At 32.7% G+C, this 72089-nt stretch overlaps 2 protein-coding genes across 2 annotated transcripts; both read left to right on the plus strand.

The window, feature by feature from the left end:
- Positions 1 to 13366: 13366 nt before the first annotated feature.
- On the plus strand, positions 13367 to 44148 carry LOC133197033 (uncharacterized; the record flags this gene model as incomplete). Its single annotated transcript, XM_061332873.1, has 3 exons — positions 13367 to 13421; positions 41048 to 41335; positions 42070 to 44148. Coding segments are annotated over 3 exons (714 nt in total), but the record flags the coding sequence as incomplete, so codon positions are not given.
- A 12674-nt stretch (positions 44149 to 56822) lies between these two features.
- LOC133196726 (uncharacterized) lies at positions 56823 to 64524 on the plus strand. Its single transcript, XM_061332585.1, has 3 exons — positions 56823 to 56917; positions 62577 to 62639; positions 63324 to 64524. The coding sequence occupies exon 3, from the start codon at positions 63476 to 63478 to the stop codon at positions 64385 to 64387; it is 912 nt and encodes a 303-aa protein (XP_061188569.1). The 5' UTR covers positions 56823 to 56917; positions 62577 to 62639; positions 63324 to 63475; the 3' UTR covers positions 64388 to 64524.
- The last annotated feature ends 7565 nt before the right edge of the window (positions 64525 to 72089 follow it).

The raw sequence follows: 72089 nt of genomic DNA on the forward strand, positions 1-72089 counted from the left end.
AGAAAAGTTGAAACTCGTGTGAAACTTTCAATACATAATGTACAAATCATGATCCCCGGGTTAGGGTGGGGTCACAATGGGGAATCATAGGAGAAAAAAATCTACTGATGAAGAACAGCAAAACCATATTGACTCAGGTGAGCGTTGTGGACCATAGATCTCTTGTTAATATATATTTAATTCACATGCGTATGTACCTTACATTTCTGCATGAAATTATAAAATCGGCAACAACTACAATTTTCAATTCATTTTTTATAACTTATTTTGACTAGGGATTATTAGGTTTAATTAATCATTACAAATGGCTAACTGCAGATATAACAGGTCTACAGGGGATGCTTACTCCGCCTAAGTAACTGAACCCTCTTCTCTTTTTTCCAGAAATCTTTTTTTTTTTGCCCTGATCACGATTCGTATTGTTACGGGAAATTTTTTTATATTGCTCAATGTTCGTTATCTTTATCTTAACATTTTTAATATAGCACAAGAGTTAGTGTTAATCGCTTTTAAAAGTAATACGTTCAAATGCATCATTTTAAGAAAGGCTCGATTTTATTTTCTAGAAATCTAGCAATCATCCATATCAGTTTTCTGAAAATTTGCCTTTAGGATGGGGGTAATATACAGGGAAATGTAAATTAATAATTTACAGAAAAAATAAAAACAAGTATTTGCTTTTCATGTTCTAATATCTGGAATTGGACTTTACGATATACGAGCTAACATCCATTATCAAGATGTCCATCCAGACATTCAGATGCAAGGAGCTCAATTTTGCAATTATGAAGAAATAATTATATCAAAACTGTAAAACTTATCGTGTTTGCTAACCTTAGAAATAAAGTACAAGTGATAAGTCATTTTTCGGTCACTTTTGCTCACAAAATGTTATTCAAATCACACTTCCCATCCTACTAAGATTAAAGGATTTATTCACGTTTTTTTTTGATTTGCAAAAAGCATTTAGAATCAGTAAACATACTTATATCTATAACATAAACATATACTTTTTCTATAATTAGTTTATTTTAATCTGGATGTATACAGCAAAAAATCCAAATGATTATACTATAAGCCAGGACTCTTTCACTTATGAAGTATGGTCCTAAGAGCTTAAAAATACTCCCACCAGTTTGTAGATGTAGATATTTGCCTTGGTAATACTAACAAATTGTTTGAACTGTACTAAGAACTGTCTGGAAAAAAACATTGCCAGTATGTGTTTGTATGTTGGGGGGGAGGGGGGCAACCAAATAGAAGAATTTAAAGGCTAAGTTGAATTCTTCCAGACAGAGAAAAGAATAAACAATTGTACAGTGTATATAATCAGGGCTTGTTATTAACCTGATATAAAACAGAACGAGAGACAGGGTTTCAAAGTCAAATTGATTCATTCTGTTTTTGAATTGTTAAAAAACACTTAGTATGACTAGTAATAATTGCAATCAATAGTGATGAACAAAGGTTATTCAAATTTTGAATTTGATAACCTTGTAGATCTGTCTTATTGTCAGGAAATTCTAAAATATTCCAAACAAGTCTCACAATGAAATGTTAAAGCAATGCATATAATGATTGGATACCCAGTGAAATGAATCATCACATGATAATTAACACGTTTAAGTGAAAGGAATCCTTTTTCTTTACTTGTATGGAAGCCTTATATAGATTTTTCCAGGTATATCTTAAGCATTAGCTTTGGATTTTTCTTCTTTGATATCTGCAGGCGATTACATGCTGGCTAGATAAGAAACTGAGATATGGGATAAACTTGAGAAAGATATCTTGCTTGATAATTAAAAAAAAGATAGATTCATTGAATTTTAAATTTACCAGCTTATTGATGATGACGTCATTGATGAAACTTTCGGTGATTTTTTATGCGATACTTATCATGCGGTCATCAAACAAGACAAAGCTGTTTGTGGGTGGTAAGTACCCACTGTTGTACTACGTCATTGGCTGAGTAATTTAATGCATGAAAAATTAATTCCTTATTATGTGTTCAAGATATATATACGTCTATCAAAGAACAGAGGAAAAACAGAATGTGTACCTAGCGGTATAGTGTCGGTCATTTAGTTGCTGCATCAATTATGCAGAAGAATATCACTTTAATTTTATGAAATGTAAAACATAAAGAATATATATATATATATATATATATATATATATATATATATATATATATATATATATATATATATATATATATATATATATATATATATATATATATATATATATATATATATTACATTTTCAACGGTGAAAAAAATTTAATTTTTATATTGAATAAAAGTGGTAGCCTGACACAGTGTGAAAGGATGTCAAAATGGTATTCTCACAGTATGAGAATATGAGAAGTGCGGCAAAACTCTTGATTTTCCTTCCCATCATGAAGAGTGTTTAAAAAGAAACTCCTTGGCCTGTTATAAGATAGAGTAAATGAACCATCCTGACAGAGACAGAGACTAAAAATGACAAAGTTTCTCCAAATATGTTGTTAAAAATCCATGTTTACAACGTTTTTCAATTTCGCAATTGCTTAGCTATAACGTCTCAACCGCTCAATTATGACGTCACAACCTATGACACTGTCTTATGAAAAGATAAAAAAATGTAATAAACAGAAAATTCAATGTTTTGTAGATGAATATGGAATTTATTTCACTTGTGAAACAGGATTTTTTTTAAATATTTTCTCTCGTGCTTCGCACTCGTGAAAATATAAAAAAAAATCCGGTCCCACTCGTGAAATAAATTCCATATTCATCTACAAAACATCTCTCTCTCTCTCTCTCTCTCTCTCTCTCTCTCTCTCTATATATATATATATATATATATATTCTAGAATGCCCATTGTATTTCTTGGTGTAATAAATACTAGTTGATATCCAAAGATTTAAGCTTAAAATTAACATATTTTTTTGTAATATCTAAAAATTAACAACACAGACCCCCCACTTTTAATTTTCTTTTCTTTTACTTTTAACCATTCTTCATAAATTCAGTAAAATGTCATTACTTTCAAATGAATTTTTTGCTTGTTGAATTTTTAATGCCAGAAAAATGACATTTTTTGAGTGCAGAAAGATCTAATAATTTACCATGCGAAGTAGTATGAAACTTTTTTGTCGTCACAAATTTTAATGTGTCTATTCAAGATGAATAAGACTGTGTTTGTTCCAATAATTTATTTAAACAAAAATATTGGAGGAAAAACTCCAATTAATTTATGTGTTAGATGAAATTACAGTGCAAAAAGCTCATACTATATGCTACGTAGCGCAAAAGAAGCGCATTGACCCCCATTTTTTCTTTTGATTTTTAATTACGTTATGTGTGTAGATTCTAAAAATATACTTCATAAAAAATTCTCATTACTTTTGATAGCAGGATCCAGCCTCCTTTAATAAGAAAAATAGATCAAGTTTGTAAAAATGTAAACCATTATTTGGAGAGTTGAAAGGTTTTCAATTAATAATGATTCTTTTGTATAGAGAACATATACACCGGAGTTAAAGAAAAATACATATGCATGCATTATTTATGTCCGTTTTATTTACATATTCGATCTCTTTACCTTTGGTGATAATTTAGCAGATTTTTGGATAATTATTATCACACCTTATTAGTATGATCATACATCTTTCTATTTTATGAGAGTGTAATCTTGTTATTTCCATTTGACGAAAAACTAGACCTACTCTACGGGGTTAATACCAAGAACTTGTTTTCATGCATATATACGGTTACGAAATTAAATTTTGATCAGCTGACAATTCCTAGTTATAGAATGTAGTGAAATACCTAATTTTCTAAAATTTACTGCGCATCCCGAGTCAAATATGCAGCAAAGGGCTTATTTTCAATATTTAAAAAAAGCCTAGTCACGCTGTGTGAGTATTTCTCGTAAATGTGACACGTGTTCGCTATTTACTGTTGAAGGATATAGCTGTAGCTCAGTCTTCACCAGGAAATTCTTTAATGTAGCTAACACGAAATGAAATGTCAAAGAAATATAAATTAAGACGCATTTGAGCATTCGATTAATCACTCATTAGTTAACAGGTATATGTGACTAGAATTTTTACCAGGTATTTTTCTTCATCTGTGACGAAGCCATCCACTTCGTATTGAGATTTTCATGAAAATGGATTAAGATTGTAGCGATAGTTTTATTGTGTTGGACGTAGTGTTAACTGAATCTTATAGAAAGGTTACAACTTTTAAAACATTGGTACATGTTTATTGTGATTCTGATATATGACACATTGGATGGAGTGTAGTTGCCTCATTACAAAACATAGTTGACAGAAACGGTCTGAGGTGGTTCTGGGTAAAAGGATTGGGTAATGAAATTTAAATATCAGTGCCTCTGAAAGGTCATTGTGCAACTGTGAAATCCACATTTATGGATAAAAATTTTCTAAGTCTTAATTTATAATACTCCAGGGTAGATTCATTAATTTTCAGCAATATGAAGGAATGAAGGAATGAGAGTGTTGATTATGACGTCACTGAAACTTACGATGTTTCTCAATGTGATATTCATCATGTGGTCAGCAAGCAAAACAAAACTGTTTGTAGATGGTAAGTAATCACTTTATACTACGTCATTGTTCGTGATAAATGTGCGAAACAAGGAGTGGAGTTTCCGTCCATTACAAATCTTATGAGATCTTTTTATTAAGCTAGAGAAGGAAATAAAATGACAAATATCTACGTCTAAATCTGCGTTTGGATCCTTTCATTTTGTTTTGAATACTTTATACAGAATTAACGTGTTTATAGGCTTACAGTAAAGATTATGTAAATTGTTTTGCAAATAAGGCCCCACGCTCGTCTATGAAATTTTCAAAACATGTTATTGATACAGTTTATTAATTGATTTGTTGATGGCAGATATGGCTTCGATATCAGAATTTAGTAAAGGAAAGTTATTCTTTGGTTTGACTTTCAGTTTTCCTTAATTAAAAGTAAATTCTTCAGTTGTTGATTTCCTTTTTCCACTATCGTAGAATTTACTAGTTTTTCTTGATATTCGCTAAGTTTTCAAGCGGTTGTCAGAAGGAATTACTTGTAGCACGTTAATTAGAAAACGTGGTTTTTTGAAACCTGATTTTCCAGTGGACATCTCTGTGTTTAAAAATGTTAGGTAGTACAATAGACTCAGTCAAGAGATGACACGATATTGTGTTTAAGAGTTCCATCTTCCAGGAAAAAACACCTGTTGCGTTGTTTGCTTTCTTTTATCCCAATGAATAACAATTACGATTCCTACAATCATAAGACAATGCAGTAGGAAACAAACCGATTCTAAGCACGGTTTGTTTATACTACAAAGAACACCTTAAAACACTTAAAATGATATGTTTAAATATATTTCATTTCTTGAATTCCTAACATTATGATTTTAAAAAAAAGAAGAAGACAAAATGTTAACAACTAAATATTTTTAACTCAATTGTATCACATCTCTACATAGTGACAAGTTGATAACTTCCTTTATTTTAACTTAAATAACTAAGGTGATCTTTAAAACCAGCGAACTGTCCTCAAATTCTGTAAGCAATCAAGTACTGTATATTCCTTATTTTATGCAAGTACTTAAAAATATCGCAAAATGACTCGTTTATGTCAGATTGCGATGATGTAATCTCGCGAGAAGACTGTTTATTTAATTGTTTTATATGTTTTTTTAGTAATATAAAAATTAAAGCCAGTAATTAAATAATACAATGTCTGGTGAATATTTAGGAATCTAAAGTATTAGCTGAAGTATTAGCTGGTATGTGTGAAGTGTGTAGGGTGATGGTAATTATGCGTAAGTACTGTCTTTCATGTTTCTAAACACCAGAAATGTTTAAACTTCTCACAGATACAAAAACATAATTTTATTGCTTCATGTAGATATGCCAGTAGTTGAGGGGTCATTAGGTCGTTCCCGTATCCATTCTCAAAAAAAAAAAAAAAAAAAAAAAAATTTATTATTATTACATTTCAAATCATATTTGAAATTAAGAAAAAAAAATCCTTTAAATGTACTTAATTGAAAATAATCTGGAAAGTATTTTATAATTAACCCGCCATATTTTGAAATGTGTTCCGACGCTAGCTTGATTCAATTCTGAATTAATATTTGTTTTTTACAGTTAAGACTTGAAATAAAATTACTTCAAAAATTTTAAATAAGTGTATTGGCGATTACAAACTAAAGTTTAATTATTTAAAATAATATTACAAATTAGTCTAAATTGAAAACAGTACCATAAATATCTTAATTATTTAGTTTTTTCAGACATTGTTACATATCTGACTGCCTCTAATTCCGAAACTTTAAAAAACTTGTCATTCCGACACTTTCATCATGAAAGGTTTCATCCAAACTCTGTTTTTCTTTTCGATTTTGTTTCCGCTCCCCTTCTAGATAAGTCTTTAAATAAACACTTCAAAGAGTTATAGTTTAAAACAAGATGATCAATAATTAGGATTGCTTTCATTTGATAAAATTTAAAGAGAAAACTTTTTGAGTACACATGTATTTTATTTCATATCTTAATTACTTTATTGAAATTTGACAATTCATGAAGGCCTTCAAGAAGCAAAAATAAACTCTACATAAGTTGATCGCAATAAAGATTTACACGAACTTAAATTATACATAGGAAACCGGCTAATTCTACATGTATCTACTCAGTCTAACTCTTAGATGCATTCGGAAGGGAAAAAGCTTATCAATTTTGAATTATTTATACTATTAATGAGGACATTAAGCAATGTCTGATTATTTCAATCGAATACCTTTCTACATGTGTTAATTGGGTCAAATCATGCTACAGACTACTTTTTCAAGAAACAAACACGCATGCCTTCTTTTATTCTGGATGTTACAGGGTTAACCGTCAATTAGAATTAATAGGATTACAAGTCACATGATATCGGTTATACACGATACTAGCGCGCTGTTCCTGTACTGCTAGGAGACAGATTCCGTAGGTCGAGAGTTCAACCCCGGGCTTGGGCGGAAGTGGGTATCCTTATAAATGTGCTTTCTATATTGATATTTCTTCACATAGGGCAGTTGTTGTAAAATGTGCTTTATAAGTAAAATAAAATTTCATTACAATGTGTATATGAGTGTATCGGTAACGATCCTCTAGTAAAACTAAAGTCCGAATAACTGTATCTCACTTCCATTCTCAATGACCGTGTAGTGTAGGGCGGCGCCGCGAGAATTCCATCGGCATCGAAAGCAAGGTTTTTGACTTGCCTAGATGGCCGAGCGGTCTAGCATGCTGTTCCTGTACTGCTAGGAAACAGACTCGGTAGGTCGAGAGTTCAACCCCGGGTTGAGGCGGAAGTGGGTATCCTTATAAAAGTGAATTTCTTTGTGCTTTCTATATATATATATATATATATATATATATATATATATATATATATATATATCTTCCCTCTAGATTGAGAAATTTGCGACTACACAAACTAGTTTATATTAATTTACCATATATATATCTTCCCTTTAGATTGAAAAATTTGCGACTAAACAAACTAGTTTATATAAATTTATCTTGGCTTTTATAATTTTTGAAACAAAGTAACCATGTTTTTAAATCTAAATACTAATTCCTTTCAGAATATATATTCATAGAAAAGAATATACAGAACAAGAAAAAATTTTTAAAAAAATCTTTTATTTCAAAAACACCTGGACAAGAAAACAAAATACAAACTGTTAAAAGGGCAAAAAACCAGGGACCCTGTCAACCACTTAAAAACGCGTGAGCCATATAAATTGATTAAGGTAGACAGATCACTACACAATTATAGCATATTACATGTATATCAAATAATATTTTATTCCATGAAGATTGCCGCATACCTCCCAGTTTAGACGTAAGTTAAAATACTCTGCTTTATTGTCTTTTTTTAATTTTAATTTTTATTACTTTTTTTTCCATTCAGAGAAACCAGTTAGATATACATTGTTGTATATGACGACCATTTTTCCTTCAAATAAAATGCACTTTTACAGTGTATTCAAACATTGCTACTAATAGTACTATACCTAGATAATGTAACATATTACCATCCTATAGAAAAATCATGCATTGCCAGTCCAACATATACATAACACGGAAAAAAAGGTTAATAAAGATTTTCATTATATTCGAGGCACAGAGAAAACAGGTTCGGGAACTGGCTGCGAGCTCTTGTTCTCTGTTGACTATATTTCGCAACGAATATTCCCTATTTCCTATAACGTCATGGTTTTCTGTCTGCTCTAGATCTTTAAAACGTCATATAGTTATATTTTTGTATCTGGTGACATAATATGATTGATTGATTCTATGTTGTTTAACGTCCCATTCGAGAATTTTTCACTCATACAGAGACGTAATAATATGAAAGAGTGGTAGAATCTAAAATGTAAAGTACTATACAGTCTCTCTATGAAGGAAAAATCAGAACAATTTTTTTTCTTTGTGTATCTGGACTATTGGAGGGTCTCTTTTTATTTCTTCCGAAGTAGATAGCGCATTAATTAAACATAAAGTCTGAATATTTTACTTCTCATTGCCTTTTTTGCAATCGTATCCAAGGATTTCGTTGATTTATTTATGCAGCTGATATCTTATCACTGTTCACATTCAGAGCGCTTGTCGCTGTCCCAAAGAGCAGTCCGAAGCCTTTAAAATGTTTCCGGAAGTTTCTGGAATCGATGCTCTTTATTGGACAAACCTTCGTTAAAGAGGAATAAAAATACCTTGAGTAAACAAACACCATCCGTTATGCTTTAAGTATTGTCATTGAGACCATATTATTGCTGAGTTGATGCTTTTAATGATTTATCTAATTTTTAATTTTCTTTCTTTCTTTCCTTTTTTTTTTGCTTTTCACCCAAATGGTAATGCTACGTTGATAAAAATCAGTCGATTTACTGTATAAAACTGCATAAGGTTTTTGTAAGTGATATCTTCACCTCTCTGGCCATTATAAATAATACAGGCGTGTTACATCTGTTTGATTTTCAACCGTTATTTAAAATTATATCCTCTGAAATTGCTATGACGTGTTGAAAAATAAAGACTTGGGTAACATATTATGAAATGAGAAAATCCAGAAGGATCAGGTGCTATGGAGGAGCCAGCATCCCCTTTCGGCCGGGTCACACTCGCCGGTGTGAAGATAACAAACAGACATCGATCTCAAAAAATACATACAATGCAAATCTTGAAGAGGGTATTAAACACGGGCTCCAAGAAATTCCAGAGGTGAGATCAGGTGCCTAGGAGGAGAAAGCATCCCCAGTCGACCGGTCACACCCACCGTGATCCCTATGTATTGATCACGTAGACAGAATGTTCCGTATCCATATTAAGTTAAAAGAAAGGACTAACAATTGGTATGAAATACGTCATTCAAAATACCACCCAATGATAGTTTATACTTGCTAACAAGGTTATTCTAACAATCATAGAATTCACGAGATGCTGACATTAAACGAGGTTGCTGAAATCCATATTTAAAGTTATCTCTCAGTAATCTGCCTCGTTTTAAAAGTTGATCGTACTCCATACATGCTCTTAAGTATGGAATAAGTTGGGAGACAAATACCATTGCATTCCATACTACATGAATAAGAAAAGTAGCCGATTACAAAACTGAAGTCATCTCATTTGTAATACAATTAAGTTGTTAGTTGGTCCTTATTATTTATAGTCAGTAAAACATCCAAATATAAAATAGATGTCGCAAACTCTTAGATGTCTCTAATTTAGATTTCACTGAGAGGATTATATGGAGTCGACATATGAATGGAAGTAACTATTGTTAATGGTTAAAATATCGTCGATATATATGGATGGAGTTGAAGGCCATATCAAAAGAAGAAAACACTTGCTGTGGCCATCAACTCGACATTTAGATATATCAACGACGTATTGTCAATTAACAATTGTTATTTCCATTCCTATGTCGACACGATATATCCCGGTGAGCTTGAGATAAAAGATACCACAGAGTCTGATACATCTGTTTCATATTTGGATATTTTATTAGAAAAAGACGTTAATGGTAATCTAACAACAAACCTTTATGATAAAAGTGATGACTTTAACTTTTCAATGGTCAACTTCTCTTACTTATGCAGCAATATATCGTTATCACCTGCATCACCGGTTTATATCAATCAGTTGATTTGATACGCCAGAGCATGCTCTACGTATGAACAATTTCTAAAACGAGGTAAGGTATTGACAAACAAGTTGATGAAACAAGAATATCTGCATTCTCGTTTAAAGTCATCATTTCGTATGTTCTATGGTCGATACAATGACCTTGTCAGCAAATACAATCTTTCATTAAGTTTTCATTATTCATTTTCATGTAGTATAAAAGTACATTATAGTGAATAAAAATTATTATAATGAAGCAATTTTAATTCATAATAGATTCATGCTAAAAATAGAAAATATATCATAGGATCAAACTATTAAACAAATACAGAAAATAGTTTTAAATTAATAATAGACTAAAGCAAATAGAAAAACAGAGGTCAATTGTCTGCATTCCTTTGTTATCTTGCCTTATCATTAACTGTCAAAGTCAATTCAGTTAGGCTTTCATTGTCACCCGCAGTTGGATAAATGTATGCATGGTATATGAATGAAGATTTTAAAGATAACAATTTTGCTGGTGCATGTACTTCCGAATACCTCGGGAGGACCATAAAATTCATACATGTAACACCTGCTAACCGTATATGCTAAAGCAGCTTACACTTTGATAAACAGCACAAAGAGTGACAAAACGGATAGAAATGTGACACCTGAGTGAACCAGTTTACTTTAAAAATCTTCCATTTTGGAATTTCCGGAAACAACTTTGTCCATCTGTTTGTTTTGGAAAAGAATAGCTTTTTTAGGATATCTGCATGCGACACGTTTCTTTTTTTTCCGAAACACAATGTGAGATGTTCGGCAGAGTTCTGATCAACACAAATATCATTATATCAGACATTGAAGGACAAACTTAATACGCTTATTTGAACTTGTGATAATGATAATGATGTTACAGTCCCATCAAGAACAATGTAAACATGTTTAGATGTAAACCAGTTCAATAGCTTTATCAATAATTGATTCGGACACATACCTGATACATTATGAACCACTTGTAGTTTTGAGGAGAATCTCTGGGGAGTCTTTATGGACAATAAACGAACAGCAATGACGGAAATGTCGGCGTCTATGTATATAATTGGCGTGGAAATTAGCTGCCGAAGGAGAATTTTCATAGAAAATTTCAGACTTGCTTTAGTAGTAGTGAAACTTGCACTTGACGTTTAGGCATATTGATGATTTGTTTTTAGATAGAAGTATAGAGAAAATGTGTAACACTCATATATACATATTTTAAGTTTTACATCAATAAAGCAATTCTTCAAACTTCCCCATTGTTTTAAAATTGTGAGGTAAACGTTTTGTCAATTTACCAGACATCACTTTACCGACAAACCTGATTGAAGAAGAGAGGAGAGTACCAAAGTATAAACACTTTTGCTTTCTCTTCTCTCTCTCGATTCGCTACTTCCTCTCCCTACATCAAATGTTATTATTTTAAACAATACATTAAGTGCAGGGTGTTTTTTCTGCGGAGGTAAAGATATACAAGATATGGTTGTGAAACAGTGGTTCCCCCTAATGACAGCTCATGGACCATTGTAAATTTTCTTAAATGAATGTCAAACTCTAAGGTCAGGGTAAAAAGTTGATATCCAAAAGAAAGGACTTGGCACAAAGGTTATGCATGTGAAATATGAAAGCCCTAGCTTGCTTAAACCTGCAGAAATTACGGTAAAGGTTGAAGTTTTTCGAAAGTAGGCCATTCTCCATAGACAAGGTCATAAAATCATAAAGGTTTTGTGACAAGGAATACACCTGTGAAATATTTTAAGCCCTAGCACCAACTGTTCAAAAGTTAAGGCAAGGTTTTAATTCTTTTCAAAGAAGGACGGACTCCTAGGACTAGGTCAAAGTATTTGTTATTGATTGACTGATAATTGTATTTTTACATCGAGTCGGCAATATTTCGGCAGTATTTGTTATTAAGGAAAGGTCCAGTCATGAGAAATATATTTGTAAAATATGAAAGCCCTAAAACTAACTTTTCAAACGTAATCGCCAGGATTAAAGTTTGTTTTTCTTTTTAAAGAAAGTCCAACTTCAATACCATAAGGTCAAAAATGTTGATACAGAAGAGGAGGTCTTGTCACTAAAATATACACAAGTGAAATATGAAATATGAATTTTAGCCCTAGCAACAACCGTTGAAAAGTAATGGCCAAAGTAAACGTTTATCAAAAGAAGGTCAAACTCCAAGGTCAAAGTAAGGTAAAGAGGTAAAACTAAATGTTGGTACACAAGAGAAGGTCTTGTCCCATAAGATATAAATGTGAAACATGAAAGCCCTATCACTAACAGTTCAAACGTTAGGGCCAAGGTTTTTATAAGAAGTTTAAGTTCTAAGGTTAAGGACTAGAGGTCTAATATTTGTACTTCAGGAAGGGTCTTGTCACCAGAAATACACCAATGAAAAATGAAAGCCCTAGCATCAACTGTTCAAAAGTTATGGTCATGGTTGAAATTTGGTAAAACTTTACGAAAGTTGGTCAAACTACTAGGTCAAGGTAAAGACGTCAAATATGTTTGTACCCAGAGAAAAGTATTGTCTCAATAATCATCTATGTGAAATAAGAAAGCCCTAGCTTCAACCTATCACAATTTATTGACAAGGTGAATGTTTTGCGGATCGACAGACAAGCAGATAGACAGACGAACACACCAAAAATTTTATAACCCCGTATTTTCCATTACGGGACATAAAAACTAACACATAAGATATAGTGCATATAAAAATGAAGTAATTCAAATAAACAGAAACAAATTACTAGAGATTCTGTAACGAAGTGTAGGTTGACAGCTTTCCTCAATCAACTGAGAAGCTGAACGCACACAAGGGAAATCTCTCGTCCACAAAATCTCATACAATTTATATTATCATCCTTATATTTCCAATAAATGAGCTCACGGGGCCTCTCATCAGTAAAGAGAGTAGAAACATATAAAAAGACTAATACACAGGTATATCTTGTGTCGATAATGTCCATCGATTGTTAGATATCAGGTTCTATATGAAACACAGGTGGATCTTTATTAGCGCCTCACACATTCATAAAAGATATAATTAGAGCTAATGAAGCCGCATCTCCATCGTCGTTGAAAAATCAATAAAGATTTTCATTGCCTCGTAGGCCAGATTTTATTTTGCTCCGGTATAAATATAATATATCGACTTTGGAGGACGTGGTCACTTGTTGCACAGATCTATTGTGAGGTCATATAGCTACAGTAAGTAAATTTGACTTTTTCTATAATTAACTTATAGAGAGAAGTGAATACATCAATTATTGAAATATACAATGTCATGCATAGCATGCTTAAAGTCTTTGATTTGAGATTAAATGCAGAATATCTCTTGAAATGTATCTGCTATGTATTAAAAATTTTCAGTGTACCAATCACAAAACGAGGGTGTTCCAAGGAACGCATTTGTCGCTTGCTATAGCATCATTAAGGATATAAATAATCTCAGTATGGTCAGCTTTTGTTCATGCATTTATCTGTAAAGAAAAAAGAAATATCCACATATATTATGACTACGATAGAATAGCTTTTATCCTTAAGTGTGACAATCAACTAGAAAAATGATACCTCAACCCTCAAAACAAAAATGAATTAGAAAATTGAAACAAGCAGAAATAATTATTTATGTATTTTATTCGTAACTAGAAAGAGATTTCAGTCTGTCTTTACTGTAATTGCCAGGCCGAAAAATTGATCCGTTTCGGTATACTGATTCCGATGTATTTTTCATAGTTTTAAAGTTCTATTTGTGTGCATGGTAAATGTACAAGAAGAACATTTTTTTTAAAAAAAAAAAAGACTTTTATATTTATACTTCAACTCTGTATACCGTCTTCCAAGGAAGATGGTAATTAGTACAGTGTCCTGAGGTCATAAACATGTATTATACATGCCTTTTATCGAAGGAGACCATAAAAAAAATACCGTTTATTTTTTAAAAGGAGGTCAAAGGTAAAGTGGACTGTAACACTTGTAGTTTTCATTTCTTATGACAAACGATGTACACGCTAAATAGCACAGACTCGCCTCTCAAATGTGTATCGGCTTATATCCTATTTTCAAAAGTAGGACAAAGGTCAAGTTAAAAGGTAACAAGGCCGATACCAATGGTATTCTACTAAAGTAATAGTCGCAAGCAATAAAAAAGAGGTTATATAGATACATATTAACACTACTCATAGTTTTGAAATGTTATGTGAATAATAGTCGAACCCTTTTCTGATTTTAAGTTTTAACAGAATCATAATTTCTCGGTTTAAAAACGAATTATACAAAATGCATTAGAATGAAATTTCATCGTCAGAATTGAAACGCGTGCTGTTTTGAGAGTTCAAAGAGTTCAAAACGTGCTTTCTTAAAGTTGAAAGGAACGTTCCTTAGAATGATTATTGTCTCTTTAACTTTACATTACATTACATTTTAAAAGGACACCCACCTCTGGCTCAACCCGGAGTTAAACTCTGGACCTACGGAATCTGTCTTCTAGCAGTACAGGAACAGCGCGCTAGACAGCTCGGCCATCTAGGCAAGTCAAAAATGTGGGGCCGCTCTACATTACACGGTCATTGAGAATGGAAGTGAGATACAGTTATTTGTACATTAGATCGTTACCGATTCACAGTGTAACGAAATTAATTTTATTTATAAAGCACATTTTACAACAACTCTTAAACTGACAAAACTGCCCTAAGTGAAGAAATATTAATATAGAGAGCACAAAGAAATTCACTTTCATAAGGAAACAACGAAATTTAATGCCAACGAAACCTTTTTAGATTACAAATCAGCGAAATTTTATCCCCACGAAAATTTGTGCTTCTACAGTACTTTTGATGCCGATGGAATTCTCGCGGCGCCGCCTTACAATACACGGTCCTTGAGGATGGAAGTGAGATACAGTTATTTGTACATTAGTTTTGTTAGAGGATCATTACCGATTCACAGTAAGATGAAATTAATTTTATTTTCAAATCATATTTTACAACAACTCTTAAACTAACATAACTGCTCTAAGTGAAGAAATCTAAATATATATATATATATATATATATATATATATATATATATATATATATATATATATATATATATATATATATATATATATATATATATATATATATATATATATATATAAAATAGGGATGGCAATCGAATACAGAATTGCTAATCGGTTAACCGAAAGACGTTCCGACCGATTAATCGGTTAATCGTATCAAAATACACATTTTCCTTATATTTTATTTTTCGAGTAAATTCTAGTTACAGTATATACACAAGAAAACTGAAAAAGGCGTTAATGCTTGCTTAGTACTATATATTATATTTTATTTCAATTTCGAACGGCAAGAAAAAAATAAGGAAACCATGACACATCTCTTAAATATCGCAGAATTTGATATTGCTACAACACAAGGTCATTGTGCATTGTCACCATAAACAGAAACCGTCAGTCTGAAATAATTTACAATGTTTGTTTGAAAATATAATTTGATAGATAACTGCGAAGGATAGACGGGGGTATGATACACATTGCAATCATTTAAATCATTTAACAGAACTCAACAAAGATTTAAGGAGGCTGGGGGGTCAACAAATTAACCATCAGATATAACTTAATTTTTTAGATATGATATCTTAAGCTGTCAACTTTCATTTGGCAAAGAAACACTCCATACATTTTTGTTTTAAAATTTGATCATTTTTGTATATCTTTATATGGAGCTCTTCTTCTTAAGGAGATCAATATAGTCTGAAAATGGCCACAACCCCCCAGCCCTCTTAATTGATATAGTAATTAAGTCAGGCTGGGTAACGACATGGTATTTAAACAGCAATTAACACTTCGCAAAGTGACCAATTACCCCCAACAAATTCAATCTTGAGGATCTTAATTAAATTATTTACCTCCAAATCAGCCGAATTAAATTTGGAAACGTTATAACTTATCAATATTCAAGGTTTTTTTAACATTGTAAATCGTGTTTTAAGAAAATTTTCACCTATTTTAATTTTTTTCCGACTAACCGATTACAGATTTTCTAACCGATTACCATCGTTCCGACCGAGTAACCGGTTAACCGATTGCAAATTGCCATCCCTAATACCTAATATATATATATATATATATATATATATATATATATATATATATATATATATATATATAATTCAATATGTGTTAATCGCACAGACATATCAGTATGATTCGATTCTTAGTCCTTCTTAAGATCATAAGGTAGAGACTCAGTGGTAATGTGTGGGGGTTTTTTTTGTTTGTTTTTTTTTTTTACAAAATTGTTTATCTGAAAGATTGAATTATTTCTTTGATGTCATAATATACAAAATAATGGATCATATTATTTATTTCATGAAACTACATCGAGAGTACGAGTCATTAATTTCATACGACTACATCGAGAGAACGAGTCATATTTAGCTAAGAATTAAAATTAGGGCTTTGTATCCCTTAGTTAAAATTGACTTTGTAGGCTGTTTATCTTCAGTCAGAGCAAATTAATATGAAGAAACATTTTTAGAGGCTACAAAAAAAATTGAATGTGCCTGCGAGGACTAGGGGAGCGGGGATTCGCTGCTGTTTCTCTAGATGTTTCAAATTAGTGATTATTTTTTTCATGCCGTACTAAATAGTATTTAGTTTTCATCATGTGCATAACTGGCATTACTTGCAATTGGTTCATTTTTACCAGTAGGCATTATGTTCACGGCATGGCTTTCACTTTATCAGTTTCATTTTGTTAGATTTTATTATTGATACAATTGGCCAACACTGTAGTGCAAAAAATATGAAATTGACTAATCAAGATCAGTACAGATAATAATAGGGAAAAAAAATAATGGATGGTTAGATAAAATTTTACATCATAATTTTTCGTTCAAGTAAGTTTTTGTAACTGTCAGTTAAATGGAATAGATACTTTCAACTAAAGAGGTCACCTTGATTTGGTACTTTCAGTTCTTTGATTAAATTGTATGGTGGTAATTTTAAAACTTTCTATCTGAAATACCTAAATTATTTCCTATCTTAAAACTACACCCCCCCCCCGGCATCTTACCTAAAATAATAATAATTTGACCCCTCCTTGCCCCCAATTCTTCCTTTTTCTAAACTGAAATTTGAATTTAGAGAAATTACAGAATTTTGCACACAATTTCTGAAGAAAAAAATATTCTGACAAAGAAAACGCTTAGTTTGTAGTCAATGAGTTTTGTAAGGGGGAAGATAATCGGTTGTAACAAAGAAAAGCAAATCTGCAATCTCATGATTCATGTGCCATAGATTCCAGGGTAATGTCCGCAATAAGACGAAGCTGAAGCGCCAACGTTATCATGACAAATATATTGCCGACTTGTACTGTGTGTTTAACTCAGACAGTATGTGTGAATGTCTTTCCTTAGGGAATTTAATTTGAAAAGTAAAATGTTTCATATAGAACTTCATAACCTGCTTAAGTATGTATGATATTTGACAACTACTCTGTAAATGTTACGGTGATTCGTGGTAACTTTATGACCCTTTACTGATTCTCTTTCCGATAATGTCATTTACGAACCCTGAAGAACATCTTCTCTAATCTGTTTACGGAAATTGTTTCCTTGTGAATCACTAAATAGTGCTCGATAATCAGTCATGCTCCATTTCAATGGTGCATTATTTATAACCACTAGTGGTATCCACTCTAATAAAATAAGTTTACAATATAAATCAATACAGCGCCTAATAGTGCTCGATAGGGGTTAATTTGAACACCAAATAGGATTATTGCCTAGATTCTGGTCAGAGTAGGTGTCGGAAATCGGAAAAAAAAGCGCTCATTTATATCGACGTCAAAAATGATAGTTTTGACAGAACTTAAGAACTAGGATTTCAAAAATCAAAATCAAAATGTTTTCCCCTAATTTTTATAAGTTTTACTGACTAGTAAATACACCATGATAAATCTGATAGTGAATGCAGGGAGTTTTGAAGAGTTATTTACAAATAGATTAACCTGTTGCCACTTCTTTGAATTAATGTAACCTCTGACACTGCGTGCTTTGTGTCATATTAAGCAGAGTCAAATCTGCAGATATAAAAAAGGAATCGTATTTCCCCTTGATGAAAAAGTAATTCGATCCTCATTCTATATACCTTGAAGGAGGAACTGATAATATTTATAACAACTGTTATTTCATCGGCCTCGACGAGTCATCAATCGATTCTATCCGCACCGTTCTGTGTGTGTTTTGTCAGCCAAGTTCAACAATTAAAATCACGCCCTCACCATAACGTTTCACCGCAGGATACTGATCGAGAAAGATTGCACTTAAGCGAAGTTTAGAACGTACAATACCCGTACAGTCAACTTGGTGAATTTTAAGATTTTTTCTGCCTTGGTAGTGTTTTTTGCCAACCGCTGTAAAGTCTTATTGCTGCGATGTATATACATATATATAGAGAGACTGACTGTTTGCTTGTGAGTTTGGTCGTATTGTAGTCTCCATATTGTCGTGGAATTTATAGCACTCAAGTGTCTGGTATTGTTTTAAAATGGTGAGTACACAATTGTTGTTATCTTAAACTTTTCTTATTCAATGTTAACTGAATACGTCATTGGAAATAATGTCTACCTAGGATCTGAACAGCTGTCTGCACAAAAAATCAGAAAAAACAGCCTTGTTTATGACAAACTCCATCAAGGATTTTGCATTTTTATCCGTATGATGAATTGTTCATCAGGCAAGTTTGATGAAAACAGGTTAATCTTCATTTTCAAAACAGAAAGAAATCACTGTTCAATGTCACGTGGTGGCAGGAAATGTTAATCACTAAAATGGAATGCTCACTGTATTTCATCAAAATAAATATGTATCGATTTACATTGACATAGTTAACTACATGTATCTATCACGTGTGAATGTATAAAAAGTTTAATTTGAAAATTCGCTGTAACCTTGACCTTGCCTGAATGAACGTGTTGCAGAACTGTTGTTACACTGCCTCTGGTCACAAGCAACAAAAACTTCAGCATGGCTGGAAGGTTTTTGGCATGATTAACAGAAATTTTTAATTAACATCATATAATGTAATACCATTTCTGTCCCGATGAGACTTTGAGTTTCAAACACATGGTGTAAACTTTTGTTGGTGCTCATGCATTTCGCGTCTAGGGATGGAACTCAATGATTGTCAAATAAGTATTTAATCATCATTTTTAAATGCATGCTTCGTTGGTCAATGGAAGCTGAGCTATACATGCTTATATAAGCATTTAGTTTGAATGCTGATGTTAAATAACTTTAACGAAATGTATAAGCGCCAACAAAAATATATACCATGTGCTTTGAAAGCACAGTCACTTTTCAGGAGAGAAATGCTATATTATGTAAGGTTAATATAAAATTTCTGTAAATCATGTCAGAAAACCTTCCTTCTATGCTGAAGTTTTCTCGTAAATCTCGGGGCACAGCTGGGAAGAAAGTCTGATGTAATCAGGCCTAATTGCCTCTAATTATACCGACAGAACAAAATACTTGATCAGAACGTACCTTCAACTACTCACCATTGAATCGGTAAGACAGATCATTTGTCAAGAAATTGTTAGCTAACCTGTGAATTATCTTAAGATTAAAATTATGATATTTGACAGGTATCTGTAATATTTTTTTTATAATATATATATAATATATTTTTGAAATGCTTTAAAAAGTGAGTATACGAAAGCTGAAAAGCTGAAATTAGAGCAGATTTTTGAGTAAATAAACATTTTGAGAGTACAATGTTTATTGTTTAAAGTAAACTGAAATTTTCATGTAAGAATAACATTTTTTTTATTGATTAATGCATTATGTTAGTCAAAATAAAAAAAAAATCTAAAAAAAGGACACAACACCAACGCGTTTTGATGTATATAGCTCTAATAACATCAACGCCAAATTTAGGAAATATTGGGTGAACTATTGGGTGAGAATTGTGTATTTCCTACAGAGCGTAATACAAGCTGTCACGTTGAAGATCAATGCGCGTCACCTAACAATAAATAAGTTCGTTAATCAAACCGTAGGCCATTTTAAGTCTAAAGCTGATTCCTTTGTTTTCTATTTTGTAATGAACTCGGTGTTCAATTGCGTAAAGTTATATGTCTACAGATTGTTGCATTTAATGGTTTTGTTGTTCTGTAACATAAGCTTTCGCTCAGCTTCATTTTACGCGGCTCATAAATACACGCTCAGCTAAGTGTACAATGAAACACATTCCTAAATCATCCGTATTTTAACTAGTGTTTTTTATCGTTGGAAAACAATGATGACAGATGAAAAGATACGATATAGAATTTATTCAAGTATTGGCAGTATTCACTACAAAGTCACTGTGATTCGATCTCATTCCCAAGCCTGTCATCAAAAGTGTCCAGGATGACATGTCCTCTCTGACCACCGCTCTGTTTATTTCATTTAGATAGATTATATTAGATAATAATCAGAAATTTATTCTTATCCCTGAAAGCATCCTTGACTATTCTGATTATGATAATCTGGCAATGAATCAACGATGAAGCAACATCATCGATTCCTAAGATCAGAATCAGAGAAACCTCTTTAACGGAAAACTATTCTAAGAATGACAATGTATTGAGGAAAACCTTGTACATGTTAATGGAAAATGAAGAGTAAACACATCAGTTAAGTATACTGCATTTTAAAGCAGAAGTTTAAAATAAGAACCATTTAATTTTATATTTGGATTCAAAATAAACATTATTGTCAACTCAACTAGAGTCAAAATAGAAACTGCATGTATTATAATAAAAGTCATATGACCATGACATATCTTGAAAAACCTTGACAATTTTCAACTTCAAGTTCTTTATTTGTGTGTGTGTGTGTGTGTCATAAGACAAATCAGGGTTCAGAATAATGACTTAAACATATATATAGTATTGCATTAAATGGTGATATATGAAGATAAATCCATTGGAACAATACAAATTGAGAACAGGGCAAACATGGGCCTCTATAAAAATCATCAGATGTGCGATCAAGTGCCAAGAAGCAGTATGCATTCGCTGTCAACCGGTCATACCCGCCGTATGCTCCTTGTCATGATAGAACAAACGGAAAAACGTGTAGTCACTTTAGCTTATAAATAATGACCTTACAATTTGTATGAAAAAAAGTCAGTCAACATTCGAGGTAAAGATTGATTGTATTTGCGAACAAGGTCATTTCAACAACCATAGAATTAGCAAAATGTTGATTGTGAAGTGTTGATATCCTTGTATGATCATCTTAGCAGTCAATAGCTTGCATCGCTTTAAATGTTCGTGTAATGATTCCGGAATTTTCAGACACGACCATGCAGAGTTCTATATTAGTCACTGATAACATCACGTGACATCAATCGTGTATAAATACCGAGACTCTGCAGTCGTCTGTGGTTGTTCTTCGGACGCAGCCAAGGTTAGAAGACGAGTGCTGTGAATGAAATATTCACATTAAATATTCCTCGCCTGTTTTACAGTTAGAGAGAGAATTGGAAGGCCAAACCAGTTAAGGCCTGCCACAAACGAGGTTGACCTCCAGTATGGAGGCTAACCATAATTTGTTGGATCTCGTCTGCATTGGCTGACCAGTCTGTCCAGGCTGCTATACTCATTGTCCGTCCTGAATAAGGCATCCTACAGTGAGTGTAGTGGTTGAAGGGCTATCACATATACTGTCCGTCCTGAATAAGGCATCCTACAGTATATGCGATAGTCTGAGGGCGACTGGGCTCTATTTTAGTGTTAGGTTAGGACTACCAGTTAATTTATTGTTGCTTGCCTCCGATTGTTATATTGATTCACCATTTGATTATTGTTTACCTAGATAAGGTTAGGACATATTTGTATAATTCGGCAGTCCACTTAAATCATACCAATCAGTTTTTAATCATTTAATGTTGAACACCCCAAACCCTGGAATTGACCAGGTACGATCCCTGTGTTTAATGTAAATACGTTACAAAAATTTGGTGGCAGCGTCGGGATTTGGGGTTGCATTCAATCATTAAAGTTTATATATGTTATCTTTTTGTCTTTGTTGATTCGAGTAATTTATTTTTGAAAATTATTGATATGTCTGAGAGTGACATGAACGCTGAGATGACTGCCTTAGAGCAGGAGTTAAGTAGGCTTCAGGCTAGTATTAATAAAAGTCAAGTAAGGACCGTCGCCAGAGATTCAGGACTGCCTGAAAGTAGGCGGACTACCATTGATGACCAAGATTACACGAGTGAGGGCGCAAGACCAAAAACTGTTCGGACGAGCACTCTACCAAATATGTATACTAGGCCTGAGAATCTTAGCGATTTGAGAAGAGCTGATAATGGCGAGCCAGATAGGATTTCTATCACGAGCACACCATACCATGCTAGTACATCCAGGTACGATTTCCCTTTGTTGAATGAGACAAACATTACAACACGCCGCCCTGAGAATATAGCACAGGCAGACAAACGGAAAAACGCCATGGTTAAACCAGATAAATTTGATGGAAGTTCGTCATGGGCTGATTTTAAGTCTCACTTTGATGTCTGTGCAGAACTGAACAGATGGACTCTGGCTGAGAGGGGGATGTACTTAGCCGTTGCTTTGAGAGGTCAAGCACAGAGTGTGCTTGGAAATCTACCAGCGGTAGACAGATGCAACTACAGACTCTTAAGTAAAGCACTTGAAGAGAGATTTTTGCCGTCCAACCAGACAGAGTTATATAGGGCTCAGTTGAGGGAAAGAAGGCAAAAGGCTACAGAGTAATTACCAGAACTTGGACAGGACATGCGTCGACTGTCGAACTTGGCCTACCCAACCGCCCCTGTGGAAGTGAGAGAAACTCTGGCGAAAGAGCAGTTCATTGATGCCCTGAGGGAAAGTGACATGCGACTGCGCATTAAATAAGCCGGGCCAGTGGACTTGAATGACGCAATTAGGCATGCTGTTGAATTAGACGCATTCAATTCAGCTGAACGACGTTTAACAGAGAGCAAAGGGTATTTGAGGGAGGTGAAGCCAGAGGAAAAGGCAAACCAAGGAGATACTATTACTTCCCTACTGAAAGCAGTTCAGGATATCCAAAAGAAATGCAATCTATCAAGATAAGAATGGAGAAACAAAGCTCTACAAAGCCTTCCTCTGCAGGTGCGATCTGTCATTACTGTAAAAAGAAAGGTCATCTGAAGAAGAACTGTTTCAAGTATAAAAATGCGATACAATGTATGGCAAATGCCAACCCAAGACAAAGGTCTGCACTTGTAAGAAATGAACATCAGAATGTTAAGCAAAAGGATAGCACAGCCAACAGGACAGGCATCAGTCGAAAGGCTGGTGAAGCTGGTATATTTATTGAAGCAATCATTAATGGCTATAGGGTTAAACTACTTGTAGATACTGGCGCAACCCTCAGTATTATTTCACCAGACATACTATATTCTGTTCTTAATAATCCGCACCCAAGACTTGCTGAAGTTAGCAAGCCCATCCTAATGGCTGATTGTACTGCCATGAAAGTAGAAGGGTCTCTTTCAATTTCCCTTACAATAGCGGACTCAACGTTTAGCCAAACATTTGCAGTAGTAGACACTGGTGTTGATGATATACTTGGTCTTGATTTTATGACAAACAATGAATGCTTGATTGATTTGACAAACCCTTGTCTGATCATTAAAGACAAGATAGAATTCCGCTGACCTTTGGTTCGACCTAGTTGTATATAGTTGTATATACTGTTGTTTAAAAGAAAAACAAAAACAAAAAAAAATCTTTGTACATTTTGTATATACCTTTGAAATCAATTTGCTGTTTATTCAACATTCAGCTAAATTTAAGAAGTATTTAGTTTCAAATTTGTACATGCAGGACGCATGTCATCGGAGGCATGGGTAGTGTAATGATTCCGGAATTTTCAGACACGACCATGCAGAGTTCTATATTAGTCACTGATAACATCACGTGACATCAATCGTGTATAAATACCGAGACTCTGCAGTCGTCTGTGGTTGTTCTTCGGACGCAGCCAAGGTTAGAAGACGAGTGCTGTGAATGAAATATTCACATTAAATATTCCTCGCCTGTTTTACAGTTAGAGAGAGAATTGGAAGGCCAAACCAGTTAAGGCCTGCCACAAACGAGGTTGACCTCCAGTATGGAGGCTAACCATAGTTTGTTGGATCTCGTCTGCATTGGCTGACCAGTCTGTCCAGGCTGCTATACTCATTGTCCGTCCTGAATAAGGCATCCTACAGTGAGTGTAGTGGTTGAAGGGCTATCACATATACTGTCCGTCCTGAATAAGGCATCCTACAGTATATGCGATAGTCTGAGGGCGACTGGGCTCTATTTTAGTGTTAGGTTAGGACTACCAGTTAATTTATTGTTGCTTGCCTCCGATTGTTATATTGATTCACCATTTGATTATTGTTTACCTAGATAAGGTTAGGACATATTTGTGTAATTCGGCAGTCCACTTAAATCATACCAATCAGTTTTTAATCATTTAATGTTGAACACCCCAAACCCTGGAATTGACCAGGTACGATCCCTGTGTTTAATGTAAATACGTTACATTCGTACGCAGAGCATGCTATCGAATCTACTGCGAGACAATAAACTCCATATGCAGGTGATAATGGTATACTGGTACATAAGTAAGGGAAGTTGACGATAGAAAAGTTGAATTCATAACATTTATCATAAAAATTTGTTGTTAGGTTGTCATTTATGTCTTTTTTCTAGCAAGATATCCAAAGACGAGTCAGACTCTTGGTTTTTAATTCAAAGAAGAATATCGAATCAGCGTAGGAACGAAAATGATTATTGTTAATTGATTAATGTCGTCAATGTATCTAAAAGTCGAATTGAAAGATACAAAACTAAACCTTTAATTTTCATGCAGATGTTTTTGAATAAATTCGTCTTCATATGAATACAAAAATAGATCTGCTAAATAAATTAATAACGGGGCGCAATTACGACCCATAGGAATATATCGGACTTTTTATATAATGGGTAATTGTAATTATAAACATTAAAACTGAAAAATAATTCATTCTTCTAATGGAGGCTTGATATATATTTTTTCAAGATTACAAAGTTCCTTTACATTTTCTCAAAAGTTGAATTTAATTCCAAACACTGGATGTCTTATAATAATACTTTTGCAAATACTTCGAACTAAAGTCATAATAAGAAGGACATTGTAGAATAAAATGAAATTTTTCTTCGGTAACATTCAATGAACCCATTGTACAAATTCTTCTTTCCATTGACAATCACCTCCTTGACATATATACATGTACCAGTTTTAACATTAAGATTATGAGCAAAATATCTAATTTAAGCATTTAGTATTTTGTACATATAATCAATAGGCTTGCGCAAGTAATATTCTACATCAAAATATTAACCAAATGTTGGTATAACTGACTTCGAGCATTTTTACGGATATTAGTAAGCATTATGTGTTTATTTGCCACAAGGAATCTTTGTTTTACTAACATATAGAAGTATCATCTTTGAAATCTGCATTAAATACTCAGCCAAGTTACAATTTATTAAGTTCATCCTGTATGTCTGGTCCAACTATCATACTTTTCAATCTTACTTCGAAGCATTTTAGGAGAATATTTTGGATACCCTCTTATTTTAAACACGAGTGTTATAGACACATTTTTACACGAACTAACTTTTTACAAATTTAAAGAGACTGTTTTTTTTCAATCTGGAGGTTTATGAAATCCGTACACTTCTGCTTTATAATTAAGAATACTACTAAGATACATGTTTGTCTTACACGGTTTCACTTTAAATATTTAAATCAAAATTGAACAGTGTTTTATTCAACACAAGAATGTTTTTCTTCCCTGTTCAGCTGAAATCAATTGTGTCATATTATATTTACCATTAAAATTCATTTATAATTGAAACATTTTAATAGATTATTGAATCTTTCTACTATTTCAGTTTCCTTTCCGTTGTAAAACCATTCTGCGGCATTTCGAAAAATTCCACCATTTCTAAAAACTAAAATTTTTGTTTCATCTATATTAACTTTAAGGCCCAGTTTTTTCCTTATAAGTACTTCATTCATTCAGTAGTGTTTGAAATGACATCGATGACTCTGTAAGAAGTACCATATCATTTGTATACAAAAAACTATATACACCTCTCTCTTTGAAGTCTTACTTATCACAATAAGTTTAAGGTATTGGCTTGTGTGAGTAATTTGGGTAGATGTTATATATTCATACATTCTTTATAATTTTTGATATGTGTGTGTGTCTGTGTTTATCAACCGTTTATACATGCTGTTGTATTGATTCTATGTATATTATTTAAGAGTGAGGAGGTACATTAAATTTTTGATGCGTCGAGCAAAGCTCGAACGTCATCTAGCCAGCATCCCATCGAAATCACCATCGGAATTCATACAACCAAAGGTGTCAGTATATGCATCAGCAAAAGAAAATAACAAACGCAATATATAAATTTCTTCGAAAATGCTCACAATCAATATCAGCTTAAAAATAAAATTGCATCAATTATATTTACAATTAATTCTGTTACAAAACACCACAGGTACTTGTGGACAGGACCCCTCCCCCCCCCCCCAATATACCTCACGGGTCAAAAAATATTTTTATGTATTTTTTTCATAAATTATCCATCTAGTACACATTTACAATGTATTCCATAAGAAAAATCCTAAAAATAACGCAGAATTAACGTTTTACTAAAAAAATCATACCCGCGGTATTATAAAATAGAGAAGGTAAGTCACTTCCATTTGTTAACACTGGACCCCTCTTGGATATCGGGCCTAAAATATCATATACCTACTACATGTCACCAAAATGTGTCATGATATCTTGTTTCGGTAGATATTTTTGTCTTTAATCGTGCTATTTAATTGCCCAGGCATTCCATAATAATCCGAGCATTCATCGTCAAACGTGAAAAATGCTACAAGATTTGGAAATGTCAAAGTAGAAATTACGGAAGTGATGCAAAAACGACACCTAGCGTGTAACTCTCGAGTTCCGAGTGTTATAGACTTGAGGGAAAAGCTAGAGGTATACGAAAAAGTTCGGGAAAATTTTGATAAAGAAGTCGAAATTGATTCATTAGAATTTAATTCTGCTTAAGGTTTTCGAGATGAGCGAGGGTAGTCGTCAATATTCCCTTTAAAGGATGTTATCACTGATACCAAATAGCGTTTTAAAAATCGCTTAAACATTATAATCTTGACATGTAAACCCCCCCCCCCCCCACCGCACCCCACCTCGGCCGCCTTCCCCTTCTGCGTATACATGGAATTTTCATTAAGCTGTGTCTGTGGAAAGGTGGATATCCGTTAAATTAATGCGGTAGTAAATATAATATTTAGAGTGATAAGCTAGTTTTAAAAATAAGTAAAGACAGAAATGTGATTATTTAAAACTGTACAAAAAATCTTTATTTTCCATTTGTTATGAATTCGCTACATGTATAATATTGATTAATTTGGGGACGGGGGCTGTGCACGTCAATACAAGTTACAGTGTTGGAGCACGTCATTACAAGTTACAGTGTTGAAGAAAAACAATTAACCGGTTGATGAATGGTTGCACAACCCATGCAATATTTAGACGTCAAAAGCTACGTACTACAAGTTGCAATTATCTAACTATGACTGTTAGATAAGACGTACCTAAAGATTTTTTTTTTTAAAGTCTTAATATTGTATAAGTTAAGCTTCCGTTTGTTCAATTAAAATAATAGCAGCTTAATATATATATAATCAAGGCCAGAAATAAACTCAGCAGTGCGACGCGAGAGTAAAGGAGAGCATAAAAATTATTTTTTAAAAAAAAAAATTTTAAAAATGGGGTTCTGATTTTCATTCTTAAGAATTAATATTGAAAAGACTCACACTTAAATTCCTTGGCAAATGATAATCATGGCATAAGAATATTTAAAAAAAAATACACATAATTATTAAGCTTAATATTATCGGAATTAATTGCAAGCATGTCCATGTAGAAGGGGAAGGGAGGGTTACATGTCTTGTAAATAAATGTTTAAGCGATTTTTAAAACGCTATTTGGTATCAGTGATAACATCCTTTAAAGGGAATATTGACGACTACCCTCGCTCATCTCGAAAACCTTAAGCAGAATTAAATTCTAATGAATCAATTTCGACTTCTTTATCAAAATTTTCCCGAACTTTTTCGTATACCTCTAGCTTTTCCCTCAAGTCTATAACACTCGGAACTCGAGAGTTACACGCTAGGTGTCGTTTTTGCATCACTTCCGTAATTTCTACTTTGACATTTCCAAATCTTGTAGCATTTTTCACGTTTGACGATGAATGCTCGGATTATTATGGAATGCCTGGGCAATTAAATAGCACGATTAAAGACAAAAATATCTACCGAAACAAGATATCATGACACATTTTGGTGACATGTAGTAGGTATATAATATTTTAGGCCCGATATCCAAGAGGGGTCCAGTGTTAACAAATGGAAGTGACTTACCTTCTCTATTTTATAATACCGCGGGTATGATTTTTTTAGTAAAACGTTAATTCTGCGTTATTTTTAGGATTTTTCTTATGGAATACATTGTAAATGTGTACTAGATGGATAATTTATGAAAAAAATACATAAAAATATTTTTTGACCCGTGGGGTATATTGGGGGGGAGGGGTCCCGTCCACAAGTACCTGTGACAAAACACATATACTTTGTTTATTTTTACACGAAAATCGTGGTAGTTGTTGTAGATGGATTTCTAAAGAAAGCGTGCGACGAATGACCATGTAAAAGAATTAAACCACCAGACGGTAAAATAATCTCAAAATTACATAAATACAGATACTGGAAGACTAAAAACGTTGAATCTCTATATTTCAACCTATCTTTTACAAATTTATAACCAATTTTATCATAAAAAACCCAAAGTTATCGACCTCTGTTACAGTACTATAACTCGTAGTCGTACCGGAGACATGGTTGTAGTTTAGATGCTATCACTAATTGCTTAGACATTGACAGTTTGAATGAAATTTTATAAATTCCTTAAATCCTTCATAGGTTTTCAACTGACTGAAAAGATTGATTGATTAATTGTATGTTGCTTTATGTCCCGTTTGAGAATTAATTTTTCACTCATAGAAACGTCACCATATACTGGTGAATATCTTCCAAAGTTAGCCCTTTACTCGGCACACAGGGCCATTGAGCAGTGAGGGTTCTTTATCTTGCCAAAGCCTACCGTGACACGGGGCCTCGGTTTTTAAGGTCTCATCCGCCTTGGTTTTTAAGGTCTCATCCGAAGGACCCACAACTTGCACTTCAAAGTGCCGAGCGCTTGGCGGAGGAACAGTTGCTACATATTTTTTATCGAGTTGGTTCAGTCGCGGCCGTAATTCGAACACACGACCTCCACGAACACCACGGAGCGAGCGCTCTACCGACTGAGCTACCATGACGGCGCTGACTGAAAAGAGATAAATATTCGGCATGAACATGTTCGACGGTGTCTGGTCCATGGTATAAGGCCCAAAACTGTAATTGTGACATTTTTTGTGACACTAAAATATTATATCAAATTCAAAAAGAACTTTTGAAAATGATTTTTCATGTTCGACGCCATTGTCGCCTTTCAAACTTTTGATTTTGTTAGAACTTTAGAGTTGAGAATCTAGAATTCAAATTAGATTTATTGACAATGTACACAATAATGTCTGTTAATCTGTCCATTATCTATACATGTGCCTCTCTATATATTAATAAATCATTTACTTCTACATATTTATAAATGAATAATTAAAAAAAAATCTCTAATAATCTATTTTGAGGTAGCTATATTGCTACAAAAATAAGGGAAAATGACGATATAAAAGTTGGAGTTATAAAGTTTATCATAGATTCTGTTGTTAGGCTACATTAACTTCCTTTTCTATTAAATATCCAAATATGAAACAGATTTGTGTATTTAATTTTACACAAAAAAGTTATTTAAATTAGTATTTACCAAACTGAATTATTAAATATTTATGACATTTCTTTAACCTCAACGGACCGTGAATCATAAATTGCCAGAAGCGATATATTTGACGTAAATGCAAGTAAAAAATAAGCTATTATATTATTTTTATAATAAAAGTTCATGCGTACTTGACTGCTATCTCTGGAAAACATACTGTGGTGGGTAAACACATCATTTCCCTTGTGCTTATGTCAGATTTGATATCATGTTCCATATTCAAATCTTATCAAAATATATCAGTGCCATTTGTTTTACGAAGAATGCATATGTTTAATGTTTATAATTTTGGCAATGGGAATACAGTTTTCCCCTCCATTTTCATTTTTTTTCCTTTTCAGAATATTTCTTTCTTTAAAATGTGAACTCTGTCTTTAAGTATAGAAGGTTTCAGCTCATTTTCATCGTTGACTATTATTGTTTATTGATTCAATTTCAAGTTATCATCAATAAAAAAAAAAAATATGTAAAATATAAATTGTCGAGGTGTTGTGAATGGAGGAAAAGGAAATAAATCATAACCCACCTGGTCTTTAGAAATATTGTATATTCGAATTCTAGAATGTTTTACATTTTTTCTTAAGTCGTACTCCGTGCGGGGAAATAGTGTGCATTTTCATTGGTCATGATCAGGCCTGGAATTTAAGAAATTCTTAAACATTCCTAAACATTCTTAAGGATATCCGCTTCTCGTGATCAGCAAGGAATTATGATGTAAGGTTCTTTGAAGTCTTAAAAATGGTCTTGAAAAATTGACATTTTTGCCCTATAAAGTACCAAAATACATACATTTTTTAAAATAAATAAAATTTCCTTTAATCATGCCTTCGATACCAATGCTTTTAACATAATATGAAATTAGAAAATTAGAAGTGAAATTAAAAGTGTAGTCTCCTTTCCCATAAGAAACTAATGAGTTAGTCTGACATTATTCCAAGGTCATTTTGTCAACACGAGGTCAATCTGTATATTACTATATTTACCTAAATAGTGAAGATAACCAACAGTGATCGATCTCAAACACTTTTTCCCCTTTATTTCTTATGTTGGTTAAAGTTAATCAGTGATCTAAAATACCAACTACTTAGAACTACCTTTGAGCTACCTGTAAGCAATGGGCTCTTCCACCATATATATATATATATATACACGATAAAATATTTTTGTTTGTTAATGTAAGATTAACAATTTTGACCAGAGCATTAAAATATTAACAAAATCTGTTTACACGGTTATGTATTTTTTTAAAGTGTTTGCAACCATTAAATCCCTCATTAACAAACAAGTAAAGCATCTCATTGTTTACTTTAAATCACATCATGTTTGGTATTGATATTGTTAGATCACCTGCTCCGTCGGTTCACATGATCTGTATATCACATTGTAAGATAAAATTATATGTCAATTGTTTCATTATTGATATTACATGATCATTATGACGTTATATTATCACGTATTAAGTCTGTTATTGAAATAGTATATTGATAAACTATACATTTTTAAATATCAAATAGTCATTGTGACATTGGCAAATTAATGTCAGTTTGCCATTGTAAACCACGTGATCACTGCGTCATCACTAAATCATACGGTTAGGGTGTCAGTTTGTAATCGTAAAATCACGTAGTCAGTTTGTTGTTGGAAAATCTAATAATAACATTTAAGATCACACGACATTGAAATTGCAAAGTACCCCTAAGATCATCAGATCCTACTGTCATTACAATGAAATATATGGAGATAACGAACAGTATTTAAGCTCAAAAGTCCTTGTCTATTAATCATTGTAAAACTATTACTATATTTATATTATCCTTGAATTATTATAAAAAAAACTTAAATGACTAATAACCAGTGAAACATTTTAAGATTGCAATCATGATTGTTTTTAACTCAAAAGTTGGATGTCTGTAAAGGGAGGTAATATTGATGGCATTAATGGTCAGTACTTTGGAAGCATGGTTTAATTGTCCCTCAACAACGTTTTAGTCTTGGCATGTTTAGAAAAAAACGTATGTTTAGCAATGAAAGATCAATAAATTTGTGGTGAAGTACGACGGAACGATAATTTGCCAAATGCATGTGCAATTGGCACTGTGCAGACGTGTTACTGATATTTCATTTAGTAGAGCCGTGGGAGATATAAGCAATATCTGTCAGATTTGGAGTCAATAAGTACACAGCAATGTGCTATCTCCTCAAGACATAACACTCGTGAAACCTTGAATACCCAATCTATCTGGCTCTGTCATGATATTGCCAATTTGTTTTCGTCGATTTAGACAACTTCTATTCCCTGAAAACCGGAAATAAATACCTTGAATGCACTTCAACGTTTAGGTGAAAGGTAGAGGACAAATACGTAGTAGAATATAGATTAGCATTATTAAAATATCTTCCAAAAGTACTCTTGTATTGTGTTTTAAAATACATATACTGTACATCAATGCACATACATGCACATTATATCAGTTAATGCTGACTTTCTGGGACCATACTATGGCTTTTTGTGAACAGTTTGCTGATGCAGGGATTCTTCTTAAAGCTTATTTAATCTGTTGTAATAGTAGAAGAGCCTGACAGATGTATTCTTTATCCTCAAAATCTGCTTTGCGTGTTTTTGTACTTCTGAAATTGTAAAAGTGCATGCATGCCTTTCATCCATTTCTGCTTGGAGATCTGGCGATATAATCAGTTGTTACATAAATCTTTTTTTTTAATTCTGTCAATATACCACCTACATTTGTCTTTCATGAAGTTGGATTTCATTCCAGTCTTTCATCATCTTCCCCCTCATTCAATTGATTCGGAAAAGCGACCGCGAGTTCTAAGCTGAAAATTGTTATTATTCCACAAGGAATTGTGGATCTGCCTTCTTCTTTCCGCAATATATATTGCTTATATGAATCAATTTACATCACCAAAAGTGGTCCATATAAGAGTATCGGTTTGTGAAAAGTCTATATACTTTTACTTGAAATGCCTTTAATACTCTATACGTCTGCATTCCTCTCTAGTTTTCATGTTAAATCGTTCAATTCGCTATTAAAACCACTAAACGTCAGTAGAATAAGGAAATCAAGGTCTTCTGAGTACACATATGTTGAGTTCAGATATTTCAAATAATAAAGTGTTGTTCTAGTATCAAGACAGTTTTTTCAGTTGATGTGTTCTCAAACAATCTGTCGGAACTGCAATGGACACTTACTGTGCTCCTTTATTAGCCCACCTGTTTTCATGAGGCAGAATTTACAACTTCTTTATGAGTAAAAAAGAAGAGAACTTTTGCTGTGGCTTTCTGTCCGACATTTAGATGTATCAACGATGATTTAGGAATTAATACTAGTCATTTTCATTTAACTCGATATATCCCAGTAAACTCGAAATAAAGGACATCACAAAGTCTATTACGTCTGATCTATATTTGGATGTTTTACTAACTATAAAACGTTTCAAACCAATTGTAAACCCCTTGTTATTAAAGTAATTTTGACTACGGAGTACTCCTTTTCCCTCATCAAAATAGAGAGCTAACGGCTAATGTGACAGGTCGACAGGGGATGTTTACTCCACTTAGGTCCTTGTCCCACCTCTGGTGTTACGGGGGTCCGTATTTCTACCCTAGTCATTATGGGTATTGTTTAAGGATTGATGAGATCGATCACTGTTCGTTATCTTTAAGTTATATGAAAACTGATGAAGTCAAGATCTCTTAGAATGGTAAATGTTCAGTTAAAATATGTCAAATGAGGAAATGAAAGTAGATTAGCATTTAAGATATGTGAATTGCAAGGAAAACAAGTAAATTATTAGTAATTATAAGAAAATGAGGAAGTTTAGTTCATATATACAGGTCAATTATCAGTAAAAATATGTCTAAATATGTCTAATGATAAGGTCTAGTTCATATATATACAGATAAAGTATCAGTAAAGGTATGTCTAATGAGGAAGTATATTTCATATATACAGCTAAATTATCAGTAAAAATATATCTAATAAGGATGTATTTATCATATATATGCAGGTAAATTATCAGTAAAGCTATGTCTAATGAGGAATCTTATTCCTGTATACCGGTAAATTATAGTAGGTAAACTTTACTATACAAATTTAATTATTTCATCCAGCTATTAGGTAGATATGTAAACCAGTTGCTACAATCTGGAGATTGTTGTATTCTTATAATTTAAAACAAAGATTTTTTTTCAAAAACAAGAAATGATTCCTCCATTCTTTCTTTGAAAATAATGAATAATTCTGTTTCTTTCAAGCTAGTATGGCTATAAATCCACAATATATATAACATACAAACACAAAAACTGCATTCAGACAGAACTGCATGTGCTGGCATGTGTGATACAAAGAGAAAGTTATTCATTTCTGTAATAATTGGTCTCCTGTTGTGAGGAAGTTAATATAATTAGGTGTTTGTACAGTGTTCCCCGAGGTATACCGAATGTCATTCTTTGGATGCTTTGATCTAAACTGAGTAAACCAGTCTCTGTTGATTCTCTTCTGTTCTTTGGTTAAAGACTTCAACAGTCACGACATTTAATCAAAGAGACATATTGTCTTTGACTGATGACGTGGAGACTATCACGTAGCCATGACTACGTTCAGTATTTAGTCTTTGGGCGTGGCTTCTCGTAATGTTACTTTGTTACTGATACTGAAGTTGATAATTTTGCGTATTTTAGGATATTTATCTTTTGTAGAAGAATATTACCCGGAATTGTTCAAAATTTACTTAATTTAAAATAACCTTTCCACGAAAAATTAAACTCTTGAAAAAATATTGAGATATGTGTATTAAAAGAGAAGATCGTTCTTGATAAATATATATAATATTAAAAGACCTCGAAAATCTTACTTGACACCATTTCAAAAAAAAAGTTAACTTTTCTGGTTGAACGTCCTATTGTGTTGAGTGAAACCTGTTTTAAATCTTATTCAGGCCTAAATGAGTTTCTGTAAATATCGCATTATACTCATGCATTATTTTCCATATCATATCATGTGACTTGGTCTTCTAAGGTCATCAAACTGCATGTATGTTATTTAATGTTTTCTTTTTTTCCTCATTAGATCTTGGGTTTTGAATTTTGTTAAGTGTTTATAGAATCAAAAGGATTTGAATATTTAGTTATTGTCTGTTATTACTCTTCAGCAATAATTAAGAATTAAATAAACCATTAAGTCCGTAATTAAATACGGCAATACTTGGAAAGAGAACTGCCTGTAAAAGACGCTCTAAAAATATCCATTTGTTTATATCTAAAGGAACACTGTGTAAAGATTCTGTTGAAACCTCAACCTTGTAATTAAAAAAAAAACGGAGGGAAAATTCTAATTTGCGCTGTCTGTGATTTTCAATTTTTAAACCATTTTTTATGTCCTATGTGTCATTAACGTTTTGATTACCCCATTAAAGGATAATAACTTTGAACGAAGAAAGTCATGTTTTTGTCTTAATTGCATTCAACTTTTGCGATTTATCGTCACAATAGGAATAAAACTCTAATTCAGGAATCTACTTAGCTTGTAAGATTTTCAAATCAATTAAGTTTCAAAGCAATTAATCTAGCGTTGGCATTAAGAAAATAAATATTACTTAGTTTAATCATGTTTGAAAAGCAGCAGCACTTGCAGTTAGTCAGGCCGTTCGAATTCCCCTAATACTATCCATGTATTAATCATATCAATTTATTTAGGTACACATCAGCTTTGACACACATTTACTAAATCTGAAATATATGATATGTAAAGTTAACGAACAATGATCATTGTGAAACGTCCATTTAGACAATACAGATTGTGAGCAGAGTGAGCACGTACATGAAATGTGTTGTTTATTCATGTAAATTTTTAAGAGTACTGTGCAACAATATATTCGAGAAGTGGTGTAAATCAGATGTGGATACTTAAAAATTCCTAGGAACTTTTGGAAAACTTGAAATCACAAGATTTTACTAAAATCAACAGCTTAAAAACTTACGACTTTTCAACTTTATACACAACCATTCCCCAAGATAAATTAAAGTCCAGGCTTTTTGATATCATTGACAGCTGCTTTTTCAATAAAAATGGAACTGGTAAATTTACTTACCTTGTCATTGGTCATTTGCAAAATTATTTTGTTATAAAACATTCTGATTGTACACACAAGTACTCTGAAGTTGACATTAAAAATATGCTAGAGTTTCTGATTGACAATATCTATGTGGTTTTTGGAGACCAGGTCTTCCAACAATCTATTGGAATTCCCATGGGTACCAATTGCGCCCCGTTATTAGCAGACCTTTTCTGTATTCATATGAAGCAGAATTTGTCCAAATCTTATACGTGAAAAGAAGAAAACGCTTGCTGTGGCTTTTCAACTCGACATTTAGATATATCGACGACGTATTGTCAATTAACAATGGTTATTTCCATTCTTATGTCGATATGATATATCTCGGTGAGCTTGAGATAAAAGATACCACAGAGTCTGACACATCTGTTTCATATTTGGATTTTTTACTTGAAAAAAGACGTTAATGGTAATCTAACAACCAAGCTTTATGATAAACGTGATGATTTTAACTTTTCAATCGTCAACTTCCCTTACTTATGCAGCAATATACCTTTATCACCTGCATACGGGGTTTATATCTCTCAGTTGATTCGATACTGTAGAACATGCTCCACGTATGTACAGTTTCTAAAACGAGGTAAATTATTGACAAACAAGTTGATGAAACAAGAATATCAGCAGTCTCGTTTAAGGTCATCTTTCGTAAGTTCTACGGTCGATACAATGACCTTGTCAGCAAATACAATTTATCTTTGAGTCAAATATTGACTGACGTTTTTCATACTAATTGTTAGGCCATTATTTACATACTGAATTGTCGACGGATTTTTCCGTTATTTCCCGATCATGATAGGAGCACACGGCGGGTGTGACCGGTCGGCAGGGGATGCTCACTCCTCCATGGCACCTGATCCCATCTTTGATGTTTTGGAGGCCCGTGTTTGCTCTGTTCCTATTTTGTATTGTTTAATGGACTTTTGAGCTTGAATACTGTTCGTTATCTCCATTTATTTCATTTAAGTCAACATTTTGCAAAGTCTTTGGTCGATACAATGAACTGTTAAGTCGAATGTTGACTGATGTCTTTCATGTTGACGTCTTTCATACAAGACCAATATTTTCATGCTAAGATTTTCCGTGTACCGATCATGATAGGAGCGGGTGTGACCAGTCAAGAGAGGCTGCTTACTACTCCATAGCTTCTGATCCATTTCTGTTTTCAGAGGTCCGTGTTGGCTCTGCTCCTAATTTGTGTAATTGTATAAATGGTCTTTTGAGAATGATTACTGTTTCTTTATTCTCACATTTCATCCTCACAAGTTATTTGTATTGGTTAAGTCAGGTTTGTTAACCACTTAACATTTGTTTTTGGTTTAATGAATTATAATAAGTAAGGATACAATTTTAAATCTTTTTTTTTATTTCGAAAATAACCTTAGTTTAATGAATTGAACTTGTATGAAAAATCTTAAAATGCAATGACAAAAACATCAGTGTTTGTAAACTCGGGCACGAACTCTCTCATTGTTAATGTGTACATTTTACCCATGTTTTCAATTTATTTACTCTGAACACATTGCTGGATTATAGTTTTAAAATTTTTTATACATACATAACAAATTTTCCACCTTTCTTTAATGTTAAGGATGAAATTTACTTCGTAAAAATGCAAGGATATGTGTCACTTTAACGCGTTCCGAAACTCATAGTTTTTAATAATTTCCAGATAAAAAAAAGTTTCTAGACACGTTTTTGTACTATTTTTGTGTGATATGCTTTAGCAACATATGCCACTATATTACACTAAAATATTAGAAAATATAAACCTCAAATCTGTGTCCAGGTGTCCACGGTGAAAATACGTAATTCTGTATTTATGTAGTATGGAGAGTTTGAAAACCCTGGCTAGCTACGTACTTACATAGTACAATCTGTTTGTAGATCCTGGCTAGTATGTAGGAATATTAATATAGTATGGTGTATTTCAGATCCAAGCTAGTTATGTAATAATAGTAAATAAATTTATAAAGCCCTAAATATAATTCAAAATCAATGTAAAGAGCCGAACAATAAAACGCAAATAAACATAATTTAAGAACTATGAATAAATTAATGAATTAAACATTCATGTATATTTGTTAGAAATTATAACACTAAAATTCTAAAATTACATATGTACAATTAAGTAAGTAAAAACGGTGAATATAAGAACGTCTTTTGAGATTTGTCGCTAAAATTTGTGCGCCAAGTATTTAAAAAGCTATTCTATAAAAAAGTGTCTTTAAATGTCTTTTAAAAATGTCCAGGGAGTGGGCATGTTTTATGTCATTAGGAAGTTCGTTCCACAAAAGCTTATATTTAGTTTATATATAAATGTACTTATATAGTATGGTGTGTCTGTTCACCCTTGCTAGTTATGTACATGTACTAATATACATGTAGTTTAGCGTGTAGACCCTGGCGAGTTATGTATTAATATTCCATCTAATTATATATTAATTAAGTATGGCGTAGCTTTGGATTTTTTCGTGTTATCTTCTAATTAGATAAGGTGTGGTTTTTGGATCCTAACTTGACACATTCTAATAAAGAAAGATCCTTACTTGTTAGGTTTTAATATTGTAAGGTGTGTTTTTGGATCAACTGATTAAGTAAGGTGTATTTCAATTTTTACTCTCTATCTACCCATCATTTCTCGCGTTGTGATTGATATAGGTGCTCTTTCAATATTCAGATATAGTCGTTTTGGGGTACTTATTTGATATATATTCCGTTAAATAGTCAGATTTATGTCATCTTCATAGATTTAATGGTTTCTTCGTTATCAAGTTTAATACTATTAAATGCCCGTTTAATTCATAGTCTTCATGAATTAATAATTCTTAGCCGGTCTTTGATGTTTTTATTTCAAAAGTCAGACGAATATACGATTTATTTCGCCAATGAAATCATGACTTGTTTACATTATACACAAATTCATTATATTTAAACAATGAAATGCTTTCTTTGGTTGTTAATACATGAACTGACGTCGCAGATGTTGCAGGAAAAAATACGTAACCCTCGTAAGCGGGTTATGTAATTTTTTTTCTGCAGTAGCTGCGACGTTAATTCCTCTATTAACAAAGAAAGATATTTTATTGTTTATATTTATATCTGTATAAACACATTTAAAGTAAAACTGAGTAGTTTAATATTGTATTATAGATGTGTATGTCATTGTATGCATAATTGATGGAAGAGCCGTTGCTCAAGAAATCTCTGCAGGAGGCTTGATTAGTGGCGTTTACTGATTGATAAACGTCAATGGTTTTCATAACAGATCAAGGAAATGATATTCTTTGGATGTAAATAAAGTAAATAAACTAGCTTTTACAATTACTACATGTATCTGCTCCATCTTTTTTTAGTCAAATTGTGACAAAATTAACTTTCCGTGAATTTTGTGCTGGTATGGGGGCGTTATGTAATATCAACTATCACTTCAATCTACTTTTACGATTTTAATCCTTTTTTCAGATGGATTTTACCCACAACATATATTTTACATTTGACTAATTTGATGTGGGAATCGCGTGTAAGGTCTGTCTAATCAAATCAATGTTCCAGATACATGACAGAAATGTCATCCATTTCAATAAAAAGAATAACATTTTTCTGTTTGAGAGATTGGTGTGGGAACAAAGCTCACGGGTAATTGAATGATTGCATCAAATTATTACATAATTGATGAAGAGAAACATACTGTTAAAGTTTCCCGTAAAATCTTCTTCTCTTAGAGGTTACTATATATGAAGCGAAGACCAGGTCTGGATTTCCTCTTCTTTTTTTACACCCCTGATGGTAATTTAAAAATATTATGTGCTTAAACATAATTTTTATTCTTATTTTTTTTTTTATATGGGTGTCTATTAAAAAATTAAAGAAAACAGAGCGTTAAATACTTAAGGAGTTTACTCTCTCTCTCTCTCTCTCTCTCTCTCTCTCTCTCTCTCTCTATATATATATATATATATATTGGATTCTCATTGAGCATCCCACGTTCCAGCTCATAAGAGAAGTTCTGGAATAAGAGTGCTGATTTCATAAAAAAAAAAATCAATTTTAATGCAATTGCGATTTAATTTTTGCTGAATGTGGAATGCGAAGGCATAGATCGTGTGATGCGAGAAGTGAATGTTAAATACGTGAGGTTTTCTGTCAACAATAAACAAACATAATTTCCAAACAAAATATAAGCTTTTGCTGCTATTATTTTCTTATTCTGATGCACTTTTATGAATGAGGGAATTTAGATGATGACGTACCACGGCATTTCATAAATAACAGTAGGCTCAAGTTATTTTGGTTTGTCGCTGGTACCGCGACAGATGTATCAAAACACTCGTAAAATTTCTGGTACACTTAAAACCTTCTTTCACCGTATCACATAAAACGTTTACAGTATGAAATTCTTAGCAGATTTTATTGATGACTTGTTTCCGTTATTGTTATATATATAAATGTATGTGCACGGAGAGGGTTTATATGATGTTGGCAGATACTAATTATATTGTCGGATTTGAGTGATGGCAGCTTAGACAGCTATATATATAAAGGCTGCTTCCAACGGGCAACTGTCAATAAAATGAAACAAAATTGAGACATTATATAGACATTATAGTAATAATTTGTTTTAATCTCCTTTAAGGCTCAGTGGCGCCCCCTGTCGTCAATGAGACTGTGGTGACGGGAACGGAAGTTAGGATATCCTGGGGGATCGAAGAAAACAACTTTACCATAGCAGGTTTCCGAATTCATTACGAGGCCTCGCGTCACAAGGAGCGCGTGACGAAAACCTTGAATGGGGTTCTCAGGTCTGTGACTCTCCGCCATCTTTATCCTCTGACCACCTACAGGTTCTTAATGGTCACAATCGCGGACAGCGGTCTCTTTAGCAACGCCAGTGATTCGGTGGAGTTTACCACAACTGATCCAGGTATGTTGCATCCTGTCTATTGCCTTTGTGGCCCCCAGCAGAAACCTTTTTGACCCCGTACAGAAATTAACTGAACTTTTTTGTTAATCAACATGTTAAGGATAGAATTTAAGATATAATAGTATAATTGTTATGACCTTGAATACTATAGGTCACTATATTTTTGCGAAATCCTATTTTCGCGAGATACTATTTTGTATTTATATGTAAGACAAAATTTATGCGACTTATGGTAATTGTTGTACGTAATCCCTAACAACAATATAATATACATGAGAATGAAAATTTTGCGAGCAGACAGACCAAAAATGAAATTCTCGCGATGTTAATATGATTGTTGTCTTATGTTGCGACTGTGACGTCACATGATATGGTATATTAGTTACTTTTTTGTATAAAAAAAAAGACGTCTTTTGTTTTTTTTTAAAGGGTAGATTAAATTATTTTTTGCGTCCTTAAAACTGTCTGCATGAAAAACCACGATCACTTCAGTACTACTATCCGATATTATGGCACGGAATCATTGTAGCACACGCATGCAAACATTTAGTAGGAACCTGGCAACAAGGACAGAAAATTATATGTAATATGTAAATAATGAGTAAATACATGTATGATTTTGTTTATTATATGACGCTATGTACACAAATAAACTGCTAGGTGTGTTTATATACACTGATCAAATAAAATTAAAGCGTGTCGAAATGAAAGGAATTGATCTCTATTTTTTTCAGAAGACGGGGATCGAGTACGGGTCCAGCATTATGGCTTCCGGGCGGAGGAGATCATTTTTATACTAATAGTGGTTGCTGTGTGGATTGTTGCTATGGTACTCTGCTATAAACAGTGGGACAGCATCAGGATCTTACAGCCCATTGAACCCCGGTATAAACATAACCCTAAAAACTTGGAGAGTATACGAATTGTGAAGAGACCGCAAGATAGCGTTATTTATAAAAACTACAGCCGGAAGTTGTCTATAACAATGGACGAGAGAGAGAAAAGGAGGCTACAGAGAATGAACACAGAGCCTGTGCTCCCCAGTGTGTCACGGTTCAGTGCATTACCCACAATTCACATGGAGGAAGCAACGACAGAAATGTGACATCAAATGTGCCTACATTACGTCATTCCTCCCACATTGTGTCATTTATTTTTGTCCAGATTTCCACTCATGTTCAGGACTCAAATTTATGTTCATTTCATTCATAATATTATCATTAATCACTAGAGGAACCAACACCATTCATTCAACTGAATGGTCACTGAATGGTCTGGAAATGTCAGAAAATGGCAGGGATCTGCCATTCAGTCACCTTTTGACCAGTTGACTTTCAGTTACCTTTCAGTTAACTGAATTACAGAGTTTTGTTCTGTGAATTCGTTCGTACATATTTCAGCAAAATTATATACATGTTCTGATGTTTTTTTCTTTTTGTAAATTATTCTTCCTCTAAAAACAGAGCAATTCCAATATTTTCAAAGAGCTGTTTCTGCATTAATGCATTTTGCCTCACTCAAGATTCCATCGATCGAATAAATAAATTCTGGTTTGATTAAACCTCGCGAAATGCATGTAGCCAGTATTGGATTTAATCAGCAGAAAATGTTATTGTATTGACAGGAAACTCATTATGTCCCTCGCAATCGTAACTAATTTTATAATGCGTAGTCACATACATTTCTTTAAGGTGTTTTATTTGAATTGATTCAAGTGCAATAACAATCATTTTTTCGCTTTCCTTATTTTATGTTTATATAGTGTACATAAAAATTCATAAGAATTGAATTACATTAAAACTACTGGAAAAGAGAGAATCCAGCTAGTATATGGAAAAATATAATGTTACAAAATACCAAATAAAATTTGAAAGTTATGGATGTATCAAAGTGGATATATTGTCACTGGATATCTATCCTATATTTATGTCTAGAAACCCAAAGTCAAATGACTGTCCTGATGAAAGTATATTATATAAATACTGCATATATATAGTGTGTATATTGACTATTGTGAGTATATAATTAAACCAAAGTTGATTTTTTAATCTCCATAAACTATCCCATGTATTAAAAGGGAAAGGAAATAATCTTTTTTTACTGATATATTGAATTTGTATACAATACTGATTTGGGATACACGTTCCTCACTAATTTGATATTACAAAAAGTATACACACTAACAGTCGTTCAAAACAGCAAAAACATCTTAATGTTAGGAACAAACTCATCGTTTTGAAATCTAGAATACAAAGAATTTCTTTCACATGCAAAAGATTTTTTTATATATTAAATATGCATTTACTATATGTAATACTTCAAAGGATTTGTCTGTACAAGACTGGCCAGATAATTTGTTGAGAATGGCATGTTACGTGGTCGTAGGTAAAAATAATAGCATATGAAAAATGTTCAAACATTAATTTTATGTATATTGAAGTCTTGAAAGGCCGTGGATATTGTGTACGGCCAATAGTAAACCTGTTGTTATGAATTTGTTTTTGAATTCATATTATTATATTTTATGTAAAAAAAAAATCAAAACTTAATAAAAATTAATTGCGACGCACATAATACTGCTGACATCCTCTTCTGATGTCATTTGAATTATTAGAAAGATGAAGTAAATATCGAGGAAAAACTACAAGAAATATGCTTGTGAAAACGTTCAGAAAAGCGCCTTCTACCCTCCGAATGGACAAGCGTGCATCATGTAATTTCGAAAAAAATTAAATAAACAGGGAATAATAGGAAAAATTCCAAATCATTGATTTACACGTATCTAAGAAACAGTTCCCAGACAGTTTGTATTATTGGGGGGGGGGGGGGGCACAGCAGGAAACAAAAGGTTACTGTTATTTGATGAAAATTCGAAATCCCGTATTTAGGACGTCATTATGAATCTGGATTAATGTTGGACTAAACCGTATGCGTCTTGTATATATACAAAGTAATATTGGTAATAACTTTTATTAAATATTGTTTATATCTCTGATTCCCAAACATTTACTCAATCATGATGTATGTTACAATATTATCCCACAACCTTGGCAGTGTCATTATATTAAATAAAAACTAGCACATGTCCACCAACTTTCTTGACAACTCCTGTATACCTTCATCAACAGTTTGACAAACACATATTTCAATAGATCGTCTCTATTGTCTTGATCAATTTATGGGAGCTGACGTTGAATGCGTTGTTATTTTTTGTTCTTTTGATTGTCTCGCACATGTGACAAAAGCATCGTAACAAATTCTATCTGTAGTACATCAGTGGGAAATACTGACATGATATTAATTAAAAAAAATAACAAATCGGCACGGGCTAAGGTGTGAAAAGGACAGCATATTATAACAAGTTGGGGTGCCTTGAAGGATATTGCCATCAGATATAATTAATCACACTTTAGCCCCTGCTATTTTGTTTAAAATTTAATTTTAACTACTAGTATTTTTTTCTTTAAAATGAGGGAGTAATGATATAATTAGAAATTCAAGCTTTTTTGTACTATCGAGTATTTTTATATGTCATGCTGATGAACATGATTTTCTGTTTACCTATCTTGTAAATCACTGTCCGTTTAGACATTACGTTACTCTGTTGTTTTGAATATGATAATAAAACTGTTTTACCGTGAAATAACTAGTCCATACTTGCTTTCTTGGTCATTTTTCTTTTCATCAGAACAAAACTGAGTAATGGTTCTTTAATAATTTTCCTGCAAACGATGTGTCGCCTTTCTTATAAACAAGAGAGCATAAGAACTCAGTACATATTTAAAATATCTACTGGTTATATCACCTTCTCTCTAAATGTAGATTGTTCATATCATTGACAATCTCCCATACATTCTAAGTATTTTTGTACGGTATTGTTCTTTTGTGCTTTGTTTAAGACAATGATGAAATTATATAAGCAAAGAAAGGTAATAGCTGTTACGTTAAAGGTTTTTTTTCCCTGACAAATCATTTGAAAATCATTTGAGAAACGATATTGATAGTCGCTTTTCTTCCAGTGGAACGTTCCATAACAAATAGTTTTTTTTCCAAATTTATATATGGATTATTTTTTCCTAGATGATACTGTCCTATACCATCTTAACAAAAAAGAAGCATGAAGACTATAAATTCGAAATAAATGAATGTAACAACACCACAAGTGAGCTTTTCTGTTCACATTTTGTGTGTCGTCCGTCTAGCTGTTTAGCTGTCCGTCTGTAAATTTTTACATTTTCGACTTGACCTCAAGAACTAATGAGCCAATAGTAACGAAATTTTCCACAAAGCATCCCTGGGTAAAGCAGATTCAAATCTGTTTAAATGAAGGGTCACACCCTCTTCCAAGGGGTGATACATGTAATTATGAATTAGTGAAAATATAATGGCATCTTTTAAAAATCTTTTCTATAACTGCTGGGCCAGAAAATCAAACTTACGTAAAAGCTTGATTAAATAGCATAGATTCAAGTTTGTTCAAATCATGACCCTAGTGGATAGGACAGGGTCACAAAGGCAAAAAAATAGTTTTACATATAGAGACATATAGGAAATCTTCTGAAGAAGAACAGCAAAGCCATAATTAGTTATATTTTATGGAAGCATTCTCAGGTAGTGTAGATTCAAGTTTGTTCACATCATGATCCCCGGAAGTAGGGTGGGGACTCAGTGGGAGATGAAAGGTTTACATATGGTACATCAGAATTTATAGGAAAAGTCTTCTTCTCAAGAACAGCAAGGCTAGCATCAGTCATATTTAAATGGAAGCATTCTCAGGTTGCGTAGATTGTACAGGATTGTTCAGGTTATGTTCCCTGGGAATAGAGATGAATCAAATTAAGTGGTCAATGTTTTACCCATGATACTATAGGATAAATCTTTAAAAAAAATAGGTCTTCTAAAAAGGGGCCGGAATTGGTACCCATGAGAATTCCAACAGATTGTTGGAAGACCTGATGTCGGAAAACTACACGGATATTGTCAATCAAAATCTCAAGCATCTTTCAAATATCAATTTCAGAGTACTTGTCTGTACATCAGAATATTTTTGAACAAAATAATTTTGCAAATGACCAGTGACAAGGTAGGTATATTTACAAGTTCCATTTTTATTGAAAAAGCAGCTATCTATGATGTCAAAAAGCCTGGACGTTGATTTATCGTAGGGGATGGTTGTATAAAGTGCTGAAAAGGCGTACATTTTGATGTTACTGATTTAATTTGTTAAACTTTTGTGATTTCTGACCTGTCAGTCCGGCCAGTATCCCTATGCATTGATCAGGTTGACGAAACATTCCGTAGTCAAATCCTAAGGCCTATCAATTAATATGAAACACGTCAGCCAAAAAACGACCCAATGGTAGGTTATATTTGTTAACAAGGTCATTATTACAACCATAGAATTTACAAAATGCTGACTTTAAACGAGGTTGTTGAAATCCCCGTTACATGAACTTGTCTCTCAGTGGCTTGCCTCTATTGAACAATTGATCGTACTCAGAGCATGCTCTTGAGTATCGAGTAAGTTGAGAGACACAACAACACTAAAGGCAGGAGATAGCAGAATATCACTACATAAATAAGGAAAGTTGACGATGAAGAAGCTTAAGTAATATCGTTTGTCATACAGTTAAGTTGGTTAGTAAAACATCCAAATAGGAAACAGATGAAGCAGACTCTGCGGTGTCTTTTATTCCAAGATCACTGGGATAAATCGAGTCATTATTTGAAAACAGAAGGAAAAATGTTTCGCATAAATTTCTATGGTGTAACCAATTTTTAACCTTCTAACATGATTCTTTAATATATTTTAAAACAGTCAATCCATTCTAGGAACGCGGTCAGGTCCCCTCCTTTCATGTTTTGTACGACATCTGACATAATCTTCGACAAAGTTTATAATAAAAATGAAGTTCTACCGCCAAATGAAAGCTCGGGGCTCCCTGTATTAAGGACCTTTTATGATTGGTTTTAGGTCGTCATTTCTAACTAGATAAATATCACCAGTAATGACGTGTGCAGCGGGACTATAGTTGAAAGAAGAACAAGAACACTCAAGTGGATTTTGTTTTAGATGTAAAAGATCAAGGCATTGGATGGTTTGTTTATATTGAAAGGGTTGAAAGCAGCACTTTGAAGATATCAACAGAAAATGTAGGGTTCAAACTTCAACTTGAAATATGTTGGAAGGCGAGTGTGACTTGTCGCAGGGGATGCTCACTCCACCATGGCACCTGATCCTACCTCTGTTGTTTTAGAGGTCCGAGTTTGCTCTGCTTCAAAATTTATATTGTTTAATGGACTTTTGAGCTTGCATACTGTTCGTTCTCTCCATACATTTCATGAATGAACTTTATGATAAAGAGTGAGTAATGTTCCCAGCATATTTTCCTTTGTTGGTAATTGAAAGTTTAAGAAACCGACGGCTTGAAACAGAATAATTGCCTTCCGACACTCGTGGTGGTTTAAAGACCCTGTGCTGGGCGACATCCATAATCACAAACACTTGTACTCTGCAGTTGAAGAATCCAAGTATGGACTTGCTTTAGCTTTCTCTATAGTCGATTCTCGAATTTCAAAGGAACCACGTAAAGTTTAGTGCGAATGTGATGAAGACCTAATTGTTTATTGACATAAGGTATATGTGAATCAAAAGAGACATCATATACACTCGGTCTATTGTATGGACTTTGTCCGTGACTACCGAAATACATAAGCTGAAGGACCTTTGGAGTTCAACAAGATATCGCATCCAGACAATTACACAGTGACAAACATCAGAGAACTCCTCATAGACTAAATATTAAATACCTACCTCAAAATTCAAGCGGTGATGCGTGTGACATTAAGAGAAACAGAGACTTCGGTTTACCAATACCTTTACGTCGTAGCTTGCGTGTGCGCGGAAAGCAAGACGGTATTTGGGTTTAATTCTCAAATGAAAAAAAACCTGTCATGATGAATTATAGACTATGTGAATAAGAAAAATATGACTTGTGCAAAGGAATTAGATTAGTTTTTGTCTCTATTTATTTAATATATAATTTGATTTTATCGGGACGATAAAATTCAAAGCAGGGAAGTATTTGGGCATATTTATATAATTATATTAAATATATTTATTGCATTCTAAATTAATGTAATTAACGCTGTCAATGAAAAAAAAAATTAAGCTAGTTTGTGTGCGCAGGTGGATTGAGTTTGTGAACATTTTTTTTTTTTGCTTTTCTATTGGCTATGACTTCTAATTGGCTATTGCCATAATGAACTGTCAAATCAGATCTTTTCTTTTGTAATAAAAGCGAGCCAAATTTCAGATTTAAATTACTGCGGATCCGGCGATTCCTTACTGTAGAATCTCGTACAAGGTATTTTATCATATGTTGATAACTTTTCAATTTTTCTTAGTAAATAAATAACATAAATGTTAATAAAGTTGAAATATGTAATTACGTGTCATATGTAATGCATTACTATATATAAAATGTATATATTTACATGTACTTATATTTCCTTGTAGGATTACCTTTTTGATATGAATAAACACTATAGAAACATCATTTATGTCTCTATATCACTCGGTAACAAAAATTCTCTCTGATTTAGTCCCATAGGACTAGCTAAAAAAATGTAAAATCCACATGTTGCATTAACTATGATGAACCTGACTCAAGCAAAATTTACAGATAGGCTGAAAGGGGTTGTAGACCAGAATTTTCAGAGATAGTAATGAAATCTAAACTATTTTGGTATTATTTAATATTATAAAAGTATACTCCAGGGAGTCACCTACGTGGCACAGTGGTTAGAGCGTTTGATCTAGAGTCCCGGAGTAAGGGGTTGATGCTTACGTCGCTGCTTCGTTGAGACCGGTTTTTCGGATGAGACGTATAAACCGAGGTCCAATATCGCAATACGTGCTGGCACGAAAAAAAAAACCCTCACTGCTAAATGGCACTGAGAGCCAATATAGGTTTAAAATTGCAGCCCTCAACAGTTAAAGTGGTGGCGTACCAATATAAGTGGAAAATTATCGAAAGGAAGAATTAAACAAACAACCATGGAAAATACTAAAATTGTGATTCCCATCCAGGAAAAAAAAACTTTCATCTCCTCGCAACGAAATTGGAGGAGATATAGTAACGCACTTGTGTGTGTGTGTGTGTGTGGGGGGGGGGGGGGGGGTAGAAACGAGCGCGTGCGTATCGAAAGCCTCGCAACTAACAATACTTATCAGGTTTCTTACCGTCTGTCAGTAACAAACTTAATATTGATTTATTTTCCAGAATATCACAGTGTGAGAGACTTAACCACAATACAGGTCCGAGGTGCTTATTACGTTTATCAAGGGAGCGGGAGGGGGGGGGGGTGGAGATCAAAGAATTAACAAGTCGGAAAATGCAAAACCTCGAAAGAGGGTAGAAATTTCCTGAAAAAGGTTTGACAATTTTTATTGCAGTAACATGGCACATTTTTCACCCAATTACATGAAAAAATTGGGGATACACGTATGAATGATAAAGAACCCACAGCAAAAGACTATTCTTAAAACAGAAGGACCCGCCCCGTCCCCCATGAAGATGTGTGATTTCTAGTATATTTTGCTTCTGTTAATTTAGGTCTCTCAACATCTTGACTAAGAGTCTTGTCCAAGTACACATAGTCAAATGTTTCAAAATCACCAATCTCATATATACTGTAACGTGGCTTCAAACATCTTTGAGGCACGTTCGTTTACTTTCATTAAATTTAAACGTTTTTTTCTATTTCATATGAGCGAATCTTGACGCTTGCACCATCCTTTGTGATACAAAACAAAACAAATCTCATTTCTTAAAAGAGGCATCTATTCTAATTTCAAAAGAAAACAATATGAAAAATGGTTTTCATAATGAATGATTTCTCATGTCGAAATGTAAACGGGTCGTTCGTTTTACCAGAAAATAATCCTCACTTTCCGGATCCAGAAAAAAAGGAGACAGTCAATTGTCGTGTTTAAACCAATAAAAGTGCGACATTTCAATCCGAGTGTTTAAAATAATAATTCTTATCGGGATAGATATGCTCTTTTGTGAGGGGATTCTCTGCCTTGCAGTGTCCTGGTTGAATCTTAATTTATTATTTCCTGGGGTCCAAAATTTAATTGAAATATTTTGGCTTACAATATAGTTTTGTTTACAATTGCGCCCCCTTATTAGCAGACCTATTTTTGTATTCATATGAAGCAGAATTTATTAAACTTCTACATGAGAAGAAGAAAACACTTGCTTAGGCCTTCAACTCGACCTTTCGATATATCGACGATGTTTTATCAATTAACAATAGTTGATTTCATTCATATGTCGACTCGATATATCCCAGTGAGCTTGAAATAAAAGATACCACAGATTCCGACATATCTGTTTCATATTTAGATATTAGAAAAAGACGTTAATGGTAACCTAACAACAAATCTTTATGATAAACATGATGACTTCAACTTTTCAATCAACAACTTCCCTTACAATATATCCTGAACACCTGCATATGAGGTTTATATCTCTCAGTTGATTCGATACGCAAGAGCATGCTCTACGTATGAACAATTTCTAAAACGAGGCAAGCTATTGACAAACAAGTTGATGAAACAAGGATATCAAGAGTCTCGTTTAAGTCATCTTTTCGCAAGTTTTACAGTCGATAGAATGGCCTTGTCAGCACATACAACCTATCATTGAGTCAAATGCTAACCGACGTTTTTCATAATTATTGTTAGGCCATTATTTATGATAAGTTAGTATATACTGAACTGTCTACGGATTTTTCCGTTTTTTTTTTTCGATCATAAAAAGGAGCACACGGCGGGTGTGACCGGTCGGCAGGGGATGCTCACTCCTCCATGGCGCCTGATCCCACCTCTAAATTCTGAGGTCCGTGTTTGCTCTGCTCCAAATTTGTATCGTTTCATTGGACTTTCGAGATTGAATACTATTCGTTATCTTCATATTTCATAGTAAACTTTGGGGTTTTCAAAAAACCGTTTTCCCCTAGTTAATATATTCATCGAGAGCTATCTCGTTACATTGTCATATTTTAAACATATTTATTATATGATGGAATAATTTCTATCTCTCTGATTGGCTGAGATCCAACAAGTAGAAAAAATACTTCGTTATATTCACATGCAAGTGACCTTCCAGGTGAATATAAGGATTTATTTTCTCTACAAATGTATAAAAATATATTGGGAAATTCTAAATTGATACAAATAGTTTTGGAAAGCTATTTCACTTGCTACCAACTTCCACTCAAGTGGACATAACATTAGAGAATATAAAATTTGGGGTAGGATTGGTTGTAGGGGGTGGGGGTTTGGTACAGGGGACCCTCCCCCGAAACATTATTCATTGAAAGACTGCCCCCCCCCCACTAGTGGACCTTAATCCACCGCCCCAACCCTTAAAATAATTGTAGTTAAAAGAATTCGTGGGGGCTAATCAAAGATTTTTTAGCTGTCATTTTCTCTCATAATGCCCCCCCCCTTTCAAAATCTATTCTATAAAAGAGCCTGACATTATTTCTTTTTTTCATAGCAACTAAAGTAAATTTAAAAAATTCCAAATTAATACAATTGGTAATGTTTATTTAACCCCGATTCTCTCATTGCATTTAGCTAGCACTTCAGCAAATGTAAAGAAGTAAGATGGCATGAACTGCTTTATGAGTTCGTAGCATTTAATATATGAATCATATAATAAAACAATTATTGCTGTTTTTTTCAGTCAATACGATTATTTTGCCACCTTCAAGGTACAATATTCACTTCGCCCTTCGGGATCGGTGACTATTGTATTCCTCAGGTGCCTATATCATCGTATTGACCTCAAAAACAGCAATAATTGTATAATACATAAGCATGCAAAATAGAGTTCATACTACATGTAAATATGCATATGCATACCGAAGGAAGTTTTACTTAATGATAGATTGTCAAACAAACTTAAGATGTCGTTCAAGTACTATCACATTTACAGATAATTTTAATGTGTCTTTTGATAGAGGAAGAGATATACGCGTGTCACCTGTACTTACTGCTATCATCTACCATGTATGTAAGATCATGTGCTACAGATGACTTGAATAGTGAATGGTTAAATGCGGTTTGAGGAGTGATTAAATATTTATTTTATCATGCCTATATGATGGGTATATAGTTAATTTCTTTAGGACAGAATTAACTCATTTTATACCTAAATGGCCTTTTAAACCGAAGTCAGGCAGATTGTGATGATTATTGACCATGGGGAATAATTTTTTTTACTGTTTTTTAAAAATATTTTTTAATCTGAAGTTTTTAACATTTACGTACCCCCCGCTGAAAGTGGGGGTGTATAGTGATGGGGGTGTCCGTCATTCTGTATCTCTGTCCATCCGTCCGTTATGTTTTGGGGTACGCATCTTTTATCTGCAACTACGAGGGGTTATCAAAAAGTTCGTGGACTAGCGTCATAAAATTAAAACCGCTTTAGGTACACCAATGAATTTTTACACATTTAGTAAGCATCATCTTTTCTATCTATAGAATAAACCATAAATCATAATTTTTATTTTTTAATAAATTGTTAGTGTTTTTGTAAGCAAAGGTATGTCCAGGCGGCGCAACCTCTAATATGACGTTTTTTTCTACCTGAGTGTAACTGAGAAAAACTCTTTAGATATGAGTATTTGTCATCAAATAATCTCGTTAATTCAGGCATGTGGTACGACACATTTGTTCAGTAAAATTTGCAATTTTTACCCCATTCTGTAATTTCTATGAAATTTTATCGTAAATTTTATATGGAGTGTTCAAACAATTATGGGCTTGAAAATAACGTCAAAAAGGGTGAGAGGTTTCTTTTTCAAACACTCTATAGAGTTTCGCTCCTGGAAAAACTGGTATTGACCTAAGGAATGTTTAAACTGGCTACAGAAAAATAAAATGCATCCAGAGTACTTGTTTTTTAATGCCCAAAAAGATTCAGAGAGATGAAATATGCACAGTTAGTGTCGATTTGTAGTCAGGGTGTCAAAAGTCAGTCACGTCGAAAAGTGACGTTGATCATGAATGGTAGAAATTGAACTCCAACAAGCTAAGTATTCTGGCATAATCAAGTGAGGATCTTTCCCCACATAAAGATCCGTTTACAATATTATATGCATTGAAAACAACTGCTCATGACATTGTAAATTCATATAAATAAGACGGGTTTAAGTCCTTACTTAACACCAGGTAATCTCATCAAGATAAGTGTATGAGGTAGAGAGAGCGGACATTAAGAAACAATGACGTTAAACGGACGTCATGACACTAAACGGCGACAGCGCCGGATGATCACATAAAGTCTTTTTAATTTTAGAATAATTTGGCAAATTATCAACGTATCAAGCTAAAATTTTCAACATTTCTTAAACTTTTGTTGTTTTATGTTCCGCATAAATTTTGTAAGCAAAGACTACATATTATTAATTTTATCGCGTCAGTCCACGAACTTTTTGATAAGCCCTCGTATTCTTATACCACTAAATAAAATTTAATGAGACTTTTACAGAATCTTTGTTACATAGTGCCATCGTCTACCTTCTATTTTACTTTTTGATCAGACATATATTTAGGGTTTCCAACAGCAGGACATAGAAAATGCCATTCTTTCTCTAATATTAAAGGGTTATCCATATCTTATTCCCAACTTCTCCTATACCACTGGAAAAAAATTAATGATACTTTCACAGAATCTTTATTACACAGTGCCATTGTGCACCTTCTATTTTACTTTTTGATCGGAAACTTATTTCGGGTCTTCCATTGCCAAACATGGACTTTGTTATTGTAAACATATGGGAGGCAGGGGTACATGTTTCATTTTGTGAGCTCATTCCTCACAGTACCTCAATTTGTGTTAATGTTATAGATGCATTAACTACGAGCAATGATATTACTTCCATTATTCTGTAATTTTATAGAATCCATTGGATCTAACTGCTTAACTTAACACCACATCAAGCAACATACCCATCTTAAGATAAAATTGGCACATTCGTAAAGGTTGAGTGATAAAGGCAGTATGGTATGTCCCAGTAATCAACTTCCTACTTCGTCATGTATAATTTTTGGACTTACCTGGTGATACTCCTGTTAAGACCGGACACATTAACCTTTGGGATTTTGTTTGAGTACCGCCTGAGATGTCCGGATACTCCAGAGAAATGGAGGGAGAATACAGACAGTTACATCTGTCATGGCGACAAGGTGTATCACTGCATGCAGGACCAAGATGGGCGTTATGTAGTTTTCTGTGCACCTAGTATTTGGATTCAACCAGGTGGAAATTTTATAATTTTTGTGTTATACATTAATGTACTAATGATTTATATTCAAGTTTTTACATCGTACCGAGTGTTCCGACAACTATTATTTTACACTATGTGTGCATTTTTAAATATTTTAGATGGTAACTTATCTCGCTATGATATTTATATGGTTTCGCCTTATCAGCTAGTTTATCTGCATATATTTGACAATGTTACACAATAGTTTAATACAAAATGAGCCATTGGTACAAAAACAACTTTGACTATTTAAACATCACAGGATTTAAATCTTTTCAAAAGTCATTCTCATGGTGATAAACTGGTCACAATTTTAAACATTGTAAATTGTATAAAAATACTGTGTATTTAATTGAAAAAAATATGGTCCAGGTAAATATTTTATTACTTCCTTACAGATTACTGTCCGGAATTTAACGAAAAATCTTCCCTGATTGATGTAATCCTGTGTCAGGGGGCCGTGGAGACTTGTCCTGGAAGTATTTACTTGTCAAACACTGTGTATCAATGTAGGTCACACCGTACCTGTTATCTACATCTTCATTTATACGGCGTATATCTTAAGTCAATGTGTTATTGAAGTATAGGGGTCAGAACATGATGATAAATAATAATAAGGTTTGCATTGAAGAATTATAAAAATCTACTAACATATTAAGTTGTCACAAAAATTGCTATACTTTAATCATGCAAGGTCAATAAATTAAAGTATCTTTGTTACAATTTTGTTTTTCTTATATAATTATGGCATATTACTGAAGGAAAATATACGTTGATTTGATATATATGTGCATTAAATGAAGTTTTCTGTTTAACTATATAAATACATGTACGGGTATAATTCTAATAACGTGAAAGATACAATTTTGTGATGCACCTTCGCTTCTTTTTTTTTATGTCGAAATAATTGCATAAAATATCAAACATTAGAAATTTTCACCTATTCAGAATAAAGGTCATATTCTTAGAATACAGAAAACAGATCCACCTCCGTTAATTATGCATACTTATAATAAGAACAGAAGTACATATTCTTATACATGACTGTATATTGTGTAATATTTTCTTTAGTTTCCTAATTGTTTAAAAAAAAAGTTTTTACTCTACACAGATCCAAGTTGCTTTCGAAAAGTGATTACTAGGTAACTATTATAGCATGTTTTTTTTTTATTCCGAATTTAAAAAAAATGCAAGAGATTGTTATGCATTTTAGAATACAGTAAATGTCTTTTTTACTTGTTTTACCTAAGACTTACTTTTTTCTTAGATACACTACAGAATCTCATCCATATGTCAACGGAACAGTGACAGTAGAAAGAAATCCTGGATACAAGTATGGACTAAGACGTTTATTTTATAAAGTCTTAAAATGAATTTTAAAAAAAACGAATTAAATAGCAAACCATCGTCTATTTCAGGAACACGGGACTTCCCAAGCAGGACAGTGGGGAAGAAAGGTAAAAAAAATACATAAAGTTTAAAATTCAGATAACTCTCTTTTCACACTGGGATTAAATCTATAAAGACAATTTTATGCTATAATCAATAATAAACAATGTTGAAATATGATTTTTTTTTAGTAAGGTTTATTATATGATTAAACATGCTCTGAGTATGGTAAATTTAAATTTAAAAAAAAAATGGCAGGGTACTGTCATATTAGTTTATGTTACAGAGTTTTAAACTTTTTAGTTTAAAGTCAGCATTTCGCTAATCCTATGATCGTTGTAATGACCTTGTTTGCGAATAAAACCTATGACTGGGTCGTATTTTGACTGACATGGTTTACACCAGTTTCGAGGTCTTTTTTTAAAATGCCATTTTGACTACGGATTATTTCAATACAAATGGAACAAGACGGTTGTGACCGGTCGACAATGGATGCTTACGCTTGCTTTGTATCTAAGGGTTCTTATTTTTGCCCTTTTTACGATTCGTATTGTTTCCTTGATTTCAATCTAATTAAATCTAGATGTTCCGAATCCGCTATGGTAGCGGATTCGGAACATCTAATTTTAATTAGATTGCCTTGATTTATGAGTTTGATCACCTATCGTTGTCCTCTACTTTTACATTATAACATTTTGTTTTATTATAGAAATTCCAAGGATTCGTTCGTTATAATAGGCATACTTTTGGGAATATTCCTGCCGATCTTGGTTTTTCTGGCCATTATATTTATAGTGAATAGGCGTAAACAGAAAAGAAAGAAAAAAGCCTCTACTGACAGAGAAGGTATTTCATAGTACTCAAAAAAGACAAATTTATTATGAAAAGAATACCTGCCCTATAGTATCCACATTAAAGTTAAACTGAAGACCACGATCTAAGTACATGTAATTGCAATAAATAATTTATTTCTTAATTCAAATTACTAGTTTTAGGAGTACTTGGCAAATGTTCGCCTATTTTTCTTTAAGAAATGGCAGTTTTTAACTAAAATATGAAGTTCATCGTGTAAATTCACATTTCTCTACTTGCCATTCTAAATATATATATGCCGAGAGCCTTCTATATAACACGTGCTTTTCTATTGACTTTTCTCAGCGACTGTTTTGCAGGGTTCAAGCGCGGATCTAGATGGGGGGGGGGGCGGAAACCCCCACCCCCTAATTAGCAGAGTTATTTAAAGTATATACTGAAGCAAATACAAAATGTGAAATGGATTTTGCGGGGGGGGGGGGGTTGCTTGTTTGTTTGTTTGTTTTTTTTTGGTTTTTTTTTGTTTGTTTGTTTGTTTTGTTTTGTTTTCCTGAATCCGCGCCTGGGGTTATTGAACTAATCGTAGTGAATATTGGCAATAAGGCTGAAAAAATACAAGAGCTTGTGAGTACTATTTGTTTTGTTTTGTTTGTTTGTTTGTTAACGTCCCTTCGAGAATTTGTCACTCATATTTAGAGCTAGGCCACCACTTGCCGCGGTTGAGGGCTTGTGCTCGGCAAATACGGCCTTTGAGCAGTGAGGGATCTTTTAAGTGCTTGTACCTACTGCAACATGGGATATCGGTTTATACAGTCTCATCAGAAGAACCGGTCTCCACGTGGCATAGTGGATTCGAACCCTCGACGCAAAAATCGACTCCTTCCGTCGCGACTCTGGAGCAACACACTAACCACTGCGCCATGCGAGCGACTGCGAGTACTGCAGATTTCTTATTATACGCGAGTATTTCATGTTGCGAAATGAGTGTAAGAAAGTACTTTTAATCGGCAATTTAGTAATTTTTCTGACGAAATTACGCGACTACAAATTCCTGGTGTATATTTAGAAATGTATAGTTTTACCAGTTTATAAGTTCTACTGCTACTTTAAATATGCAAATAAAGTTTCTCACAAAATTACGCGACTATGAATTCATGTTGTTTTGAAATGTATAGTTTTCCCAGTTTTTAAGTTCTATTACTCCTTAATTATAGAGCTTTAACAAAAAAATAAAAAAAAAATAAAAATATCTAAAAAATACTTTTATTTAATAAAAAGAAATGTTTAATATTCCTAGCCACAGTTAAAGTATGCAATATGAGCCCATTTTTGAAATATATTCAATATAATATCATTTCATAAACTACAATCTTGCAAAGAAATACCTTCATTACCGTTGAGCAGAACGACAATCCAGCATCATTGTTTACAGCTAGTAAGCGGCGCATTTGATATTGAACAGTCGTGTGTGGAATATTTCGGTTTGTATTTGTTTACGTTATGCAACACCACTGAGCAATAAATTCATAAGATAATATTGACATTCAATAAATATTATGTTCTTTTTTTCTTATGAAAACCATTGTCGTTATCAATGCTTTAACTTTGCAAAACAAACCACTTGAGTAGTGGCTCTTCCATCAATGAAGCATACAATGATGTGCATATCAATAAATTAAATACAATATTAACGTACTTAATCCTCTTTATGTGATTATTATGTAAACATAAATATAAACAATAAGATTTCTTTGTTTGTTTGTACTGGAATTAATGAAGCAGCTATTGCAGAAAAAATGCATAAACCACTAACGCGGGTTTTGTATTTTGGTGCAACAACTACAACATTAATTCCAATACTTACAACCAAAGAGGGGATTTTAGTGTTTAACTGAACGCTGAAATTCTTTAGATCTTAAGTAGTTTTTAGTATAAATGATTTAGAAATATACTAAAATAAAATTTATTGTTGAATTCCGTGCATTTTTTTGTTCCCATTTTGACTTATATTTTCAATAAATAGCATATAAAAGTCGAGCATAGGTTATCTGGATTGATTCTTTTTCAAGAGGTAAACTTGTTCCAAAACTTCAGGAAAGATTATCCCAACGTTTTAAGAAATGTGGACAAACACGATATACTAGAGGATATTTTTCGCATAGACTTCACATACATGCATATGTATATCTCAGCTATTTAGGGGATTTTTTGAAGTGAATGTAAAGTTGATAAAAGAAAACAATTCTGTTTGATATTATAAAATGATAAATTCAAGCACAATGAAGTCAGTTAACCATTTTTCAAGAATTTCGTAAATTAAATGAGAAAAGATTACATGTAAGTGTAAGAATACGATCACATCATTGGATATAGGGTTAAACAGACAGGCACCTGTTCCCACTTCTGGTATTTTCAGGGGCCATGATTGCTCATCTTCGCTAGTCAAGGGTTTCTGATCCGCTACTCCCCTCACAAAGCCTTGGATGAGAAGAGAAGCGGATCAGAAACTATGGAATGCCATAGCTGCCTTATGTGGTTATTTTATGAGAAGATGGTGCTTTATTATGTTATGCTGTGGTTATTTCATGTGAAGATGGTGCTTTATTATGTTATGCTGTGGTTATTTCATGTGAAGGTGGTGCATTATTATGTTATGCTGTGGTTATTTCATGTGAAGATGGTGCTTTATTATGTTATGCTGTGGTTATTTCATGTGAAGATGGTGCTTTATTATGTTATGCTGTGGATATTTCATGTGAAGGTAGTTTTTCATGTGATGGTGGTTTTTCATGTGAAGGTGGATTTTCATGTGAAGGTGGTTTTTCATGTGATGGTGGTTTTTTTATGTGAAGGTGTTTTTTTTTTTATATATATATATATTTAATGTGATGGTGGTCACTCGGAACTCTTATTACTTTTGAAGACTGAGTTTAACACTGAGTTTAACTACTATTATCTTGAAATTTTGAAAGTGAAACAAATAGTCAATATAATTTAAATCATTTTAATACGCCATTGCTAGTTCCTCTTTTTTCCATAGGTGCTTGGTTTCAGGATGGTGTGTTTTGTGTAATATGTTTTTTTTTTTCTAGCTATGTCTGCATTAAGTCGATAACCTATGAATAAAAAAAAATCACTGAAATAAGCAAGTTTTAAAAATGTCATATTACTTTATATAAAAAAATATGGCATGTCAAACGTTGCAATATTCGATCTTTTCCATTTGTATTGTATAACTTTCCATTTGTATTGTATAATTTTTATTTGTATTGTATAATTTTTCATTTGTATTGTATAATTTTCAATTTGTATTGTATAATTTTTATTTGTATTCTATAATTTTCCATTTGGATTTTATAATTTTCCATTTGGATTGTATAATGTTTATTTGTATTCTATATTTTCCATTTGTGTTGTAAAAAAAATCATTTGTATTGTATAATTTTTCATTTGTATTCTATATTTTCCATTTGCATTGTATAATTTCTTATTTGTATTGTATAATTTCTTATTTGTATGCGATAATTTTTCATTTGTATTGTATCCGAGGATTGTTTATTTATTTCGTTACGAAGGATGTCATTGGTCATAAAATTTAGTCTGTATAAAGGTCTCAGGTGCCCATCACAAACTTAGTCTGGTACCCTTCCCACAATTCCGATCGCGCACTCTCTACAAACACAAACTCGGCTCCTCTATTTGCGGTGCATGCTAAGGGACGACCATTTGATTCTCGGGGGATGTCGAATCCGATTATTTATTTTCATTCTCTCGCAGGAGAGAATATTTATTTCCAATATGACCAGAGACAAGGAGAAAAACAAAAAGAAGAAAATCCGCCCAAACCCGAAAACTCAGTTTTTTGGGGGTGGGGGTAGTTACCACCACTCAAGGTCAATTTATTTATTTTCTCAGTCAGCATTCCTAAGGACAGATTATTTATTTGCCATCTACCAGCGCTCCCTTTTTAGAATCCAATGACCGTCTAACATGCACGCAAATACATATGCCGCCGAAATATGGCTGAAATATTGCCGACTCGGCGTTAAACAATAATCAATCAATCAATCAAGCAAATACATATGAGCCCAGTTTGCTTTGAGCATCCGGAACATCTTCAACCCGATACAGGCTGAAACTTGACCAATGAAATCCTTCGTAACGAAACAAATAAACAGTCCGTGGATACAATACAAATGAAAAATTATCGCATACAAATAAGAAATTTTACAATACAAATAAGAAATTATACAATGCAAATGGAAAATTATACAATACAAATAAAAATTATACAATACAAATGAAAATTATACAATACAAATAGAAAATTATAGAATACAAATAAAAATTATACAATACAAATGAAAAATTATACAATACAAATAGAAAATTATACAATACAAATAAAAATTATACAATGCAAATGGAAAATTATACAATGCAAATGCAAAAGATCGAATATTGCAACGTTTGACATGCCATAAAAAAAGAGTGAAGGTACGACAGTTGCAATCTCCGATTTTACGTCGTGCTCGGCTCGGTTCATACTTGATTTTAATTTATCAATATCTACACTTTTCCTACCAGTTTCGGACAGGAATTCGGATGAAATCTACATTTAAAAATGATTGAATAACGCCTTTCAATCGTCTGCCAATTAGAACTTGCCGTATAAAATATGCAGTAAACAAAAACGTCCTGATACCTAGAACTGAAAGTGAAAGCAATGGAGGCGTCCCGGAATAACGAGAACAAGTTTGGCGCGGTTTCTGACTTCCCTAGATTTTCCGAAGATGGCAAGTGTTGTACCCACACTCTTACTATATAGACTAATATGGCACTTTTTAAACGTGCTAATTTCAGTGATTTTTTTTTATTTTTATGTTTTTGAGTTTATTCAGACACACCTACAAAAAAATCATAATACACAAAATACACCATTTTGAACCCAAGTGCCTAGATGGAAAAAGAGGAACTAGCAATGATGTATTAAAATGATTTTAATTACATTGACTATTTGTTTCACTTTCAAAATTTCAAGATAATAGCAGTTAAACTCAGTCTTCAAATATATTAGGAGTTCCGAGTGATCACCATCACATTAAATATATATATATATATATATATAAAAAAAACCACCTTCACATAAAAAAAACCCACCAACACTTGAAAAACCAACCTTCACATGAAAAACCACCTTCACATGAAAAAACCACCATCACATGAAAAACCACCTTCACATGAAAATTCACCATCACATGAAAAACCACCTTCACATAAAAAACCACCTTCACATGAAAAACCATCTTCACATAAAAAACCACCATCACATGAAATAACCACAGCATAACATAATAAAGCACCACCTTCACATGAAATATCCACAGCATAACATAATAAAGCACCATCTTCACATGAAATAACCACAGCATAACATAATAAAGCACCATCTTCACATGAAATAACCACAGCATAACATAATAAAGCACCATCTTCTCATGAAATAACCACATAAGGCAGCTATGGCGTTCCATAAGAAACCCTTGGCTAGCGAAGATGATGTTTGCTTTGCTCTCAATTTGTACTTTTCAGCATGACTAGTGTTTATTTTCTACACATTTCAGTTAATTTATTCGTTTAAAAATATTACCTCCTTTTAGCAAGTTAATTCATCTTATTTTATTTTTTCAAGAAAAAGACTCGTTATTAAAAGATTCAACAATAGAAAACAGTAAAAGAGAAACCAGGAATGAAGGTAATATCAAATTAACGAATCTCAGGAGTGGTGATTATGATCAGGTATTATCTGTGTGAAATATATTACAATTACCCGCATATAGACAGTTCAAATAATATGCCTAATTCTCTATCTAAAAATGTTAAATACTGTATGACACTGATATTTAGAGTTCCTTTTTTAAAAAATTAAAATAATTTTGATTAGATTCTGCTGCATATGTACAATAAGGTACTCGTGAGTTATTTCTCATATATAATATTGTTAACATAATATTAAAAGTTAAAGATTAAATGCATTAAAATTTACTGAATGTCTCAGTAATACCGAATCAGTAAATATCTATGATTTTCTCTACCCAATAGTTCAGTGATCTTTATTTAGTTCCCACCGAGATCAGGAACTGGATTTAAAATTGGTGAAATGTGATTATCTCTCTGGTCAGTCTTCAATCAAATCAAAAAGACAATTAATAGCAAAAACCTGTTAGTCCACATAGACCTAGAAGTCAAATGTTTTTCATTTCTACTTTATCTTTTTAAATGTGTATAATTTGGGGTTGTCTTTTTCGAAGTATGAAATGACATATGAAGTGTTGAGATTCTGGGTAGTTATTATTAAGTAAGTTATACTTACATTTGAAATAAATTATTATACGTTTTAAAACTAAATATATTCATACTCTGTTAATTCATTTCCTAGCATCATTTGTTAAACCGGGGTTCTATGGAAATGCATTAAAAACATTGAAGGAAGACGGGTTTATAATTATTGTTGGTGGGTCAGGAAGCGGAAAAACAACGTTGGCAAACTACATAGCGAAGACAGAATTCAAGGATAATTGTGTACATCACATGAAACCAAAACAAACAGAATTACCAGAATTGTCGATTAACAAAGGTGAAGTAGTTTTGTGGGATGATTGCTTTGGAATATGGAATATTTGTGATTTAGAAGAAAAAATGAAAGTCGGAGTGAGGAATACTATTTTAGATTTAATTGATAGATGTAAAAACAAAGAAAATTACGCCATTATATGTATAGATTCCTTTTTTGATGAATCAGGTATGTTTGATCAGTTAGGTAAGACTGTTATTAGTCTTACCGAGAATTACGACTCATTTTATGAGAGAGAAAAAGTATGCAGATCATTTGACAAAAAGATATACGTGAAAGAAGTTTCTAAGGAAGTAGGATTTCCTCTACTGATTGCACTGATTCTTGAACATCATTGCCCAATCGAAAAAGCCGAAGATTTTATGAAAAATCCAATAGAATATTTACGTTCTAATTTTAATAATCTTTATAAAAACGGAAAGAATCTGTATGTGACGCTTGTTTACGTGTTATGTAACAGTCCATCTGTGAATCTTAAAGAAATAAGATGGAGAAAGTGGAAAAAATTAAGAGAAGAATTTCAGAAAAGCAAGGATGGTGAAAACAACATCTCACAGCAGAGAAAGAGTAATCAGGACTGTCAAGGAGAGGAAGATGATCTTCTGTCTGATGATTCTATGATCATTTCAAGTAACCCAAAAGGTATTGAGATGAATACAACTTTGGCAAAGTACTTGGTGAAAACTGAAGATCCAAACGTTTATGCATTCCGCCACCATTTTCTAGCACATCTTTTCCTTTGTCATCACGTGGAAAAGGTCGGAAATCAAGGAATTTTGGAAGTAGGCAACGACGAGATTAGATCGATTGTAAAGAAATTACAGCCTCCACTGTTCAATTCGACTCCTGTTCAATCTGGAAAAGTGTGAAGTCAAACTTGCTTAAATGTGTCAATTTCTTTTAATTATAAAATATTTTTTTCAGTATTTGTTCACGTTTAAAGAATTTTATGCATGTATATATATCTAACATTACATTATTAATAAAGAGTATATATGTGTTATAATCCATAATATAAATTAGGATATTCAAAGTGGCAAATGAATAAATCTCAGGCAATCTTAATGCCTTTGATACTTTGGATACTCTTAGGAGTTTTGGTAGAAAGCAACGATTAAATCAATGGTAAAGAAATAACTATCCCCACTATCCAATCTTACATCTGTTCAATCCACAATTGTACAATACATAATATATAAATTTGCTGTTAATATGTATATTTTAAGATTTTTATGCATCTAAATATTCAACTTTATACTAGTGGTATAGAATATATCTGTTTTATATTGCACAATCGATATTATTAATATGTTTTTACGTACATAACTGTTATAATGTAAAAGGTAAAGATAAAGAACAGTGATCGATCTCATTTGCCATCTTGAAATTTGTACTTAGTATGTAATAGAGCAAACAACTTTACCGATTTTATATTTTGTATTTATACCTGTAGATAAATTTTGGCAAATAACATAGTTTGATCAGAAGTATTACCATCATCAAATAAATACTATGTATAACACTGTATCAGTTAAATTTAAACATGACGTAAATTAATTAAGCGATTAATCCTTAAGAAATGGTGTAAATATTTAGCGAAAAATAATTTTAACAATATTATAAGACAGTGAAAGGTAAGTCTTACTTCCAGTGCAAAAATAAATCTTTGCGATATTCAATTTAAGAGAACTTAATTACAATCACGCATATTGCAAAAATTGAATCCTAGTTAAAAAAAAATTGCTTATAGGATATCATTTTAAGCATCAATAGTAGTAAGTAATATATGTTAAGCTGTATTTTTAGTCATACACATGCAGAGTGCCGATGCATGACTGCTTTCTAAGTTTATTATAATTAAATACAAATAAAGAAATGAAAAAATCCGTTTAAATTGAGTCAGCAGAGTTATTTGTTCAGATATCATTTTGTTGATTAGAATTAAAAACCAAAAACAACTCGCCCTATTTTAAAAACATAAGTTTTGTATTGTAAGTAATTTCTTAATTTATGAACTTATACATGCAAAGAAAATCCTTGTTGAGCTACACTGAGTTATCATTCGTATCTAAATATCCAAGCTAAATATAACAAAGTTCTTTACCTTTGCTCAATGAGGGTTGTAAAACAACGGCATGCTAAAAACTAGACATGTCATTAAAACTCAATTAATGAAGCATTTGGTTAATTGCTTGCATATTAAATATAGTCTTTCGGCAGTATTAATAGCAGATATCATATCCAAAGATATGTAATAGGTCCCGCCTCATCAGGGAAACCTTATGCACACAATAAATCTATCTGAATTATTTCATTTGATTTTAATTATGATCTAATAATCAGATCTCGTATGTTCTTGTGTTTACTGTTTGTTAAGAAAAAAATACAAGACCAGGATTCAAATGCATAAGAATCTTAAAATTTTATTAAGTATCTACTTAATTTTCTTAAGCAATAAGTAAAATGCTCAATTTCCATTGCATAAAACTTTCAAGGAATATGCTTGCAATTCTTACCTAAGCAGATCCAAATCTGCCTAAATATATCGTTGCCATGTCAATAAAGTCACTTCCGCTTTTACTACTAATTTTTACTAATAATGTAAATGATGTAATATAAAAAAATATACATAGTGAAGAAATAAATTATGAAAATTTAATTCATTACAATTTTAAGGTTTAGCCTTACCGTTAAAACGCCTTTCTCCAAAAAATTGTTGAAACAAGCAAAAATAAAAAAAAAATAAAAAAAATAAAAAAAAAATTAAAAAATTAAAAAAAAGAACATACATGTATCAAATAAATGGATCTACACACACAACCTGTCTTCCAATCAACTAACAGTTGATCTGTGTTTTGGAAGGGGGGTCTTAAGTCATTCTTAGTCTTTAGATTACTTTATATATTCAATATGTTACTAAAAATTCTAGAGACGGGGTTTGTACCGCCCTGTTAAGCTATTTATTAAATCAAAATACATACAATAAATAAGTTACTTAGTATATCATGACCTAAAGCTCGAAGTCTATAGACTATATATTTTGTACATATGCAATCTTGACTTGCGAGTTTACAGCGCCACTACTGTCAGTTTGACGTCTTTTCTTCCAAAAGGAGGATAATAAAGTTAAAGAAGGGCACATGTGCATTGTTAAACTCAAAAAATACCTTTCCTACGATTGATAAGTAGATTGATATAGTATAAAAAAAAAAAGTCAGCACACAGTATAATTTATTGAATGAAATATGCTTTTCCAAGTCTATTCTAATATCAAGATGGTTAAGTATAATGAAAGTTATTAAGCGCATTGGTAAAATGATTACGTGCAGTGAGTTTGAATTACAATAAATGTTTGTATTTTGTTCTCATGAATATATTTTTAAATTCATAAAATAAGGTGTATCCAAAATCTGAAATTAAAAAAAAGAAGTGAAATCTTAAAATAGAATTACGTTAACTTTAAAAAAAAAAAAATCAAATTTCATCTATAGTATATTCTGATGATCGAAGGAATTCCAATTCATTTAGAATTGCTCATCCTGTTGGTTTGTTTTGTTTAAATGGTCTTAGATTTATTAATATTCCTCTAATTATTAATTGTCATCTCTCGAGAGAGATGACACATTAAGTTTGTAACCCCGGATAGGAAGCCCCAGTGTAAGTTGCCATTGATAAGCTGGTGGTCTGGCAAATGACACGATTTCTAAATATAGAGATGTAAACAAAACTGCTTAATGACAAAGAATTGGCGATCTGTCAAACAGGCCATCTTAAAAAAGAAAAACTACACATAAATCATAGAGATTCACAGAGAGAATATCGCTTGGGTAGTGGTGGGTCTTCAAAATACATGCAGTTATCTAATCATGGTCACTGCGTGTGTATCGGAATGCACATGGCATCGATTAGAACGGCCAAGGCGTGGATCAAAGTATTTACAGAAAAAACAAAGTGGCGGGTCTTCAAATAACATGCAGTTATCTAGGCTGTTACGTAAATGATGGCCAGTGCGTGTGTATCTAAGTACACTACATGGCATCGATTAGATCAGCCAAGGCGTGGATCCAAGAATTTACAGAAAAACAAAATCAAAGTAAATACTCGCATTAAAAGTTTAAATACGACTGATGTGAATATTAAGTGATGTCAGAAATTTTACCTTTATGTGTATCTTAGTCATTCAATAACCTGATGCCATTTTTTAAAATAATTTTTTTAAAACAAAAAGTTAATGTTCAAACTACAGGCATTGGAAGAAAGATTATATAATCATTGTGAGTTTTTACGCATGTCTGCACTATTCTTTGTTTTTTGTTCTATAAAAAAATACATGTCAGAAATACAATATTGTTACCTTTGTATAAAAGACGCAATTTCTTTACCCGACTCGTATTTTGAGAATTTATAATTAAAGCACCTGCAATCATTTTCTTTGTGTAATTTTAAATTGCATCATTGGTTAGTGGCAAAAAAGCTATCAAATCACTTCTCTTATTCTTGAAATATTATTATATAAAATGATTATTTCCTTGAACAGCCTAAATATCAGGGCTGGTAAATTGGTACTCTTTCAGATAATTTGTTAATGCCTAATTTTAGCTTATATATTACTGACCTATATTTAAATGCATGTGAGGGTTATTTCATTGGATAAACCACATATTTAAAAGTGGAAAATCTTTCGAAATCAATTGAGGGTCAGTATCGTATAGTGAGACTTCCCCAAAGTGAGATTTCCCCGGAAGGCTGGCTATATAGTGAGATATCCCCCGGGAAGACTGGCTCTATAGTGAGACTTCTCCCCGGAAGATCGACTGGCAATAGAGTGAGACTTCTCCCGGGAGGTCTCACTATATAGCCAGTCTCTCCCCCCTTTCATAGTGAGACTACCTCTCAAATGTAGTTTCCGGAATATTTTATTTCATTGTTACACAATATTTTTCAGTATATGAATAAAAGTTCTCCGTTAATTAATAATTAAAACATCTTAATAGCCTTTTAACAGTTTGTTAGCCAAAAATAATTATGGGATGACATGTACATGTATATTGATGTGAGATAACTGAATGAAAAATGCACGTTATTGTTACAAGTATACATCTTTCTTCACTATATTGTATTTATTGCATTCCCCATGAAGGTTAACATAAGCAAATTCCAAGAGTCCACGAGTAATGATCTCTTAAATGTTAAATGTATTTGTTTTGATAAGAATCATTTTGGAACAATTCAATTATTTACTGTGCACGATAAATTTTTAATGCGCACTTCTATATTTATTCATACATGTATCTATTTTATAAGATCATTATCAAAATGAAAATATATATTCATCGTCGATGTAAATAAAATACTACTGAACATGGAAGGGGTCGTTTAGGGGGGAAGACTCACTATATAATAATTCTCCCCCCCCCCCCCCACCGGGGAGTCTTACCGCTATATATAGCCAGATTTCCGGGGGGAAGTCTCGCTATGGGGGGTGGGAGTCTCACTATATGACACCGGACTAATTCAAGTTAGCGCTTTAAACTTCTTGGCTGTTGTCCGAGTAAGCTGCTGTGATGTAAAGTCAATAGGAACGCTAAGGTTTTGCCCATCCTCTTGTATAACAATTATTTTACAAATTTTACGAATACTGCTTAGTGGTACATTTTTTAAACACATATACAAAAAATATTTGAAATTACTGTTGCAAATGTTCACTGAAAGGCAGCTTACCTCTACCTTCCCCACATTTTTTTGTTGCAGCATATTCATACCCCCCCCCCCATGTGTCTTCGAGAGAGTCAAAAATTTTAAATCTTCCCTCCCATCCACGAAATAAAAATTTCGAGTTTGAACACCCCTTTTTTTCCTAGTGAAAGATTATTCAGGTAAATTGTAATTTTTTTTCTGACTACCCCCCCTTTTTTTAAGAGTTCTTCTGCTTGTAATTGCTGAGGAAAAAATGTTACATTCCACTATTTATTCTGTGACATTAATGAAGCCAAAGAGATGACATTTCAGGCTTTCTGGAAAGCCAAACTTGTAGAATACATTTACAAACACAACATGTGATTCATTCTGCTCACTCCTGTTCCGAATGAATTTGATTAGAACGTCACATAATCCCCTTAAAAAGAAAACATACAACCATAAATAGATGAAAAATATATGCGTTTGACAAATTTGAAACTCTTACCTGGAAATGAATACTCATGATGACTTCAAATATCCACAAATGTCGAAAAACATCATTGTTTATTTAAAAATGTGGTTATAAATTACACAGTTCTTTTCAAAACACATGACATAAAAGATAATTACTTCATACAGATGATCACTGTTCACGTATTTAATAAGCGCAGCGTTTCGGCCAAGAGGATACGCGAGTCTTAAAAAAGTAAAGATCACAAGAAAAAAGTATTTAACTTTTATTATCAATTGTATCTAATGTTTATTAACTTATGGTTAATAATGTCAGTAACATAATACCAATGGAAATACAACAAATAAATACATTTAATGATAAATTAATTTAAAAAATAAATAAATAAATAAATATACATGACACTTATGAAACACAAGTAATCAAAAATGCAGATTTTAAAGGTTTACCTTAGCTTAGAAGTCGCACAGTGTAGAATGAAGATAATAGTGAATTGAGTTATGAAATAACAATCTAGAAAACGATGTTTAAAAATAAAGCTGTAATTACTTAATTAAATGTAATGTTAATTGGCCTTTCTTCTCTGTGAATCTCACCTTCCTGGAATTCCTGATGTTTTGATGCTCTGTAAACTAACTCTCGTCGTACTGGAGTATAAGCATCCCCTCTTGATCGGTCACACCCATCTTGAGCCCCATGTACAGATCAGGTAAACAGAATATTTCCTAGTAGAGTTCAATAAAAAAGGCCTAAAAATTGTTATGATACACGTAAGCCAACATAGCCAGCATACAAAATTAACCCAATGACAGGTTATATTTGCTAACAAGGCAATCATAATGAACATAGAATTTATACGAGGTTGTTAAAACTCCTGTGACATCAACTTATCTGTAAGTATCCTGTCTCGGTTTAAAAATTTATCGTATTCGGAGCATGTTCTTGAGTATTGAATAAGTTTGGAGATGTAACACCTACACCATATGCAGGTGATATGGGATATTACTACCAAAAGGAAAGTTGACGATAGAAAATCTGAAGGCATCTCGTTTGTGACACAATTTCGTTGTTAGTTTGCTTATATTGTCCATAGTCAGTAAACATCCAAATATAAAAAAAAAAAAGACATGGAAAACTCTGTGGTGTCATTTATTTCAAATTCACAAGGATGTATCGAGTCAACATGTGCAAAAAAAAAAAAAAAATATCAATATCAATCTCTTGCAAACCTTATTTGTATAAAGAAATACAATCTATGTTAATTTTTTCTACAGGTAAAAATATTACAATCAAAGTTTTGTTTTAATATTGTATAGCCATTGCTTTTTTCCATTGTGCTTCATAAGTGTAATGTAAAACTTCTGGACAGTTTTGGTAACTATTGAAATCTAAAAGGAAATATAGGCTGATTCAATATGTATTACTGCACTTCGATTCTCGATAGAATTTTTATCCATTGTAGTACATATTCAATGAGTACATCATCTTAAACTACTTTGCCAATCATTTTAAAATGTAAAAGATAACTAGATAAAAGTTTGACATAATATTTAGATGTCCTAAAACTGAAATGTGAAGATAACAAACAATGATCATTATCCAAAGTCCATTTAAACAATAGAAATTGTGAGAAAAGCCAACAAGGACTTCTGAAAACAGGGGTGGGATCAGGTTCAACCAGCATAACCGTATCAAATCTGAGAGCTGCAGGAGTTGTCCAATTTCATATTGAAATATTCCTGGATATATTCCAATTGGGCTTTTCTTTGTTGGGATAGCTTAATTCAAGGCAACAACCCCAGAGAAAGTCAATTTGACAATGCACAAGGATGTTAGGAAAGTTACTCTAGAAATGTGCTGAAATGCAATCACAGACTTTATAACATTGATCTCCCGCTTGACAAAAAAGTTCTATATAGCTTGTGCTAGAAATAAGAGCATTATTTTGCAAGAAATAATTTCAATGATTTAAATATTTTTCAGTTTTAATAAGTCACTGAAACATCCAATTTATCCATTTTAACCAGAAATTCCTTTGAGGGTAAACTAAAACAGACGTTTCTCGCTGAAATACATGAATATGAAAGAATAATTAAAAAGTAAAAATACATGTAATCCCCAATACAGTAACTGCAAATAAATTTCTAGGATTTGATTGCTTACATTAGTGTTTAAATTTAATTGTTGGAATTAGTCAAACTTCCATGACCTAATAACTATTATGTCACTGCATATATGCAATGTCACAACAAAATGATTCGATGGGTTGTTTGTATAATATTTCTGTTCAAATACGTGTCCCAAATGTAAACATAAGTAATGAATAATAAAGTTAAGCTTAAGAATTTCGATTGGAAATGGACATAGTTGGTACGTGATCAAATCTACTGAGAATCCTTCTAAATCTAGTTAGAAAGACA

This window comes from Saccostrea echinata, unplaced genomic scaffold (genome assembly GCF_033153115.1).
Source record: "Saccostrea echinata isolate AGI-Se365-2 ecotype Australia unplaced genomic scaffold, CSIRO_AGI_Sech_v1 ptg000030l, whole genome shotgun sequence".
Lineage (NCBI taxonomy): Eukaryota > Metazoa > Mollusca > Bivalvia > Ostreida > Ostreidae > Saccostrea > Saccostrea echinata.

Excerpts from the sequence above, each read along its gene's own strand:
- LOC133196726 (XM_061332585.1), top strand. The coding sequence starts at position 63,476 with ATGAAACCAAAACAAACAGAATTACCAGAATTGTCGATTAACAAAGGT.